Raw genomic sequence first — 72,089 nt, 5'->3', positions numbered from 1 at the left:
TGCAGGTTCGATTCCTGGGTCAGGAAGATCCCCTGGAGAAGGGAATGGCAACCCACTCCAGTATTCTTGCCTGGAGAATCCCACGGACAGAGGAGCCTGGTGGGCTGCAGTCTGTGGGGTCGCAAAAGAGTTGGCTATGACTGAGGGGCTGAGAATTCCGGCATACTGTTGTTACAAGAATTCAAAGAGTTAATGGAGACAAAAGTGTTTAGGACAGTGCCTGGCATACAATGCATGCTCTCTGAGAAGAGTCTTAGGAGAATTCTGTAGTGATATAGAGGGGAAATTAGGAGTATCTGGGCTAAGACAGTGTAGCAAGGATAGAGAGAAGGATGTGGTTTTGAGAAATATTTAAGAAGTAGGATGTGTGAGGCTTGGTAACTGATTAGATATAACGGATCAGAAAGAAGAAGGAGGCTGGGATGAAATCCAGGTTTCCAGTGTGTGTGTGATGGATGAGGTGTCTCCATTCATTGCAAAAAGGAAAACAGGGGGAGAGGCCATTGTGGAGAGAGATGAGGATCCAGTTCTGGACACTGACTTGGAGCTGTCTTTGGGCTTCTGATTGGTGGGGTCCAGTAGGCGATGGAAGATCATGCTCAGAGTCACCTGCGTCCTTAGCATACTCATAACTGGAGCTGCAGAAGAGATGAAGTCATCCCAGAGAACGGATCAAATGAGAAGGCCAAAGATAACACATGGAGAACATTCAAGAAGAGGGTGGAAGGATCAAGCTGACAACAGAAACTGGGAATGAAAAAATAAAGGAAAGATTCCAACTTCTGGCCATGAGGGAGTGAGTGCCGTGCGTTAATCCTCCCACTAGACACAACCAGAAAACCTGGCAAAACACGCGACATGGCCGTTTCTAGAGGCTGCAGCAGGCAGTGCCGCTCTGGGATGCCTGAGACGAGGAAGCAGATGAGGGGAGAGCCTTGGTTGCTCCAGCTTTCCGTCTAGAGCCATTCGTCCACACCCCAGCGTGGGGGGAGATGCCCCATCAGAGAATGGGGGTCTGACCAAGCAGAGCGCAGGGCCACTGATGCACAGCTGGAATTTGAGGGGCAGAACAGCAGTGGGAAAGAACTGTGTCAGGAAGGAGCTCCTTAAATCTGCCCAGGGGTCCTGAGCATTTGGTGGATGCTAAGTGGTACACATGTGAGCTGGTATTCTAGGAACCTGGGCAAAGAACAACCAACGGACAGAGAAAAGTTTCCACGGAGCCACGAGCTAAGTGATGGTCAGAGCTTGAGCAGGGCTGTGAAACCTTTAATTTCCTCCCAACTAGAGGAAGAGTGGACTGCAAGGAGCTCAAACCAGTCCATCCTAAAAGGAATCAATCCTGAATATTCATCAGAAGGACTGTTGCTGAAGCTGAAGAAGCAATCCTTTGGCCACCTGATGTGAAGAGCTGACTCATTGAAAAAGACCCTGATGCTTGGAAAGATTGAGGGTGGAAGGAGAAGCGGGTAACAGAGAATGAGATGGTTGGATGGCATCACTGACTCACTGACTCAATGGACATGAATTTGAGCAGACTCTGGGAGAACGTGGAGGGCAGAGGAGCCTGGAGGGCTGCAGTCCCTGCGGTTGCAAAGAATGGGACCCAACTTAGCAACTGAACAACAAATGAGTGAAGAGATCCAGTTGAACATAATGGACATTGAGTTGATTTGAGTCCACATGTTAGGAGCAGGGCATAGCCAGACACATCCGCCACAAAGCCCAAAGACCCACCTTAAAACTAAGGTCGCCGTTCAGTCACTAATGGAAACTCAGATATAGAGAATGGGCTTGTGGGCACAGTGGGGGAAGCAGAGAGCCGGACAGACGGAGAAAGTAGCATCGACATGTGTATCTCACCGTGTGTAAAACAGAGAGCTGGAGAGAAGTTGCTCTGTAACTCAGGGAGCCCAGGCTGGAGCTCTGTGATGACCTAGATGGTGGGATTGGGGGAGGCGGGGGAGGCTCAGGAGGGAGGGGATAGACGTTTGATTTTGGTTGATCTGCATTGTTTTATGGCAGAAATCAACACAGCACGGGAAAGCAAATTTCCCCCAATTAAAAGTAAGTTTTAAAAATTATCAAAGCACTATGAAAGTTAATTAACTCCTTCTAGGACAAAACTCAAGAATGAGGAAATGGAAGACTTTGGCACCCATACGTCTGTATACATTCATGGTAAACTTTTTCCCAACTCGCTGAAAAATATAAACACATCAAAAAATCTCAATAAACATCAGGCAGAATAAACAGTAAGAAATCCACAGCAAGAGAGACATCATCATAAAAATAAAGAGACCGTCAAAGAAGCAGGTAAATGCGACCCTGACCAAGAGAAAAATCAATAAATATAAGCATACTCAGAAACTAGACAACGGAATTAGAAAACAAAGGCTTTAGATGAACAATTATGAATATGCTAAATGAATTGAAAGTAAATGTGAAAACAATAAGGGAAAAAATAGAGTTTCAGCAGCAAAATGGAAGTTATGTAAAGAAACTTAGGGAAATTTTACAAGTGCAAAGTGCATTGGCAGTAAAACCACTGGGTATACTGCAGAGCTGGTTAGACACCAAAGAATAAAATCAGGGCAGAGTGGTCATTCACTGAGGGAGGAAGGATTTCGGGTAGAAGGGCAGAAGGTCAACACAAGGAACTTCCCTAGCGGTCCAGTGGTTTGGACTCCGCCTTCCAATTCAGGGGGTGTGGGTTCAATCTCTGGTCAGGGAGCTAACATCCCATATGCTGCAGGGTGCAGTCAAAAGTTTTGTTTTTAAAACTTCAACCCTGGACTTTCTTAGTTTGAGATTCTCCTCTCTGTGCCACACTATAGCCCTTTATTGCTATTATTTTGCTATTATCCCTGTAAGTCTTCATCTCAGACCACTATTTTGATCCATGTGAAAACCATTTACTTTAGTGGGCTTTGTACATTCATGGCCATGTACAAAATATATAGTTTATAAGATTTTGTATTACATGATTTTCTCACCTATAGTTTGTTATTCACCCACCCTAGAAGTGAAGCAGCTTCGTTGTCTTCCTAAAGTGCTGAACTTTGAAGCTTGAGAGTATTTTGAATAGAGATTGGTTGTGGGATTTTGCAGGATTTTTAGACACCCAGGTTGGGCTGAAAGGGAAGGCAGTGTCCATGTGAAGAATGCATTTCACATTCGGTAATATTTGACCCCAGATGAAGTAAAATGTGGCTTCACCTCCAATGTAAACATTGGTCAGTTCCTACCCCATTAAGTGTTCCTGAAGACAAAGATTCTGGGCTATCAATCATAATAATACTCCCATTAGCTCTTAAGCAACATGTTTGAATAGGAAACTGCCTCTCCCTGTCTCTCTCTCTCTCTCTCTTTTTGTCCATTGCTGATTTAGAGACAGATCTCCAGGCTTATCTTGAAAATATTTACTCAGCTTCTTTCAGCGATCATTTTAGAGCTTGGTCATGAAAGCATATGTTTCTCCAAAGCAAAAGATGACAGAAGAAGATGAGGAACACAGAGCCCCTGTCTGCCCTAATATTTTGGTGGAAGGTGACAGGGGAGATCAGAAAGCTAACACTGAGGAAATGTTTTTGATTTTCTGTCTGCTCCATTCAGCGAAACAAAAATAAAGGTATAAAGCTCCATCTGGTTTCTTTTTATCTTTTTCCACTAGGTGCAGGCCTCCCCTGGTGGCTCAGATGGTAAAGAATTCACCTGAAATGCGGGAGACCTGGGTTTGATCCCTGGGTTGGGAAGGTCCCTTGGAGGAGGGCATGGCAACCCACTCTAATATTCTTGCCTGGAGAATCCCAAGGACAGAGGAGCCTGATGGGCTACAGTCCATGGGGTCACAAAGAGTCAGACACAACTGAGCGACTAGGCGCATACCTACACTTCAGACTTTTTTGTCTTCATCCTCCTTGCGTCTTGTCTACTTATTCTCTCTGTGTGTTTCTGACTTGTGTTTATCCTTGGAGAAGGTAAGCTGAATATGCGAGTTTTAAAATATAGAAAGAATACAAAGTATTAAAGGTGTGTTCCTTCTCTGTGGTCAGATAGACTAAAGAAGTAAATAAGTATGGTTGACACAAGTGATTTTAGCTTATCTGACAGTAATTCTTACAGAATTACTTAAAACTCAACATTCAGAAAACTAAGATCATGGCATCTGGTCCCATCACTTCATGGCAAATAGATGGGGAGACAGTGGAAATAGTGAGAGACTTTATTTTTTTGGACTCCAAAATCACTGCAGATGGTGATTGCAGCCATGAAATTAAAAGACACTTGCTCCTTGGAAGAAAAGCTATGGCCAACCTAGACAGCATATTAAAAAGCAGAGACATTACTTTGCCAACAAAGTTTTATCTAGTCAAGGCTATGGTTTTTCCAGTGGTCATGTATGGATGTGAGAGTTGGACACAAAGAAAGCTGAGCACCGAAGAGTTGATGCTTTTGAACTGTGGTGTTGGAGAAGACTCTTGAGAGTCCCTTGGACTGCAAGGAGATCCAACCAGTCCATCCTGAAGGAGATCATTCCTGGGAGTTCATTGGAAGGACTGATGCTGAAGCTGACACTCAAATACTTTGGCCACCTGATGCAAAGAACTGACTCATTGGAAAAGACCCTGATTCTGGGAAAGATTGAGGGCAGGAGGAGAAGGGGATGACAGAGGATGAGATGGTTGGAAGGCATCACCGAAGGACATGAGTTTGAGTAAGCTCTGGGAGTTGGTGATTGCCAGGGAAGCCTGGCGTGCTGCAGTCCACGGGACCACAAAGAGTTGGACACGACTGAGTGACTGAATTGAACTGAATTCTTTGAGAAAGGAAGAGAGAATGATATTCCCATTTTGGTTACTAATACATTAAAAGACAGTGAAGATAGATGATATCCCCCAGGAAGGGAGTTCATTGGTAAGAACAACAACATTAAATCTCAAGGACTGGAAATTATAGATCATTTGGCCATGTAGCCATGATGTCGCAAACCACCAGGGAAGTTCCCGTGTTTTATTTTATTTTTTATAGAACCACCAAAAGAATGAAAGAATCAAGATATAAAGTGCCTACATTACTATTTTCTTAGCCAGTTCGTTGTCAGAACACTGGAATACAGCACTGGTAGAATAGTCTCTTCGGGAGCGTCTTCGTTATCAGAGCCGGACACCTTTGCAAGTGCCCCCAGGTGACATACCTGGACTTGGGGTTACTCATCTGAAATTACATTTGCTCATCACTTTGGTTATGAATCTTTCTCCAGGAGAGGGAAAAAAAAATCATCAGTCTCCATGGCATCACATCTTATTTTTTTAAGCTTTTTATAGCTTCAAACCCCATTTCCATCCTCATGATGATTCAGGCTGTGTCTATACTACGCCAACACAAATGGTTAAAACGGGAAAAATTCAGAGTAATAATTGGAGTTTAGTTGACAAAATTCTAAATAAAGTAAAATTCCTTCTAATTGGAAGTCTTTTAAAACTGAGGCCTTCCAGATTCTTAGGCTTTAAACTGTTAATATTAGCCATAAAAATTTAGCTCTAACCATCCTGTTTAGGAATCTTTCTACATGTTTAACAGATTTACACCCCAATAACACTATATAATAGATAACTTGAAATATACTCCTATATGAAACAGCTAGAAATACTAGATAAAATGTAAGAAACACGCCAAGAGGTCCAAAAATGAAGAGAAGGCTGGAACCATAGAGGAAGCTGCCACTCCCTGTTTGGCTGTCCCCAGGACCTGGGTTTAATGAATAAACTAGAAGAGAAGACAGTCTTTGATTCATACAAGGTGGACGTTTGACCTGATGCCCTCACACAGAATCAGGACTTTTGAAGGATTACACATTTAATGAGGGAGTACAGTAGAAAAGATCATTTCTGGAAGGTGCCAGAAAGGTAGCATCATGGGTCGCCATTAGAACTTCTCAAGCTTCAACGTGCCTATACATCACCTAGGGATCTTGTTAATGTAGAGATTCCGATACAGTACAGCTAGGTCTTGAGGTTCTACATTTCTATGAAACTCCCAAGTGACACCTATGCTGTTGATCCAATTACATCTTGAGTATCAAGTCTACTCAGGAAGAACACTTGCTGCACCCATGTGGAAAGAATTAATTGTCAAGAAGGCATGGTGAGAAAAGAAGTTTATAAAACATGTGGCTAAATCTATACAAGTGTTCACATAAAACAACTCTGACAGTTAATTTAATAAGTGAAAATTAAAAAAAAAGCTGTGGGGGAACAAAATACTGGAAAAAATTGCTACGTTCAGGTCAAGTCCAGGACCAGGAATATTCACTTTTAAAAAAGCGCTCCCACTGGGTAATTCAGATGCAGCTAAATTCATACATTAAAAAAAAATAAATTTAGACTTTTTGTTTTATATTGGGATGTTGCTGACTGACAATGGTGTGATAGTTTCAGATGGACAGCAAAGGAACTCAGCCATGCATATACATGTTTCCATTCTCCCCCAAACCCTGCTATCCTAGCTGCCATTCAACATGGAGCAGGGTTTCCTGAGCTATGCAGTAAGTCTCTGTCGGTTGTCCATTTTAAAAGTAGCAGTGTGTACATGTCCATCCCAAGCTCCCTAACGACCTCTTCTCCCCTCCCCACACCCTTCCCCCTTGGTACCCGCAAGTTTCTTCTCTAAGTCTGTGAATCTATTTCTGCTTTGTAAATAAGTTCATTTCTATCATTGGTTTTTAGATTCCACATGTAAGCTCATGCATTTCTATTTGGGAACAAAGGCAGTTGCTTGGTTATGTAGATCTTCAGTCTTACTATTTTATTAGTCATCATAAGCTAGGTAGAAATAAACCCTGAATATCATTGGCTTAAAGCAGTACAAGCCGCTTGCTTTTACCAACAGTCCAGTCCTGAAGGTGTCTCTGCCTTTGAATGTGATTCAAGGATGTTGTTGTTGTTTAGTCACTAAGCCGTTTCGGACTCTTTTGCAACTCCATGGACTGTGGCCCACCAGGGGCCACAAAGGCTACAGTGCATGGGATTTCCCAGCAAGAACACTGCAGTAGGTAGCCATTCCCTTCTCCAGGGTATCTTCCCCACCCAGGGATCAAACCCGCATCTCCTACATTGGCAGGCAAACTTTTTTTTTTAACCACTGAGTCACTATGACCCTCTTTTCTGGGTCAGCTGTACCATGCCAATATTGGGTTGACCAAAAGGTTTGGTTAGGTTTTTATAAGATCTTATGGAAAGGACTTCCCTGGTGGAACAGTGGCTAAGACTCCAAGCTCCCAATGCCTGGGTTCAATCCCTGGTCCAGAAGCTAGACCCCACACACCAAAACTAACGATGCTATACACCACAACTGAGACCCAACACAGTAAAATAAAAAATAAATATTTAAAAAAATCTTATGGAAAAACTCAAATGTTTTGGCCAACCCAATACTTCACTTTGAGTCATACAAGCAGAAGGAAAGGATACATACGTTTTGAGGATGGTCTGGGGAGCATTGGACCTCCCTTCTGCTCCTGTTTCATGTACGGTGTATGGAGGGCTGGCAAATGCCATCTCCCTGGGTAGACGGGAGAAAGGAATGGGACTGGGAACGTTCAGCCAGTCTCTGCCACAACCCTTTACATTCAAGGACATCTTCCCTTGAATGCTTGACTAGCGTTACCAATTCACTCTGTGGTAAACAGAAACAACCCCTGAATCTCAGCCCCCTTTCCAAGGCTGAGCTTCCTCTTCAATTTCTTACTTTTGTCAATGGTGGTGGTGGTTTAGTCGCTGAGTTGCGTGTGAGTCTTTGTGACCCCATGGACTGTAGCCCATCTGGCTCGTCTGTCTGTGGGATTTCCCAGGCACAAATACTGGAGTGGGTTGCCATTTCCTTCTCCAGGGGATCTTCCTGACCTAGGGATGGAACTTGACTCTCCTGCGTTGGAAGGCAGGTTCTTTACCACTGGGCCACCTGGGAAGCCCCTTTTTCAATGGCATCACCATTCTAACCACAGAGGCTCATAACCTGGACACCTTCCTTCATCCTTTCTTTCTCACATAACCACCTGCAACTGTTTACCAGGCCCTATTGCTTCTGCCTCCAAAACACCTCATCCAGCCTCCCATGCTGTCAACCCTCAGGGGCAGAGCTCAAGGCTGGCCCACAATACCTGTACCTTAAAGTCTTCCTATGCCCCACAATGTAGACAAATTTAGCCATCAATTCCCTTTTATTTTCTTTTCCCAAGTTGTCTCTATGTTTCTCACTGGTGAGTTGACCCCCTAATAATTTCCTCTGCACAGTATCAATACTACCTAACAATTACAATGCACTAATTATACATCAAGCACTGGCTAAGTATTTAATATGCAGTGAATGTTATTAGCATTCCTTTTTTTCTTAAATAGATAAACAAGGCTCAGGGATAAAATAATTTTCACTGGCTGGCAAATGAAGAGAAAGGATCTCAGTCATATAATTCTTAGGACTTCTATACTCTAAAGCCCTTGTTTCATTTTAAATAAACCACTTCATAATACCTTCTTCTTTACAAACTTCTCTATCCTCTTTCTGAACCTAATGAAGTCCTAGGTGTCTCCTGTGAACCCCATTTTTTATTGGGTCCTGTCCAGTGCTTGGTTTTTAAATGTTCATGCAATGTTTGACAGTCATGGTCCAACGTCAGGGTAATTTTTCTCTTAACTTGCAACTCTCAATCTATTCTTATGTTTTTGGAAACGAACAAACAAACAAACAAAAACCCCTCTTTTCCTTTATAGGTCAAATTATTCATTTATCCTTCTCTCCACCCTTCTTTATGAACATCGATTTCTTTGTAATAAAGTCATTCCCTTTAACATTAGAGTGAATTGTAGTCACCACCTAACTTAGCAAGTGATGCCCATGCTGATGTCATAGCCAACATGCCAGTGTTGTATTTCCTTATATTTGTAACTTAGACTTTTAACTTTACTCTTTCAACAATTTCCTCACTTCCTTGCATGCCCTCTAGATTTGCCTTCTTAAGATATTAAACTCTAATATTTCAATTCTCAACTCTTCAACTTTGCATTCTCTCATTCTTAGTGCATCTGATCTTTAAATTCAGTGTGACCTCTGGACCCATGAGCTCCTATAAAAATGTCCAGCTTATCAATGCAAAGAAACAATGTTTCATTTTATTGCTTTTCAGTTTGAGCGGTATTTGGGCTACAGGAGAAACTCTACCATCAAACTGATTTCATTTTATACTACCCTTCATGATTGCTTTTGCTTGTATATCAGTTTTCCTGTTCACTTTTTCCATGCAATTTTGTCTCTCATTTAAAGCTTATCCCAAATCTTTTTACCCTATCCCGTCTCTATATGTTTGGACATTTTCCTTCTCTCACACTTGTCTTCAAATTTCACTAGCTCTTTCTAACTAGTCAACCAACATGACAATGAACATATTCACTCTTTCTCTTAAAAAAAAATTTAATCTGCATTGAGTTCTAATTAGTGCCTTGAGCTAGTTCTTCCCTCACTCAACTGCTTCTTAGGACTGTAATCTACACTATCTTTACCCTCTGGTTTTTTTTTTTTTTTTTGGCCCCATCACGAGGTAGGTGGGATCTCAGCTCCCCCACCAGGGATTGAATCCATACCCCTTGTGTTGGGAGTGCAGAGTCTCAACCTCTGGACCATCAGGAAAATCCCAAGCTTTCATTCTACAGACAATGAAAAGGCAAGCTCATACAATAAAAAGTAAGCTATTTAAAAAAAAAAGTAAGCTATTTCTAGAAACACACAAGTATTCTTCATTCACCACGCAAGGGCCAGATATAAACACATATCAAAGATTTTACTTAACTCACTATTAATTAATTAATCTGCACCTTACAAAGCTGTAAGATAGATGGTAGAAATTTAAACCCAGAACCTTGCTCAAAGAACTCCTAGTAATCTCTTTTTCCTATTTTGAAGTTTTATATTATCTTGGATTATTTGAATCATTTGTCTAGCATCTCCTCTTGCCCTCTTAGCTCCTTTGATCATAAACAATTTTCAAAGCTTGTTCTTCTTACCAATAAAGATTGGTCTGGTTATATTTGATCTGTGGCAAGAGTGTAAAATAATCATACAACTCTCGTTGAATGTTCTCTGAAAAACTGGAACCATATAGCATTGAGTAAAAAATATTGCAAAAGAATAGATTTCTGTTTTAAAAATGTCATAAGGAATCCTGACTGGACTTTTAAAAAAAGCCTCTCTCACTTACTTTTCTATCCTGAAGCTAGAAAGCTAAGTCTAAGGCATAAAATGCTCCACTGGATTTCATTCTCAGTTTTTATGAATTTGGCTGTATTTCTCTCCTCTTGAAGTTTGCAAATGCTTCTAAAGTCCCTGATCTTCCAGGAAGTGGCTCCATCGCTACCTATGAGCCAAGCCCAGGTTCATGTTTTTGGAGGAATTTTATAGGCATTGGCTCCACAAGTAAATTCAATCCTTGTTCCTTACTACTGGTTTTGTCACACCTGATTAAATGAGAGTCTTTCTCAAACACGACACTCCCCTGAGATCTTGGTTGCAGAATTCACTTGTCCAATTGCATCCTGGTTCAAAGGGGGACAGAGTCTTATCCAGATCAATCTGGATGTTTCTGCATTTTCAGAGACAGGGAGCTATAGCAACATTTGACAATGTTTCATTTCGGTTCTCAAGTGCCTAGCCTACCAAGTTGATTTTTAGAAGAAGGAGGAGAAAGGACTTCATGTATCCCTGGACATTAAAAAATAGTGCCAACTTCATTCTTTCTAAACAAGGAATCACAAGACAATTCTTCTTAGTTCATTATGTTCCATGCAATATATTCACGTTCTGCTGGATGCTCAGGGTGAGTGGATTGCTTTCATGAAGTACATCTGCTTCTGGACTCCAAAGAGTCCTGGGACCCTGACTTAGCCCCTCCTAGCAGTCTGAAATTGTCTAAGCAACGTTAGCTCAGAATCCTGTCTCCACAGCCTATTTGTGGATGGATCAGAAGTTCAGATCATCTTTTCACAGCATCGGAGACTCTTCAGCATCAAAGACACAAATTCCAGAATGTCATTTGTAGTAGAAACCAGTCAGCTTGCTATCACTTGCCCTGTAGGCAAGTGTCATAGGATAACAGACTCGTTTGATATGAAGAATGAGAGTCTGTGGTTAATTTATCACAGTAACCAAAATTACAAGATGGGAGTAAAATGCTACTGGACTTTGGTACATACCATTTCATAGGAAGAAATCACTTTTTCCTTTGAGGATAGGAATGTATTATAAACAGAGAAAGCACTGAACCATCTCTAGCACTTGCCCATAAAGTGTACAATATCTGGAAAAAAAAAGCCTTCGTGACCTGCTTTTATCTATGTTGACTTAATTTAGAAGAGGCTGATCTGACAGTTCTTCTCATGCAGAGTTCATAATAAAGCTGAGCTAATTAAGAGGCATGGCACATATGAAACCATCAAAAGTGTTTCTAGTTATCTTTCTTTTTATAAGATGAAAGAATAAATCACTGTGAGTTGCCAGGGGCCCTCTAAGAAATCATAAAGGGAGTTTTAGGTGGAAAATGTATCCTGGTTTTATCCCTTAATTTTAAGGCCTGAACAACAGCAATAGGAAAGACAAAAATTAAATGTGTTGACACAGTTGATTTTGCCACTTGATTGCAATAGGCTCAATGATACCTGAGAAATAAACATTGATTACCTATTTAACCCGTAAACTATTTTAATATAACATAACATAGTTTATTTAATAAACTAGCATAGTAAGGAAACATGATTGCAAGGAAATTTAACTTTATAGGAAAGGCTTTCTTTTTTTAAATAGTCAAAGAAGTGACAAAGTGAACACAAAAAATCACAGATAATTATATGATAAGACATGACACTTTTACTATCCGGGCAAATTACACGGACAATTAAAAAACAAACAAAGAAACAAAAAACTTATCACAACTCCTCATAAGAGCTTTAAGAATAACTTAGCTTTTTAACTGAGTCAGTTCAAAATTTGCTTTAATATAGTATTTGGCAGTAAATGATTCACCAGTTTGTTTTTTTTTTTTTTTTCCTTTTAAGTAAACCCATTGAACTGATGCAGTTTTGAAAAAGTTTTAACATATTTTATTAGTCTTTTTAGGTTCATGTATTTGCAGATATTATAAACCAAAGCAAAGAAATTCCTGTATCCATCCATGCCTCATCTCTCACTGTTATCTTTCACGTTCTGGAACAACAAGGCACTTAAAGAGAAACTACTCCCCCTCTCCCCCGCCTTTTTTAATCTTGATAAACTGAAACCCATTTAATTATTTTGCTTATTGTATGCACACTTATCTGATACCATTGGCCCCATGTCATTTTATGTTTTGAAACTCATGTTAATTTTAACTTTAAACTGAAGTAACTTAATTTCCACTTCACAGAGAAGACTAAGAGGCAGATAATTACTAGTCTCAGGGTGATGGATGCTTTGTGATGATGAGATATTTCCAGCAATAGAAACATTACAAATAATGTGCCCAAGGTCAGGACATGTTTGGTGTCTTCAGGGAATGGCAAAATCATGTTCTTCGTAAAGCATAGGGGAGGTATGTGGGAGATTTGAGAGAAGGCATAAAATTCAAGGAGGAAGGGTCGCTGACCCCAGGAACCTCATTCACAAACCTGCTGGGGACCTGCGAACACCAGGGAAGAATGCGGGGTCCGTTCCACTCGAAGCCCGGATCTACACCTAAGAGTCTGCAGCCGTCAACGCCAGCCTCCCTCTCTCTCCCTCCACCACCCTTTCCCCTTTGAAGACCTTGAGTCTGCTTTCTGTGTCTGGGAAGCTGTTCCTATTTCATGATAGGTTCATTTGTGCCATATTTTAGATTCCACGGGCTTCCTGGTGGCTCAGATGACAAGGAATCCGCCTCCAAAGCAGGAGACCTGGGTTTGATCCCCGAGTCGGGAAGATTCCCTTGAGAAGGGAATGGCAACCCTGGAGAATTCCATAGCCAGAGGAGCCTGGTGGGATACGGTCTCTGGGACTGCAGAGTCAGACATGACTGAGCAGCTACCACTTTCACTTTCGATTCCATGTGTAAGTGATATCATGTATTCGTCTTTCTCTTACCTGACTTCACTTAGTATGGTCACCTCTAGGTTCATCCATGTTTCTGCAAATGGCATTACTTCATTCTTTCTTATGGCTGAGTATTATTCCAGTGTGCATATATTTGTACCTCATCTTCTTTATCCATTAATCAGTCTCTGATCCCATTTTTATGGATTTTCACACTGCCCACTGTGACCAGTCAGACATGTCTGCTCCCTTCCTGGGCCAGTGGACTACCTGCGCTCTCCTTGTGGGTTGCTGGTGACTCCTACAACTGTATTCATTCTTATTTTCTGTGCTTGCACCTAGACAATTTAGCAAATGTGGTCATAAGTGAAACAGTTTTACTTGACTATTCACTCAGCAAAAAAAAATTAGATATCTGTGGAAATATTCTCTTGTCTGTGCCTGAGTCACTTATACACTAACCATGTGTTACAGGATCTTTCTGCAAACTCATCATAAATATCCAAAGGAAATGTTCTGGAGGAGATATTTTACAACCATCCCCTGATTTTGTCCTCTTTGCATCCCACTTGGCTTGTTCTTATTCCCATAATCTTATTCCTTAAATGCAGTTTCATCAATAATATTCTGCCCTAATGCTTGTTTTTGGATGACTTTGTGAAACAATCTATTGCTCATCTTAGATTAACTCACAGAGCAATGGATGTAAAGGTGCTGAGTCATTTCCGTGGTTATCAACCGCCGGGAGTCACAGACACATACCCAGGAATATCAGCAGCTCTCTAGTAGAGAAGGAGTGAAAGTGTTAGTTGGTCAGTTGTGGTCCACTCTTTGGGACCCCACGGACTATAGCCCACCAGGCTCCTCTGTCCATGGAATTTCCCAGGCAAGAACACTGGAGTGGGTAGCCATTCCCTTCTCCAGGGGATCTTCCCAACCCAGGGATCCAGCCTGCGTCTCCCACAAGTCAGGCAGATTCTTTACCATCTCTCTAACAGAAATCCACACGTAAATCCTCTAGAAATCCATTAGTCAAACACTAGGGAATTCTGTGTGAATCCAACACCCTGGATTTTCAAATGAGTAAGATAAGTCCCAGAGAAAAACAAGACCAAGGACAAACGATGAAACAGTCCTCAGACTCTGCACCAAGCAGCGCTGCATTGTAACCAGGTTGTTGTGGACTGAGAATGAAATCTTGGATTCTCTTAAGCAAAATTAAAATTTTGCTTCTAATGCACCTATGCTAAATTTTTTTTTCTTATCAACACATTATTTGAAGGTTTAATAGCTAAAAATTTCTGAATTTGGCAAAAGAATAAACCCATGGTCCCAAGAAACTGAGTGACCCTCCAAAAGAATAAACTCAAAGAAAATCATAACCAGAGCCACCATAATCCAGCTGCTGAAAACTAAAGGCAAGAACAAAATCTTGACAGAATTCAGAGCAAAAAGAAATTCACTTTTATAGGGAATAATGATTTCTCCTTAGACACTGTAAAGATCAGAAAGAAATAACATCACTTTTCTAAATGATGAAGGAAAATTATCACCAACCCAGAATCTATAGTCAGTAAAAGTATTATTCAACAAAGAAATTGAAATACAGATATTCTCAGATAAAGGATAACTAAAAGATTTTTTCTTTTGCCAGTAGATTTGCAGTAAAATAATTGCTAAATTACATCTTTTAGATAGAAAAGAAATGATACCAACAGAAATTTGAAACACAGAGAACCAAGGAAGAGCAACAGAAATAGAAAATATTTAGGTAAAAATAATGAACTATTTTTACCTTGAATTCTTTAAAATAGGCTTAATAGTTGAAAGCAAATTATAACTTTATTTGATGAGGATTTTCAAATATGCAGGGCCAACATCTGATAACATAGCACAACGAGTAGAGAATAAAAAGAACTTTATATTAGTAAAGTTTCTATTTTCAATGTGAAGTAGTAAAATGTTGATTATAAGTAGACTGACAAAGATTAAATATATATTTTAATTTATAGAATCACCACTAAAATAACTACAAAAAGGCATAATCAAAATCTCAATAGATACATTAAAAAGGAATACAAAAAAAGAAGATGGTTCAAATAACCAAATAAAAAATAAGAAATGGAAAAATAATAGCATGTAAGGAAATAGAGGGAAAAAACAAACAAAAAATTTAAATGGTAGACCTAATTCTAGGGATATGAGCAGTTGCATTACACATAAAGGTCTAAATATGCCAACTGAAAGACAGAAATTGTCAGAGTGAGTTTTAAAATATGACCAAACTCTTTGCTGTCTATAAAAATTACTTCATTCAATAAATTGCTATTATGATCATATTAAAATCAAACTTGAACAACACAAGGCCTTGTAATGAATTCTCCTTATCTCTTCCTCCCATACATACTTCTCACTGCTCCACATTCTACTTTCTCAAATGTTATTTTTGTTATACAGTTTCTGTTGCCTGACATAGGGTTCTCAATAAAAAAAATAAGTTCTCTATAAAGAGAGCTGAGCACTGAAGAAATGATGCTTTTGACCTGTGGTGTTGGAGGAGACTCTCGAGAGTCCCTTGGACTGCAAGGAGATCCAACCTGTCCATCCTAAAGGAAATCAGTCCTGAATATTCATTGGAAGGACTGATGCTGAAGCTGAAACTCCAATACTTTGGCCACCTGATGAGAAGAACTGACTCATTTGAAAAGACCCTGATGCTGGGAAAGATTGAAGGCAGGAGGAGAAGGGGACGACAGAGGATGAGATGGTTGGATGGCATCACCGACTCGATGAACATGAGACTAAGCAAGCTCTAGGACTTGGTGGACAGGGAAGCCTGGTGTGCCACAGTCCATGGGGTTGCAAAGAGTCAGACACAACTGAGCGACTGAACTGAACTGATGCGCCCATGTCCATCCCAAACTCCCTATCCCTTCCTCCCATCCTTCCCTCTGGCCACCATGCGTTCATTTTCGAAGTCTGTGAGTCCGTTTCCACCACCGGCCCTCTTGCTCAGAGACTTGCAAAGTGTCGAATGCTACTGAACAACTGTGATTCTCAGTACATCCTATTAAACAAGAATTTTAATCTTCCTAGATTTCATTGACTACAAAGTGCTTGCAGAGTATTTGCTGATTCTCTTAAATCAAGTGGCTAATTCCAGTTAGAAGTCTAGGTCAGAATAGCGTCAAACCATCTCATATTTTCCGTAATGGCCTATCCTACTCTGAAAATTTTAAAATGAAACTATATTATAACTGATAAAGAAAATATTGTGTTGGCCAAAAGTTCATTCATTTTTTTCCACAAAGTTGCATGGAAAAACCCAAACAAACTTTTAGGCCAACCTAATACAAATTACTTCCACTGTATAATCATAAAGGATTTGATTTAGGTCACACCTGAATGGTCTAGTAGTTTTCCCTGCTTTCTTTAAGTCTGAATTTGGCAATGATGGAAAGACTGATGCTGAGGTTGAAGCTCCTATAATTTGGCCACCTGATGCGAAGAACTGACTCACTGGAAAAGACCCTGATGCTGGGAAAGATTGAAGGTGGGAGGAGAAGGGGATGACAGAGGATGACGTGGTTGGATGGCATCACTGACTCGATGGACATGAGTTTGAGTAAGCTCCAGGAGTTGGTGATGGACAGGGAAACCTGGTGTGCTGCAGTCCAAGGGGTCGCAAAGAGTCAGACATGACTGAGAGGTTCAACTGAATACAAATTACACACATCATGTTGTACATTTTAATAAAATAGAATAATTTTTGATGATTTTTAACAATAACATCCAAGAAGATACATATTTGAGTTAAGATCCCTCATAAAGTGATAAAAGAACTAAAATTGAAAATCCTTCACATATACCTTGCTTTTTATTCTTGAGGTTTTTCCTACAATAACAATATCAGTTTCATCTAACATTGCTGACCATTTTCAGTGTAAAAGACATAGGCTACATGCCTTTTTAAAAATTTCCTCATTGAGCATAGAAATCTACAGGGTCAGTGGGAGGGACAGAAAGTTGAGAGACTTTCAAATCTGAAGATCTGAGTTTGAGGTTCAAAAACTTGGCTTACACATCTCTTAAATTCTTTCAGCCTTTGTCTCTTTAGCTGAAAAAATGGCAAGATGCTACAGTTCCACTTACATTCCAAGGTTATCCTGAAGATCAGACTGTGTTTGTCTAGCACTTCAAAATCTTTATGGAATGTCACTGTCCACTTTCTAAACTGGAATGCATTTTCTACTGTATCACGTTGACATATTTAAAGGACTCTTAGGTCGTGTGATTAGCTCCATCCATGCAGGGACCAAAACAATGGTTCTTTTATGTGTGTGTGTATGTGTGTGTGTTCAGTCATGTCAGACTCTTTTTACCCTATGGACTGTAGAGCACAAGGCTACTCTGCCCTTGGGATTCTCCAGGAAAGAATGCTGGAGTGGGTTGCTATTTCCCCCTTGAAGGGATCTTCCTGGAACGGGGATTGAACCTGAGTCTCCTGAGTCTCCTGCATTGGCAGGTGGGTTTTTTACCACTGAGCCCCTTGGGAAGACCAATGGTTCTTTTACACCCTAATTATTCTTGTTATCATCAACATAATCTCTTCAAAGAAAATTATCTTCTAGATCTTCTCTGAATGCCTTCTTCCACTCATAGAAGAGTAGTATACAGCCCTGATGCCTAGACAAACAACAGGAAGTCAGTGGAGAGTGTATGGGTTAACACAAGTCCCTTGTACAAATAAACCACAAAAAGGAAGCATGAAGCCACATGCACATGGGGTCTAACTTGAGTTCCAGAAAGAGTCATTTTGCCTAAAGAGGGTGGTGTCACTAGAAGGGTGACTTCATGTATGAGATTGTCAGTGATGTTATAACACATTACTATGAATTGGGTGGTTTAAGGGATAGAAATTCGCTGTCACACAATTCTGGAGGCCAGAGGTCTGAGATCAAGGTGTCAGCAGGGCTGGTTTCTTCTGAGGTTTCTCTCCTTGGCTTGCAGATCACTTGGTTTGTGGTTTCTGTGCTCTAGTCCCTTCTTCTTATAATGACACCAGTCATATTGGAGCAGGGTCCGCCCTAGTGATCTTATTGAACCTCAATTACTTCCTTGTTGTTGTTACTGAGTCACTAAGTCATGTCTGACTCCGCCATATCATGGACTGCAGAACGCCAAGGTCCCCCATCCTCCACTCTCTCCCAGAGTTTGCTGAATTGAATCTGTGATCCTATCCAACCATCTCATCCCCTGCCACCCCCATTCTCCTTTTGACTTCAGTCTTTCCCAGCGTCAGGGTCTTTTCCAAAGTGTCGGATGGCCAAAGTACTGGAGTTCAGCTTCAAAATCAGTCCTTCCAATGAATATTTAGAGTTGATTTCCTTTAGGATTGACTGGTTTGATCTCCTTGCAATCCAAGGAACTCTCAAGAATCTTCTCCAGCACCACAGTTCAAAAGCATCAATTCTTTGGCACTCAGTGTTCTTTATGGTCCAACTCCCACACCCATTCATGGCTGCTGAGAAAACCACAACTCTGACTATACAGATCTTTGTTGGCAAAGATTACTTCTTTAAAGATCCTATATTCAAGGACAGTCACATTCAGAGGTACTGAGGGTTAGGACTTCAGTATATAGGTTTGGGGAGTCAGGGGGGCAGATTTCAGCCCTCAACAGTCATCCATAATGCAACCCTACCTAATTCTCATGGGTTAGTAACTTTAAACTCCTCTTCCATCAACATTAGGAGGTTCCTGAGTCACTCACTCAACATGTGCTATTGAACATGAGCTAATATGCAGGGTGATAAATACAGTTCAAGCTGTTCTGATGCAAAGCAAAGACATGTGCAGCTGAAGAGTCATCTCAGGAAAGCAGAGTGAACGGGAGATGCCCCTTTCAAAATGTATCAGCTTACAAACAAGTGGGAATTGTGTTTGATGAGAACTTGGAGCTCACTCACTGTGTGCTGAGCTGGATTCCATTCTTGGCAACGCCCAGAGAGAAGGAGATACTGGAGAAGTGACTGGGACGTTGACCCAGCGAGCCTTCATGTCAATTACACGCAGTGAGATCGAAACCACAGCTGGAGTCTGTCCGAGGGTGAACCGCAGTGCGGAGGCCAGGCCCAGCGACCCTGGTCACAGCGCCTTCCACGTAAAACCAACAGGGCTCTCCATCACCTTGCCCTGCTCTTTACAGTTACCCAAGAGGAGCACATTTACTTTCACAGATCATCCTCTTGGGTTCCCTTTTCTGCCTAGTTACTGACATTTTATTGGGGGACAAAAGTCAAGCTTCCAGCCCTCCCTCTCTCAGGCCATTCCAAAAGGAACAATTTCTATCATTTTTCAATTTCCAGACAGAAGCAGATCAGAGAGACTGAAGGACAAGTTGCACTGTGTCTCATTGATATCTTCCTTTTCTTCTAATTTCAAAGAAGAAATGGATGAAGAGAAGGACTGGGCTTTAGGCGATGCAAAAACCATTCTCCACAGCAAATAAATCAGTCTGAACACTAATAAACCTCTTTTTGACTGCAACTAAACGAATTTACAAATGGATGGTCATGTCTCTGAATTTGGTGAGGGATTGCATAACACAACAGATAGGCCAAAAAAGCACCAATAAATCAATCTTTACTAAACATACAGTGAGACTTGGCAAAGCCGAAGAAGAAAAAGGAAGAAGCCGAAATGTGCACATGAAATTTCCACATTAAAAACTCATCGTTCTTGCCGGGGTTCTGATGCAATTTGAAAGGAAACAGACAATTCTATAATTTTAGCAAAAATATTTATGGTACGGTATACAAGTTCATCAAAACATTCTCTCCCAACTTCTTTCAAAAAATCAGCATTCCCAGCAGAGGGGCTGCTAAAATAAATCTATTTTTAGTACATTTCAGAACATTCTGGATTATACTCATAAGAAAACACAAGTGTGCCCATCTTCCCTCCTCCCACCTGCATCAAAGAACTCTTTGGCTGGATGCCCTAAGCTCCTCACTTCTTGATACCACATTTTAGAGGGGAACATGTGGCTTAGAATCAGGGTCCTTGGAATCAAGATCAGTCAGTCAACATTTCAAAGACAAGGTCAGACATCGGGTTGAAACTCTAGGAGCAAAAAAAGAAGGAATTTAAATTAAAAACACTGGCTTGAAATTCTGACCCTGAGCAACCTCTGTAAGCTCTAGGATTTAAAGATGCAATTGCATGAAGAATACATAAAATAAATATATAAATAAATTATCTTTACATCCTATTAGGCAATTATTAGGGTGGATCAAAGGGGGAAATTATTTATTTTTTCAATCGTTTACACACATAGCAGGTATTTAGTGAATGTCTGTTTTGTGTCAGGCAGGTTTGCAATAATTGAAGTGAAGTCTCTGATCTTGAGGAGCTGAGACTCTGGCGAGGGAACCAGGGATGCCAGCAGGAGTTGGCCGATGAGTCTAAAAGCCAGGAGAGAAGGATGCATGATGGTGTAATGAGAGAACCATGGAAGGGAAGCTATCTTTCCAAATGACTCAGCAGGTAAAGAATCCACCTGCAATGCAGGAGACACCAGAAACGTGGGTTTGATCCCTGGGTCAGGAGGATCCCCCGGAGAAGGAAGTGGCAGCCCACTCCAGCATTCTTGCCTGGAGAATCCCATGGGCAGAGGGGCTACAGTCCAAAGGGTTGCAAAGAGTTGGACAAGACTGAGGGATGGAGCACATATTAAAATTTTTAAAAGTATTTTAATTGATCAAAGAATAAATAAACATGAATAGTTCTCTTCATAACTTTTCTTACAAATCACACATTTGCATAGCTCTTATCAAGGATATCCCTAGTTAATTCACAAAAACAGAAAAAAAAAAGATAATTTTATGCTGTGTATAGTTTTTAAGATCACTACCTCCAGTTCTCCTCTTTCTTTGAACTTGCACCCTCAGGCTCTCCTCTCTCCTTGAATGTGAATGGAAACTGTTATGGCTGCTTTATTATTATTATTTAATTAATTTTGTTTTTTAAATTACATTAATTTTAAAATTAATTTTGTTTTGGTTTTCTGGCCTCACCATGTGGCATGAGGGATCTTAGTTCCTTGACCAGGGATCAAACTCAGGACTCCTGTATTGGAAGCATGGAATCTTAGCCACTGAACTGCCAGGAAAGTCTCTAAGTTATGACTTTAAATTCCATGAATCCTACCAGTTTTCAACTCCATTTTTTACGTCTAAACTGGTGGTTGGCAAACTTGCTCTCTTGCAGCCCTGTAGACTGTAACCCAACAGGCTCCTCTGTCCATGGGATTCTCCAGGCTAGAGTACTGGAGTGGGCTGCCATTTCCTTCTCCGGGGGATCTTCCCGACCCAGGGATCGAACCTGTGTCTCCAGCATTGCAGGCGGATTCTTTAGCGACTGAGCTAGGAGGGAAGCCCCCATAAACGTCAAGGCAGTAAGTGTTTTAGGCTGTGTAGGCCCCCGGGGGTCTCCATCCCAGCTTCTCACCTCTGTCCTTGCAGAAAAGAAGTCCTAGGTGATCTGTCAACAAAAAAACAGGACTGCGTTCCAATCAATTTTACATTTGATATTCGAATTTTATGTGATTTGCGCATATGAGGAAACATTGGTCTTTTGATCTTAAAAAATCATTTAAACGGTGTTGAACCTCTTTGCAAGGAAGGAACGGAGATGCAGGTGTTGAGAACGGACTTGTGGACGCAGCGGGGGAGGGAGAGCGTGCGAGATGGAGGGCTGGTGAGAAGCTACTGGACACAGTGGGAGCCCAGTCTGGTGCCTGTGACGACCTACAGCGGGTGGGGAGAGGAAGGGGGCTCAAGGCGGAAACACATTCCTTGCTTATGAAGCACAGAAAAACAAGAGGTGGAGTGGACTGGAACTGACCCCTGCTCAAGACCATTCATTTCCAGGTTGGCTGTGTAGAAATCTCACAGGCACTTCCAGAGACCCTCGTATCTTCCAAGTTCAGTTTATTTAATTCACATGTATTAAAAAAAAATTGACATGGAAGGAATCAGAGGTGCTGAGAGTCTCAAGCAGAAGTGCGGGATCTGAGCAGTAGCTGAGGTCCTGGAATCCAGCAGGTACTCACGGGCCAGTGCCCCCCAAAAAGCGATGGGCTTAGTACTTCACATCGTGCTTCTTGAAATCGAAGGGGATCATTAGATTCTATGGGTTCGATCCCTGGGTCGGGAAGATCCCCTGGAGGCGGGCGTGGCAACCCACTCCAGTGTTCTTGCCTGGGGAATCCCGGGGACAGAGGGGCCTGGCGGGCTACAGTCCAAGGGGTTGCAAAGAGGCGGACGCGACTGAGCAACTAAGCCCAGCACAGCATTAGATTCTGTGCAGAATACAGGGGCTGGTTTGCCAGGGGACGGACTGATGGGTTTCCATTTCATGATGTTTGTTCTCAGAGGTACAGAGAGTTTCCCTAAGGATTAAGCTGGGCTTTGATGCACACGTACAAGCCGGTCACCCAGGAGGAGCTGTGCTTCTCTTGCTCAGGAATCTGGGTTCCCAGCCCCGCTCTGCCCCCAGCGTGTCCCATCCTGGGGGCCAGTCAGTCAGACCCAGACAAGCGTGGGCACAGCCCTGAACGGGCGCTGTCGGGCTCAGGCTCCAAGGTCGCGGCTGCCTCTTAGAAGTGGGAAACTCGCTCTGAAATGCATGAAAAGACCTGTTCCACTCGGAAAAAGATCGCCAGCTCCGGAGAAGGCATCGCCTTTATGACGTGATGCTTTCAAGTCTCTTTCTGAGTCTCGGGTCCCTCCTTTAGCTCTCGGCTTTGTCTCACAGAAGAAAAGGGAAACCGGGAGGGTGCGGGGAGGAAGGAGAACGCGCACTTGGAACGAAGCACCGGTGCTGAGCTCCCTGCGGCTGGAGAACCCAGCTTCCCCCCTTCCGCTACTGGGACAGCTCAGCCTCGGGGCTCTCTTCCCCTTTTTCACAGGCCCCGGGATCCTTGAGAGCTTTCTGAGAGTTCATGAATAGGGCGGGTCCTCGTCTTTTTCTGAAGAATCATCTTTTATTAGCTACCGTTGCCACCCACCCAATAGAAGCTCAGTTTGTTAATTCCTCTTCCAAAGAGTGAATGATTTAAAACAGCTGTCAAATATATACATTACCTAGTGTAAAATAGACAGCTAATGGAAAGCTACTGTATAGCACGGGGAACTCCGCTTGGTGCTCTGTGATGGCCTAGGGGGTGGGATGGGGGGTGGGATGGGGGGTGGGGGGAGGGAGGCGTAGGAGGGAGGGGAGATACCTGTATATATAGAGATATGTATCGGTATATAGTGGCTTCCGAATGGGGACTTCCCAGGTGGCACAGTGATAAAGAATCTGTCTGCCAATGTGGGAGACACAGGAGACCTGGGTTCGATCCCTGGGTGGGGAAGATGCCCCGAGAAGGAAACCCACTCTAGTATCCTTGCCTGGGAAATCCCATGGACAGAGGAGCCTGGTGGGCTGCAGTCCACGGGGTCGCAAAGAGTCAGACACCATCGAGCGACTGGGCACAGCAAATTCAAGTTTTTGTACAGCACAGACTAACACAAAATTGTAAAGCAATGATATTTCAGTTAAAAAAAAAGTTAATGATGAATTAAAAAAAAAAATAGCTGTCAGACTCCAATGACAGTGTCTGAGAGCCTGTTTGTCTTGTAGCAATTACAATGAAGTGAATTGGTAGCAATATTTTATTTTATTAACGATAAAGGGAAAAATAGAAAAAGCAATGTTGGAGAAAATAAGCCTCAAAGATGGAAGAAATTTTGAGACCATTATTTCATATTTCCAATTCTGTGCTCAGAAAAAAGAAATAAACAATATCTGGACTATAGTGAATGAATTTCAAAAAGCCCAGACTGTCACTGGGAAACAAATAGAACCAGGAAGCCATTCCTAAGGTTTATTTTAAACTCCTCCCACTGTCATTTTTATCAGGGAATGTACATGGAGACCTTATCAATGCCGCTTCACTTCCAAGGGGAAGAACCTTTGTGCTTCCTGAGCTGAATGTTGCCGATGGCATACCCTTTGCAGAAATTATTTTTGTCCTTCATCTACGAGTTCAAAGTCCTGGCTTACAAGCAGGATAGCAGGATAGAGTTACAGACTCTTAAATAGACCTGGAAGGAACTTGAGAGAATTTAACCGGGGATCACTCATCTTGGAAACAACAATTTCCAATGTCCTGGTGACTTGAAGCAGTTTGCTCAGCTACTTAGCGGACGTGCTAATTGGATCAAACACGACTGGTATAGGGATTTTTTTATTTTATTTTTTCAGATGTCGAAAGTATTGCAACATTGTAAAGTAATTATCCGCCAAATAAAATTCAATAATTGGGAAAAAAAAAGGTTTCAAACATAGACCAATAGTTTTCTTCTATTCAACATTTGTAATTGCCACATTTTGAAGAACATTTAACCAGCAAATGTGGTGTGGTGGTGGGTTAGTCATGTCCGACTCTTTGTGACCCCGTGGGCTGTAGCCCACCAGGCTCCTCTGTCCATAGCATTCTCCAGACAAGAATATTGGAGTGTGCGGTCATTCTCTTCTCCAGGGGATCTTTCTGACCCAGGGATTGAACCCAGGTCTCCTGTATCACAGGCAGGTTTTTTACCAAACATGAGTGGGCCTCGATACATTCATGAAAGACTCCTGTTGTAGGAATGAAACAAAAGGAAGGATTCATGCTGTTTCCCTTTTTTTCATTGACCCAGGAAAGAGATATATTCTTAGTTTAGGGGTTATGAAATTTCGTTTTCTTGCCTCCTTAAGCAGACAGCATAGGTGGGTGGAAGTGGGGAAGGAGGGTAGACATCTTTCTCTAGGCCCACGGGTCCCCAGAAAGCGGGATTTTGATTTGTCTGGTTAACATATCACTGACCACAGACTTATTAATATGTCTTTTGTTACTTGCACATTATTGACCCCAGAGAGAGTGATACAGTTAACACTGGGCTTCCCTTGTGACTCGGTGGTAAAGAATCTGCCTGCAATGCAGGAGAGCCGAGTTTAATCCCTGGGTTGGGAAGATCTCCTGGAGGACAGATTGGCTACCCACTTCAGTATTCTTGGGGCTTCCTTGGTGGCTTAGACTATAAAAAATCTGCGTGCATCCGCATGTTCTATCTGTGGGCTTCCCAGGCAACTCAGTGGTAAAGAACCCACCTGCCAATGCAGGAGACTTAAGAGACATGGTTTCAGTCCCTGAGTCGGGAAGATCCCCTGGAGGAGAGCATGACAACCCACCCCAGTATTCTTGCCTGGAGAATCCCATGGACAGAGGAGCCTGGTGGGTTACAGTCCATGGGGTCACAAAGAGACAGACATGACTGAAGCGATTTAGCACGCATGAATTAATTGTGCGTGCATCCTCTGAGCTGCCTCGACTCCCAATCAAAAATAGTTCTATCATACTGCTCCAGAGGAAGAAATAGGTCCTATAATTTGGGACGGTCTCCCGAGTAACAGTATATAATTTGAAGTCAAGGTTAAATTCAAGAACTATAACATAGTCTATTGAAGCAATTCTTGACCATGTGCTGTCTGCAGAAGGTTGGAGGGTGACAGAATTAAAGAGCTCTGTGTGAACGTGGCTGAGGGTTCTGGGAGATTATGGGTTAGCTCTGATGTCATAGAAAGGACCCACCAGCTTCAGAAAGCAGAAGACATGAATTGCTTCAAAAAAGGATAGTTTCTACCAGGCCCAGCAGAGACACAGAGAACCCAAACCTGGAAGTACCAAGTTCCCTGCTGTGTAAAAGGAGAGAAAGCAAGCCATGTCCTGGTGGGAGCTGAGCAGGCATTCAAATCTCCGTTTTATGTACTTCTGCCTTCGCTTTGATAAAGTCCTTTAGTTCCTCATTTTCGCTCTTCTTGTGAAAGAGGGTGGGGTCGAGACGGAGACTGATGAATGAGGGGCAATACACACAACCCACATGGGCTTCCCAGGTGGCGCTAGTGGTAGGGAGTCCATCTGCCAATGCAGGAGACATAAGAGACACGGGTTCAATCCCTGGGTTGGGAAAATCCCCTGGAGGAGGGCATGACAACCCGCTCCAGTATACTGGCCTGGAAAATCCCATGGACAGAGGAGCCTGGGGTGGGCTATAGTTCATAGGGTCACACAGAGTTGGACATGACTGAAGTGTCTCAGCACGCATGCATTATAAATTATATTTAGAGCTGAAATTTATAGCTGAAAATTGTTGTAAATAAACAGGGATGTGGGCATAGGAATGCACTTAAAATTCAGAACTGTTGTTTTTCCCTGTGTGAGAAATAGCAAGCTTGCCAGAAATCTCAGTTTATAGGCATTTGTTTCCACTGCTTGTTCCTAACCTCAACAAACATACGTGGACCCTGTTCCTAGGCTGTGAGTTTGCAGGAATGCACAAACACACAGCAATGGATGTTCTGGAAGTCTCTAGAAGTCCTAGCTGCAAGATGGTTAAAAAATATTTGCTCCATTGAGCCAACGTGCCTTTCCCCTCCACAATCTCTTTGGGAATATTTATCTTTTATGAGTTACAGAAAAGATTCCCTGCCTTAGAGGAAAGACAGATGAACAAATTAACCCTGATGGGATCACACTGGCTGCTTCTGGTCAGGCTGCCTACTTAGACTAATCTGTTCTTTTCTTCCTCATCTCCCTATATAAGGGATGTGATTTAATGAGGAAAACCATCATTAGCTGAATATTTATTGAGAAATCCAGACATCATTGCTACTCTTTCCTTTTCACTTAATTCTAGATGATAAGAAATAAAGATTGAGAAGTCTGATTATGTGGTATTTGGTACCTATGGTAGGTGCTAAGATGCTCATCCATGTTTGCTAGGCCAGCTACTGTTGCCTTTATCCATCAGCTTGAGCATTTATCATATACTTCAAAGGACAATTGTTATAGTTCAAGACTTAAGTGACTGCTTTTTCTGGGCTTCATCAGTCTCTTGGGTGCGTCCAACTCTTCGAGACCCCATGGACTATACAGTCAATGGAATTCTCTAGGGCAGAATACTGGAGAGGGTAGCCTTTCCCTTCTCCAAGGGATGTTCCTGATCCAGGGATCGAACCCAGGTCTCCCACACTGCAGGTGGATTCTTTACCAGCTGAGCCACAAGGGAAGCCCAATCACTCTGACATATGACTCTATCAACCTAAGTTTAAGACTCCTAAGATTAGGAGCCAAATGTGGACTATCATTAGGCATGCTGATAGAAACAGAAAGAAGCTCAAAATGATCATGCAAAACCCTGTTTGTAGAGAACAAACTATGGACACCAAGGGGAGAAGGGAAGGGTGGGGTGGAATAATTGGGAGATTGGGAGATATATATATATACACTATTGATATCCAACCAGTCCATCCTAAAGGAGATGTCCTGAGTATTCATTGGAAGGACTGATGTTGAAGCTGAAACTCCAATACTTTGGTCACCTGATGCGAAGGTCTGACTCATTTGAAAAGACCCTGATGCTGGGAAAGATTGAAGGTGGGAGGAGAAGGGGACGACAGAGGATGAGATGGTTCGATGGCATCACCGACTCAATGGACATGGGTTTGGGTGGACTCTGGGAGTTGGTGATGGGCAGGGAGACCTGGCGTGTTGCAGTGCATGGGGTCGCAAAGAGTCAGACATGACTGAGCGACTGAACTGAACTGAACTGATAATGTGGATAACTAAAGAGAACCTACAGTATAGCACAGTGGACTCTACTTAGGGCCTGTGGTGATCTAAAAGGGAAGGAAATCCTAAAAAGAGGGAATATACATATATGTGTAGCTGATTCGCTTTGCTGTGAAGCAGAACCTAACACAATATTGCAAAGCAGTTATACTTTAATAAAAAAAAATTTTTTTAAGGCTTTTAAAAGAGCAACTTCTCTGGCTGAAATTCATCACCTGATAGAAATTCAGACACAAATCCCTGCTAGGTAGAAGATAATGTTTATGAAGGTGAAGGAAATGAAGGAGTCCTCAAGAGAGAATGCGATACAGCCCTTGGCCTGAATATCTAAGGTCAGATGGTTACGAACAGGAATTGTATCCAAAACGATAACAATTGGTTGATAATTAGACATCAACCAATCAGAATGGACCGTGGTCATCTCGCTGAAGAAGGATTCCAGAACAGTCAAGTGCTATAACCATTTGTTGCTGAATAATGGGGGTTAGCCAGGGGTACCGCCAGGGTAGCTGGGGTATGTCAAGGAAGTTGGGGGACCCAGGACAACAGCTACATATAAAGCAATCTGGATGTATTTCAGTATTTCTACAAGGAACACAAGTTTTCTTGAGAAAGCCATTTAAACATTAGCCTTAACGGTGCACACTCTCTGAGAATAATTCTCTCCCTAAAGTGCTTTTCATCTAACACCAATTTCCTCAGTATGTTCATCTGAAATTTCTCTAGATTAATTAACACCCCCCCGTCGTATGGACCCCATCTAAAAAACTCTTTGTTATTGTTGTTTAGTTGCTAAGTTGCGTCTGACTCTTTGTGACCCCACGGACTGGAGCCTGCCAGACTCCTCTGTCCATGGGATTTCCCAGGTAAGAAACCAACAGTGGGTTGCCATTTCCTCCTCCAGGTGATCTTCCTAACCCAGGGATTGAACCCATGTGTCCTACATTGGCAGGCGGATTCTTACTGCTGAGCCACCAGGGAAGGCCCCCCAAACTCTTCACTTACATGAAAACAGCCATTGCTTTTCATTTTTCTTCTCTTTTCCAAACACGGTGCTGGAGCTAAGAAATCTTTGAGATTTGGAGTGTGAGGCGTATGTGTTTGGATCAAGGTTACTAGCCATGCATCTGAGCACATGATTTCATAGCTCAGAGCAGGAAGTCTGAGTCCCTGGACAGTGTCTGCACACAGTGGGTATCCCATAAATGTATCGTATCTCTCATTTGTTTTGTCTGTATGACCCCTGTGTCACACACAACGATTGGTTCCCAGGTCTGATCTCCATCATAAGTCAACAAGCAAATTCTTAGAGGAACTGTGTTTAGAGAATTTCATCTTCATTTTCGCCATAGTACGAGAACAGGATCACACACCCAGTTATAACAAGCAGCCACTGAACGACCCTCTTTGGCTTTTCTTCTTAGGATTGACCTTCCATCCTCTTGATTAGTTTTTTCCTTTTTCCTGGACGCAGTCCAGATTCTCATCCTTAAAATGTAACATTGTTAAAGTACCTTCCAGGGACACATGTGCAAAGAATGAAACTGTGTTACTGGAATCCATTTGGATATCTTGAAGAGTCTAGTTTCCTTAGCGATTCTCTGTAAATCTTACTCATCTAGGCTGACCAAGCCTTCCTGTTCCTTTCTGATTTGTGCTTCTCAGACACTTGGGACGCCCCCAGGGAACCCCACACCGCCCCACCCGCTCCATCTGAAAACAGTTGTTGACACTGAAGTTACACAAGACCTTTCTCTAAGTATTGATTCCTTATAGAGCTGTGCTGAGAGGCAGTGCAGGGTAATGGTTAGAGATATACATGTCAGGTCTCTGCATGGGTTCCATTCTGTTCTTCAACTTGCCAGTTTCATGACTTTTAGTGATGTAGTTAATTCCCCTATGCCCTAGTTTTCCCATATATAAAATAAGGCTAGTAATAGTAGCTACCTTATAGGGTCATTTGAAAGGTCATTTAGTTAATGCGTGTAAGGAACTTAAGTAGTATCTGGTCAACAATTAGTACTCAGCAAGAGTTAGCAGTAGGTTTTGCCTGTTACCACTCTGCCCTGCCCTTCAGTCTAAGTGTTGTGCACACATTCTACAGGTGAAGTTTCATAGATTATCTTGGCATTTCTGACACACGAAAAAGTACCCACAAGAATATTTCCTGTGGCATTGTCAGTATGGTAGCAAATATTAGCCACCATTTAAATGTTTATTAATTACTGGGGGGGATCAAAAAATGAACTAGACTCTACCTATACTGGAGATGATCACACAACCATTTAAAATAATTCAGTTTTTCTAAGGTACATTGTTGAGAATGTGAAAGCAAATTATAGAATAATATGTCCCATAGGTAAAGATATTCAGAATACAAGCCAAGTACAATACTTCTAGATAAATATATAGAAATCAGTTTGGAATGACCACACTAAAATGAAGATAGTGATAACCTCTGTGGAAGGCAGTGGAATAGGATAGAGTCAAATAATTTTGTGCGTTTATTTCTATATTTTAAAAATGCTAGGTAAATATATTTCTTGAAAAATGAAACATCAAGATAAGAATAAGAGAAGTTAAACACAGAAAGCTAATTGGAGCATTTTAGTTCAGTGGCATTAGCAGTTATCGACTCCTTTTTTTTTAAAAGGCTGAACTATTTCTTTCCGGGATTGGGAGAAACATCGTCAGAGTGAGTTCGTTGAGTAATGAGTCGACAGTGCTAATGAGCTCAAGCCTTTTGAATCAACGGCGTCTTCCTTTCAGCATGGGCATGTACACATGTCGATAACCTGTTTTCAGATCAGCATTAGGAGGATTAGGTTTAATACTGAGCTTCCTCATGAGCTTTTACAATCAAGTCCCTGTACTTTAAGGAATAAAAAAAAAATCCAGAGTTAAACTAAGGAATTCATCTCAGTCACTTCTCTTTGTCCGCAGAAGAGACCTTACTCCTCTATGTGGTTCTGGGGTTTTATTCTATTAGAATTCATTTCTCTCTTTAGAACCTGGGACCTTATTTCTCAGTGGGGAACACTTCCAAATCGAAAACAAAAATATCATTCAGTTTTTGAATTTGGGTAATGGTGAATTTCTGATTTTACTGATTTTTTTTTCCAGCAATTTCATTTCTGGAAGGAGCTGTGAAAACGTGCCCTGCGGTCTGTCCCCAGCGTTCTGAGGCCAGCACCGTGTTCACGAGCGAGGCCTGGGTCTGGACGGCACCAGAGGCATCGGCCCGCTCGCACTGATAGACTGTCACCTGTTTTGTGGACAGGAACTCTGACCTTTGTGGTCCTGAAAACTCTCATAAACTCAGACCAGGAAATGTGAGTTAATAGCAATATGCAAGCATCTTCTAGCAGATTTCCTGGGATCCCGTTGGGGTCTGAGTGAAGCACTGACCCACAGAAAGGGAGTAAGCATAGTACTCACCCCCACCGTGTTCTCTGTCCAAAGTCTGTTATGGCCTGTGGTGCCCGTACTGTTCCCGAACTGGGAGGCCCAAGTTCGGCTGGTGTTAGCTGCAGGACGGTGCGTTCTGGTGCTTGGTGTTGGGATGAGGGCTTGGCCACTGGGTGGGGCTTCACCAGTGGCTCAGAGGTAAAAAAAAAAACCCACCTGTCAATGGAGAGAGGCATGAGTTTGATCCCAGGGTTGGGAAGATTCCCTGGAGAAGGAAAAGGCAATCCACTCCAGTATTCTTGCCTGGAGAATCCCATGGACAAGAGGAGCCTGGAGGACTACGGTCCATGAGATCACAAAGAGTCAGTGTCCCATTTCTTCTTTGGGAGGTGGCATAGAAGAGTATAAATGTAATTTAGAAGCACAGAGGGATTCTCAAATTCAAAAAGCCAGCTGCCAGATTGGGAAAAAAGCAAAGACTACCAATGCCAAATACTGGGGGGAAATATAGAACAAGAGAAACTCTTATTACAGAGCTGAAAAGAGGGTGCAAGATTGTAGAAACTGATTTCATTAGAAAGTTGAAAGCGTGCACATCCTTTCTAGGTATACACTGAGAGTATTAAACACATATACAAGGGAATACGTAGTTGTCTGTTTCTACAATGTAATCCCATCAGTTGTTAAAAAGGTATAAGTGATAACATGGAAAATAAACACAATGCTAAACTGATAAAGAAAACACACACACACAGATTCAAACCCCAGCTTTATCATTTACCATGTGTATAATTCGGGGGTGGTTTTCAATCTCTCTGAGTTTTAGTTGTCTTATCTGTAAAATAGAAGTAAGAGTAACTTCCTCGAAGTTACTGTAAGACTTCCAAATAGCATTTCTAAGGAAATATTATATGATACCTCTTATATGTGGAATCTAAAAAATAGTACAAATTGAACTTATTTACAAAACAGAAACAGACTTGAAATCACAGAAAATTAACTTATACTTATCAGAAGGGAAGGGGTGGGGAAGGAATAAGTTGGGAGTATGGTGTTAACGGACACACACTACTACTACACAAAATAGATAAACAGCAAGGTCCGACCGTACAATACAGGGAACTGTATTCAATATCTTGCAATAAACTAATGGAAGAGAAATGGAAAAAGAATATAGATATATAGGTATATATTTATATATCTGTATTCTTATATATATGTGTGACTAAGTCAGTTTGTTGCACACCTGAATTAACACAGTATTGTAAATCGACTATACGTCAATAAGAAAGAAATAACGCATCTAAGAAATACCTGGACTATGTGAAGATGCAGAGTGCTTATTTTTTCATTTGTGAACTGTGACAATGGACTGTGGCTCAGTTTAGGATGAGTGGTTTATGTGATAACCTTGTGATAAGGGAAGGGTCCTCCTGGCAGGGAAAAAAGCATGAGGGCCTTTAACACAGGCAGCTGTGCCGTTCCGTGTCAGCACCCCACAGACCTCCTGACCCCGTGTCTGAGAGCCGCTAAAACCAAAACAAACTGCGCTCACTGGAATACTGCTTCTGACTCCCACTTATCGTGTGATCACTGCATTTTTGCAAATGCCACCACCAACAGATATTTCTAAGCTTGTCTCCGAAGCAGATGGCCCTCGCTATCCAGCCTATATTTGACTGATCCCTGAAACCGAGTAGCTCAGTCAGTAAAGAGTCCACCTGCGAGGCAGGAGACCTGGGTTCAATCCCTGGGTCAGGAAGATCCCCTGGAAAGGGAAATGGCAACCCACTCCAGTATTCTTGCCTGGAAAATCTAATGGACAGAGGAGCCTGGCAAGCTGCAGTCTATGGGGTCGCAAAGAGTTGGGCACGACTGAGTGGCTAGGCTTACTTACTTTGAAACTGAGTCTGGAGTGGCCATTGCAAACCAGGCAAGTTGTGAGGTCCCGGGGAGCCAAGGAGGTAGAGGATCTGTTATCTGGCATCTAGTAGCTCACACTCCAGTGTAGAAGGTGGTAAGTGGAGGAACAGCCTGGGGTGAGGGCAGTAATAGGGTCAGGTGCCCTGGAGGCAAAGAGCTTTGGGAAGAAAGAGTTAAAAGCAGTTGATTTATCATCTAATTCTCCGACCTAACCTGACTGAAATCTATCATCAGAATCTTCAGCTTGGGACGCAAGAACCCTGAATCCTCGTCTCGCTCTACGGATCCTATTCCCCACCTTCTGTCAACGCATCCCTGTCTTTCAGTCTTTGCAAAAGATGTCAAAGACACCTGCCTTCGTAACAATAACAACGGCAGAAATCTTAGTAAATGTTTAATGAAATGGACTTGATTCTTGTATCCATTCAAAACGTATTCACCTTTCTAGAGCAAGATCATATCTCCAGTCTCCAGCCACCTCAATTTTCTATGATTTTCTAAGTATCTAGGAAAAAGAAGCAAGCAAAAAACCCAAAGATCTTTATTTTTTTATTTTATTATTCCCCAAATGTTTTCTATCCTTTCTTCATTTAATATTTTAAAAAATCTAGTGTTATATTGGAGTATAGCCAACTGACAATGCTGTGATAGTTCCAGGTGGGCTGCAGAGGGACTCAGCCGTGCAAACGCATGTATCCATCCTGCCCTGAGCAGGTTCCCGGCGCCCTACAGGAAGACCCTATTGGTCATCCATTTAAAATAGAGCAGTGTGTCTGAGGAAACCAGATCTGGAAGACACACGTGCACCCCAATGTTCATCGCAGCACTGTTTATAATAGCCAGGACATGGAAGCAACCTAGATGCCCATCAGCAGACAAATGGCTAAGGAAGCTGTGGTACATATACACCATGGAATATTACTCAGCCGTTAAAAAGAATTCATTTGAACCAGTCCTAATGAGATGGATGAAACTGGAGCCCCTTATACAGAGTGAAGTAAGCCAGAAAGATAAACACCAATACAGTATACTAACACATATATATGGAATTTAGAAAGATGGTAATGATAACCCTATATGTAACACAGAAAAAGAGACACAGAAGTACAGAACAGACTTTTGAACTCTGTGGGAGAAGGCAAGGGTGGGATGTTTCGAAAGAACAGCATGTATATTATCTATGGTGAAACAGATCACCAGCCCAGGTGGGATGCAGGAGACAAGTGCTCGGGCCTGGTGCACTGGGAAGACCCAGAGGAGTCGGGTGGAGAGGGAGGTGGGAGGGGGGATTGGGATGGGGAATACGTGTAACTCTATGGCTGATTCATGTCAATGTATGACAAAACCCACTACAATATTGTAAAGTAATTAGCCTCCAACTAATAAAAATAAATGAAAAAAATTTAAAAAATAAATAAAATAGATCAGTGTGTACATCTCCATCCCAGACTTCCCAAATATCTCTTCCTCCCATCCTTCCAATGTTAATATTTTTTTTTATTTTAAAATATTTGGAACTTTTACGATAAGTTGCCTCCAGTTCCCGTTTGAAAAAGGCTAGTTTCTCAGACTTCCAAGAGCAGAGAGCAACCCTTTCCCCTCCACGAACCCTGTTCCCACCTTGATCCCCACAGTGCTCTGCCCAAGGTAGAGGTCATGCTGGAAAATGCACGATTGAATTGGCTTATCTTGCTGTCCGAGCTTGCAGGGGTATGGAAATAGACAGAATGAAGTATCTTCCCTATTTGTTCCATTGAACACAATATAATATCAGGGACCGCTTCTGCTAATATTCATGTTTAAAAAATGAGCATGGATAAAATGAGTAAGTTTCTTATTTCCTGAGTCTTTTCATATATCTCAGCTAGTGATACTTTGAACTACAAAAGAAAAAAGAAAGGAAAAAAAAAAAAAAAAAAAGACTAAAGGAATCGTTCCAGGAGAAACATCTCCAGCGCACAGTGACAGGTCTATGCCGGTTTCCTGAAGTTTTCTGTTTATTAACCCACCTCATCTGTGTCCGGCAGCTCGTGGAGTTATTCTAGCCTCATTCCTCACTGCCATGTGGGAGACCAGCCGACTGGATTGAGCATGAATCAGCTACTAAAATAAGTGGCAGGGTAACTGGGATATGTCACTTGACCTTCAAATTCATTTTCTCTTGTCCTCACGCCATCCTGTCTCTCTGCCTGTCTCTTTTCGGTGTACTTTTGCTAAACTAATAAGAAACAGATGTGAGACCAGAATGCCCTTAAACCTGTCCCTCTGAGATTTCTAGAAGCACTCCTCTCTGAACAGCCTGGTCGTTCATTCATTTCTGTTGTAGCATAAACACGAGTTGCGGCATAAACACACTTTGTGTTTTTTTCCCTCTATTTTCAGCAGAAGCTCTGCCTGTCACTGTCCTTGTCAGAATGTTGGTTCAATTTTAATGCAGGTGGAGACTGGGGAACGATACATAAGTTTTATTTAGTCTCTTTGGCATAAGTTAAAAAAAAACAACAACACGGATTGTTTAAATTGACCAAAGCAGGCAGCACACACGTTGAGGAATGACTGCATCCGGTCATGTGAGCCTTTGAAATCCTTCAGGTGAAGAGGGAGCATGAGACGCTCAGAACCCTCCTGTGAGGTCTTCTAAGGACAGAGATGCTACCTACGTTCAGGGTCCACTCACCCCTGGTGGAAAGACGTTTGGAGTGAGCAGCTTTGGGGAGAGGGGACCAGTCTGAGGGAGGGCTTTGCCTCCATTCTGTCATTTAGTGGGGAGACCAGCAGACGGAGCTGAGACTGACGGATATTACAGGAGGTGAGGGGGGTGGGCCGTCACCCAAAGCAGACACAGAGAAGCCCCTGTGAGGCTAATGCACCTGGGTTTGCAGATTCAGCCTCGGTGGCGGCAACCCTGCGGGAATAGCTGGAGAGAGTAAGAAAGGATAAAGTGAAAGGAGGGAGGTAGGGAGGGATGGAGGAGGTAGGAAGGAAGGAAGGACGAAAGGAAGGAAGGAGGCGGAAGCGGGGGAGGAAGGGGATGACTCTCAGCTGATGGAGGAACACTCAACACCTAGGGAAGAATTCCAATTTTTGTCCTTTCATCCATAAATTATGGGTCCCCTTGGAGACACCATTCCTAATACTTGGTGGGGGTGAATTTGACCACCAGGACACTTGGATATTTATAATTCAGTGTCTCCCTATCTGTTGAATTAAAAAGCAAAGGCTAGCATTTATTAAACATAGGTAAGGAAAGGAAGTGTTCTTTATAGTTGACCTTTTATTTGCTTATATAAAAAACGAATCGGTGAAAGCCTCTCACACAGATGCAGAGAAAATGAATGTTTCCGAGAAAAAGCAGAATCCAGAAGATTATGAGCTTAAAGAAAGTCTGGGAATCTATTTAAAACGTATCACAGCAAAATGCCCACATTGAGATAATGCTCTGGAAGTTAGGATCAGTGTCCTAATTACTGTATGACTCCCATATTTTTGGCCAGGGCCGGTCAGTTTGCCAAAGCGTTGGTTGGAGGCTGGACTCCAGAAAGTGTTTTATTTTCAGTTGTACATTCGCCAGTGAAAATGCAGCTGCAACCTAGTTCAACCTGATCTGGTCAGAGACGCGAAGGAAAAGTCAATTCATTTTTCCACTCCCTGGGGCCAAGGGGAAGATTAGAGTAGAGAACAAGTTTGCGTTGGTGGGGGGTGGGGGGAGGGTGTTGGTGACTCTTTTGTGGACAAAGTAAGGCTTTGAAGATCGAAACACCAAGTTAACAGGAATCAATCCAACTGAAGTGTGTTACTTTCTGAAAAAAATAAAAAAGAGAGAGAGACATTTTTCTTCGATGAGGCTCTCAATAGCAGGGGGTAAGGTTCCCATCGTGATTGCCACAGTACCTCACGACATGTGTCTGGTACAGCAAATACCAAATGTTTGTTGAAAGGATGTCTGAATGGTTGAAACGCAATCCTCGGGGAAAACATGCGTCTAGGTGATCACACTCATTCTACCGCTCGTTCCTGAAACATTACTCTTTGCCCAGTTCCCCCCTGTTTCGAGTTGTCAGATCACACTGTCCTATATTTGGAATAATAGAGGGCTGTCAATGCTGCAGATGTCTGGGTTAGCAATTCCAATCGCCTCACTCTTTTGCAAACGCTGCCATCAAACAGCGGCTGAGTTCAAAATTAGATGAATCATCACCTTTTCTGTCACTTGCTTTGCCCACCTGCTGACAGGGAGAGATTTTCTCTTAATAAAAATCATCTTTAGTGAAGATAACACACTTCTATCTTTATTAGGAGCAGCTTAAGCCTGACCCTGGGGCAAGTTGTAGGGGAGCTGAGTGTTTTTATATTCTGATCTGTCACAAACAAAGATAACCTGTGTTTGGAAATGATGGATGGGAATGGAAATTTAGCTGTGCCCTTTAAAATACTTTTTTTTTTAACCAATGAATATCATAAGAACCACAAAATTCCCTGAGCTTTTGTTCATGAGAAATTATCTCCCTACCGTTTCCTAAAACTTTTAGGGAGTGATCATTAATCATAGAATAAAGTCCTAAGTCAGCGAGCCCTTCAGGATTGGATGTGATTCCTTGGCCTGCAATCTCAATAAACTTTATATAATTCAGTCACGATGGGCAGACACTTTTTCCTGTACATAACCCCCATTTCCCACTATTAATAGAGAATAGTATGGAGGTTCCTTAAAAAACTAAAAATAGAACCACCACAGGCCCCAGCAATCCTACTCCTGGGCATATATCCAGAGAAAACTATAATTCAAAAAGATACATATACCCCAATGTTCATTGCAGCACTATTTACAACAGCCAGGACATGGAAGCAGCCTAAATGTTCACCAACAGAGGAATGGATAGAGACGATGTGGGACATACACAGTGGAATATCACTCAGCTGTTAAAAGGGATGGAATAAAGCCATTTGCAGCAACTTCGATGGACCTAGAGATGATCGTACTAAGTAAGTCAGAAAGAGAAAGACACATACATGTCACTCATATGTGGAATCTAATGTTTTAGAAATGATGTAAATGAGCTTATTTGCAAAACAGAAACAGACTTATGGATGTCAGAAACAAGGTCATGGTAACCAAAGGGGAAGTGTGGGGGGAGGGGTAAACCAGGAGTTTGGGGCTAACATATCTGCACCGCTAAATTTAAAATAGATAATCCTCAAGGACCTACTGTATAGGAAACTCTGCTCACTATTCTGTAATAACCTAAAAGGGAAAAAGAATTTGAAAAAGAAAAGATGCACACGTATGAATAACCGAATCACTATCACAATTACACCTGAAACGAACACAACATTGTAAATCCACTCTACTCCAATGAAATAAAATAAAATAAATAGCATGGTCACCACTGTTGTCATTGTCTCCACGTTGTGTCCACTTTTCCTACCAATTCCTCAAGATTCTGTTCCAATCATCTGATGCACAAGTGTTTCCTACGTCCCTTTGGTCTCCTTCTCTTGAGCCCATCACAGTAGTTTTCAACTTCATTTTATCATTTATTGCTTAGCAGGGTTATTTATTACTTATTGTGAGATGGAAGACGTGCAAGGCTTGCCTACGGTCATTGCTAATTGTGCCAGTTTTTCTCTGAGAGCAAAGATCATACATTTTGGTTTTTCTCAAGCTCAGCACTTTGCATGACTCCTTGTACAAAGCAGAGATTCAATAACTATTAGTTGAATTGAATTGTACTGAACTGCCCTTATGCAGCTTTTAATCTAATTGGGAAAAAGCCTAAGCGCATCAAATGATGTTAGGAGAACCGCAAAGCATCAGAATTAAAACCGCAAAATAATGTGGTAGAAAATGAGCATCTCAATGGAGGAAAAATAGAATGTATAGCAATTGTTGCAGCTGAGCAGAGGTAACCAGGAAAGATTCTGAATGTACCTTTTCTGATAGATCATAAAAGATACTGTGTCACCCAGTGACTGACACATTAAACAAATATATTTACCATCTTATTTAGAGGCTGTGTAACATTTTCATCATCAGTATTGTGCAGTGGAGCTGCTTTCATTTCTTATCAAAAGAAACATCTTGCACATAAAGTATTTGTATTTCAATCATCATCTTAAGGCATATTTACAGAAGTGCAATTATCTTGTCAAAAGATGTGATGGTGCTAATGTCTGATGTATTTTGCTACTCACTCTAAAATGGCTCTTAGCAATTTCAAGCACCAATAGTGGGTTATGACATCTAAAAGACTAAAAAAGTTGCCTTTCTTATGTTTTATTTTGCTTGTTTTTACTGAATCTTTCTATCATGTTGGTTTACTATTTGTATATCTTCTCTCATAAATGCCTTTTCATGTTTTTCCCAGTGAGTTGTATTCCTTGTCAGATATTCTTATATTTTTAAATAAGGTTTTATAGCTCCTTTTATCCTACTTTGTAAGAACAGTTTCCCATCCTGCTTTTTGAATTCTGGGTTTTGTTACACCTTTAACACCTGTACACTTAAGATCTTCATATAGCAAACACTGATTTCTTTTTTCTGTGACTTGATCATTTACTTGTCCATTTAGAAACTTATTAATATTTTTCTTCTAGGTCTTTAACAAATATTCATTTCTATTTTCCTCTAGTTTTTCTTGTAAAATATTTAGCTTTACATGTATAGCCAGACTTGATTTACTACAGGGAGAGATTTGAAAGACAAATTTCTGATTTTTTAATTTATTAAACATTGATTCAAATATGTATTTCATTGTGAACTCATTGGTATTTTAAAACAACATAATTGCAATTCATAGGTATGCCTTATTTATTACTGTTGAACTATACTTTAAGCTAAATTAATAAAGCAATAGTACTCTAAGAAAAAAGCAATTATATAAATATTATTTGAATAAATTTTGTATGTATTTGGTTATACATATAACAAAGGTTTGAAAAGGAATAGTGTTTGTTCTCAAACTGAAGATTTACAAATGGTTGTTCAAGAACTTGATATTGTTCTATTTCATTTTCATCAGTCTCTACTGTTCTTTCATTTTTCATTAGTCTCTACTGTTTTTTCTGATTCACTGATTAAAAGATGTCAATTTTAATTTATTTTTTAAACTTCTTGTTAAACAAATGAACAAAAAAGCATATATTGTTCCTTCCATGGGTGGAGTGGACAAGACAAAACATGAGTGGACATGACAAGAAGGCTGAGTGCCAAAGAACTGATGCTTTTGAACTGTGGTGTTGGAGAAGACTCTAGAGTCCCTTGGACTGCAAGGAGATCCAACCAGTCCATCCTTAAAGAGATCAGTCCTGGGCGTTCATTGGAAGGACTGATGCTGAAGCTGAAACTCCAGTACTTTGGCCACCTGATGCAAAGAGCTGACTCATTAGAAAAGACCCTGATGCTGGGAGGGGTTGGGTTCAGGAGGAGAAGGGGACGACAGAGGATGAGATGGCTGGATGGCATCACTGACTCGATGGGCATGAGTTTGAGGAAACTCCGGGAGTTGGTGATGGACAGGGAGGCCTGGCGTGCTGCAGTCCATGGGGTCGCAGAGTCAGACACGACTGAGTGACTGAACTGAACTGAGGATATATGGCTCTCCTAGGAATGAGATAGGAGAAATATAGAGATTTTTTTTTTTTTTTTAATGGACCAAGGGACCATGCTATGGAAATTGAAGATTTTGGGGGTTGAATGGATCTTGGTGCACTGGTTCAACCAGCTCATCAGACTGATAATGAAAACACAGCAACGAGCGTCAATCTGACATTATGACACAGAGATGGTGCCATATTATTTCTTGTTTATTTCTCAAAATCTTCTCCTGTGTACTCCCAATTTACAAATGAGGAAATTCAGCTGAGATGCCATTGTTTCAGTATGCCTATGAGGAAACTGACCACCGGTGGTGAAAAGTGACTGATAAAAAATTACAGAGTTGTGTCAAGACTCTCAAAAATTGTGATAGGGTGATCTCCAGTGCAATTTTTATTTTGTGTGGCTGGTGCAAGACAATACACACACAGACACACAGACCCACACACGCGCACACTTCCCTATCTACTGGTAAAGTCATTTATTTATTTTGTATAGAGTCTTGACTGAATCTAATTTTAGGTACTCAAAATATATGATGCACCAACACAGAAAAGTAGGAATACATTCACACTCCTTTAAAGACCCCGTGTTGCGTATTGGTCACTCACACAGTTGTGACGGATAGGACAGTAACTAATCCTAATTTCCGCCATGCCCACTCTTGTCCACTCTTGCCAGATCTGGTCAATGTAATTAGATGATACCCCGTGCCTCGTTTTGCTTTGATGGGCTCCGATTCTGGCTGAGTTTCGTGTGAGGTCGTCACATGCCGCGGTCAACACTGTCATTTTCTCCACTAGCGAGTGTAGCTCTCTGTGGACTGACTTATGCCAGGTGTATCATTCCATCTCTTCTACCCTGTTAATGATCTCAAGGAATACATCAGTGTTATACTTACTTTTTGTTATGTTATACATACTTTCCTGTCCACCAGAATACCATTAATCACCATATTCCACACATGATTTACATGCAAGGAGTATGTTGTCCTAGAGGGCAGAGCTCTGGGGTCATCAAACTAATGGTTAACCTTCTGTCTCTCCTACAACTTTCTAATTCTCAGTGTACCTCTCTGTAAAATGGGGCTAAGGATCCACAGAGTCTTCAGTGCTTTATAGATTTACATTTGGGGGCATACAATTGTTTCTCAACATAGGTCGTTTCTTTTCCGAAGGCAGCTTTCTTTCCACGGAAACTCTGAGCTCTTGTCTGCATTGTCTTCACGGCTGACTTCGGACAGTATCGCTTCTCTCCACGTCATTCCTCCTTCTGTATTAATACGGTGCTCCTAATTAGGTCTTAATCTGTCTGGAAACATTCACAATACATAGGAAGCATTTATATGCATTTACATTCATATAGCCCAATCTAAGCCTGATTGTTAATTCAAGGAAAGAGAGCTATAATTTTCCATTCTTTTCTGGTTGTTTTTTCCCCCCATTAGCATTATTTGTTAAAGACAGAACTTCATACAAGGAACAGGATTGAAAAATAAAGAAGCATTTGGCTTATCACTGTCACAGAGCCATCTCTGAAGGTCTGGAACTGCACACGTTTGGGGCCAGAATCTGGTCTTCATCCTAAACTTTCTTACACATGTTTGGGGCCAGAATTTGATCTTCATTCTAAATTTTCTTGCGTCACTTCTTGGATACACAGAGCAGGAAAAAAAAAAGTCAGAGAGACGAGAGCAGATAGATTTTTCACAATGGCAAAAATCTGATGGAAAAGACTCCAGGCTCATCACTGAGGGAAGCCATCTGCGCCAGAGTAACTGTCTGTGACAGAGGGGAAAAAATAAATCATTTTCAAAAACCCCATTGCTTCAAAATCTGGTCCAATGCCACCGTGCTGAGCGCCAAATATTCTATCTGGCAGAGGCAAGTCGTGGAAAAGCACAAAAGCAATTTACCCGATTGGCCTGGGCAGAGAGTTTATTCTTCAATTATTTTTTGTGAGTCTTCTTTCCTCTGAGTGTGGCTCAGACAGCTGTGCGCAAGGATCAGTGGCCGGGCAGGGCTCAAGTAGGCGAAAACCCAGCTCGGGATGGGTAGCCGTGTAATTCATCGCAGCTTAGTCTCCCTCCAGTTAAGAATTCCCCCTCCCTGACAGGTTAACCCTATCTTAAAAGTGTGGTTTTCCAACAAGGACCTCCTGTAGTGCACAGAGAACCCTGCTCAGCGTTCTGTAGCAGCCCGGATGGGAGGGGAGTTGGGGAAGATGATGTGTGTGAGTGGGTCATTTCACTGCCCACCTGAAACCATCACACACACTGTTAACTGGCTATATCCCAACACGAAATACAAAGTTTAAAAAACAAAATCGTGGCTTTCAAAGAGGAAATTCCTGACACAATCGTCAAAAAGGGCACACAGTAAATTGAGGCTCAAGCTCAAATGGCAGGGACCTTTGGAAATTTATCATTTCACAGCCTCAGTTTCTATGTGGGCTGCCGGGAAGAATCCAATTCATCGATGACTTCCTCATCTCTATTACATTCTCTCCTTTTTAAGCAAAACCTCCATTTTAAAAATGTGTCTACTTTCCCTATCCTTGGAAACCAACCAATCCAATGATGTGGTTGTGTTGGTGAAGGGACCTATTTCTTAGGAGACTGCAATTTAGAGGATTAAAATGATAAGACCCCAAAGAAGGCATTTTATTCCCAACAGTATATCCATGTATGTACCTTTCAGAGAATCTTCTAGAAACTTTCTTAAAACCAGCTCAGTACATGTCACGTCATCCCAGGACAGGGACACCCAGCCCTGATCGAGATTCTGACTGGCACATTTTCTGAGCTATCACCCTGGTGATTTGCACTGTGTGGAATGCATGTTCTCCACTCTAGAGACATGAATCACTTGTTCAATTAAAAATAGTATTTCCCCAGCAGTTATTTGGGCTTCCCTCGTGGCTGAATGGTGAAGAATCCACCTGCCAATGTAGGAGATGCGGGTTCAGAGGTTGCATCCCTGAATGGGGAACAGCCCCTGGAGAAGGAAATGGCAACTCACTCCAGTATTCTAGCCTGAGAAATCCCATGGGCAGAGGAGCCTGGCAGGCTACAGCCCAGACGGTCACAAAGAGTTGGCCAGGACTTAGTGACTAAACAGCAACAAGCAAAGCAATTATTCGCTCTAGAATGGGAATAAGTTGTGGATTAAATGGTAGCCATTTGCATTCTTATCTTGGACATGTGTCTGTAGTTTTGTGACAGTTTATACACTTAAGGATCGATTTCTTTCTAGAAACATCAGCCCCAAAGTTAATGACTGCTGATTCTCCCAGGATTTTCTGAAAATTAGGTCAGGACCTACCAGTGTGGGAGATAAAGGCATTCTTTTTATTGTAGAATTTAGGGGGAAAATCAGATGCCAAGAAAAAGCATACTAAGGATCTAGTCCTATACTTTCTTTACCAAATTATGTGAGTCTCCTTTTATTTACTCAAAACAAAGGAATGTGACTCTATAGGATTATAGCGTGGACATTAGCTGATCAATAACAACCTTCAAATTTCATAATTCAGCTTGAAGAATCACTTTATCCTAATTATCTGACATGCCTATGCCTTCAGTTCATGCATTCATTTTTCAGAACTTATATCTTCAATGTGTCAGTTACTCTACAGAAGTTTGTGTGAACCCTTGTGATATAGTCTTAAGACGTTCACTATTGTTTGAGGAGGCATATATATTAACACTTGAACATTAACTCATACAATGCAAGGGGAACAGAGAATAAATCAATTTTCCTGTACACACTTTGTTTCTGCCTTTAGGTTTAAAGCCTGAAAAAAAAAATAAGAAGTAGGAAATTGAGGGTAATTTTGATAAAGATAGAATTAGGCAAAAGGCAGTGACTTGTGAAAGCTTGGAGTATTGAGGGAAGTACCTTGACTGTTCAACATGACATGACTGAACACAAGGATACTGGCTGCTAAGGTGGCTGAATGGAGAAGGCAACGGCACCCCACTCCAGTACTCTTGCCTGGAAAATCCCATGGACGGAGGAGCCTGGTGGGCTGCAGTCCATGGGGTCCCTAAGAGTTGGACACGACTGAGCGACTTCACTTTCACTTTCATGCACTGGAGAAGGAAATGGCAACCCACTCCAGCGATCTTGCCTGGAGAATCCCAGGGACGGGGGAGCCTGGTGGGCTGCCGTCTATGGGGTCACACAGAGTCGGACACGGCGGAACTGACTTAGCAGCAGCAGCAGCAAGGTGTCTGAAAGGAGCCTTCGATGCTCAGTAAACACATTTTGCCTTAATTCTCTAGGTTATAGGTATCATGGAAGAATTTTAACTGGAGAAATGCTAGGATCTTGTGTACATTTTAGAAGGATGAGGCTAAATTTTTAAATTGAGGTATCAATTTAAAAAATGAATAACAGGTAGTTAAAAAAAGAGAGAGAGAGAAAGAGAGAAAGGGTCAAAAGGTTTCTAAGTCTGGTGATGATGGAGGTGTGCAAAAATGTTGACGTCATTAACTAAAGAAACAGAATGCGGAAGTCAGAACGGATGTCTGCTTTTGGCCCACTCTGTGTTTGGGGTTACTTCAACTGCTTAGTGATTTATGCGTTAACATGCATCTACTTAGTTTTTAAATTTGTCATTGGAAGATAATCTGCTACGCAGTGTTCTGTTGGTTTCTGCTGTACTGTGTGAATCCGCTGCGGATACACATGTACCCATCCCGCCTTGAGCCGCCCTCACACCCCGATCCCGCCGCGCTAGGTCACCACGGAGCACTGGCCTGAGTGCCCTGCGCTACGCACAGCTTCCCGCGAGCGCTCTGTCTGATGCGCGGCGATGTGTATGTCTCAGTGCTTCTCTCTGTTGTCCCACCCTCTCCTTCCCTCGCGGTATCCACAAGACCTTTCTCGATGTCTGTGTCTCTATTCCTGCTCCACAAGCAGGCTCATCAGTACCATTTTTCTAGATTCCACATAGATGCATTAATATATGATACTTGATTTTTCTCTTTCTGACCTACTTCACTCTGTAGGACAGAGTGACGGTTTGGACCCAGCAATCCCACTGCTGGATCTAATTCCAAGAAGTTTATTCAATTCCTGAGAAAATCACAATTCCAAAAGATACATGCCCCCCAGTGTTCATTGCATCACTATTTACAATAGCCAAGACACAGCAACAACCTAGATGCCCATTGACAGATGAATGGATAAAGAAATTGTGGTATGTATACACAATGGAATATTACTCAGCCATGAATAAGAATGAATTTGAGTCAGTTGAACAGAGATGGACGAACCTAGAGCACTGATTTATTTAGACAGAGGTCTTCCCGAATGCAACTAGCAGTGATGAAGGAGCATGAGGATGTACTATTTGGGTGGGGGAAGGGATGGATCATCCTCTTGGATAATGTAGTCTTTCCTGGGTTTTTCTTTGCAGAATTTGACTTCAATCAGATTCTTTCCATCTTGTGTCTTTTCAGGGACTACTTTTGACTTGGAATGTTAGACTTTATATCTGTTCTCTTCAATATCACTGCTCCCGTCTGGTGAGATTTGGAATTTTGATTCTGTCAAGCCTTATGGAGGCTTTATCTTCTCACTCTGTGTGATGTGATGCTGTGGGGCAATGTTTGTGTAAGATTCTATCCAAGTGACAGATATGATTTTTACTGAAGGACACCAGGAACCTGGTGCCATTTGTACAAAACGAATCCCTCCACTTCAGTGAGACGTCAAGTAGCAATAGCTGCTTCCAGCGAAGTTTTTCTTCCTGAGTCGTAAATCCACCACAAAGTACTGTCATTTAGACCACAGCTGTAAAGAGAGGCTGTATTGAGTGTGTTTTGCTTAAATCAATACTTTGTAATTTCACATGCCTGATCTATCAAAATCCAGGGTGGGTGGCTGTTAATGTACCTCCCATTCTTGTTGATTCCTGATAGCTCGATGTCCTTGCATAAAGTTCAAAATGGTATTTTTGCTCTCAATAATTATCTGGGTACTGTAGACTAATGCAAAGGGAAATTAAGTTTATTTTTTTCCAAAAATGATCAGGAATTAAGAGATACTTGTAATTTTTTTTTATTAGAGTGTAATTGATTTAAAATGCTGCGTTCACGTGTGCCGTATAATGAAGTGAATCAACCCTACATAAACATATGTGCCTTCCCTCTTGAGCCTCTCTCCTCCCCCTCCCAACCCTAGGTCATCACAGGGCACAGAGCAGAGCTCCCTGTGCCGTACAACAGCTTCCCACCGGCTATCTGTCTAACATGTGAGCGTATACACACGTCAGTGCTGCCCCCTCAGCTCACCCCCCTCCCCTTCCCCCACTGTGTCAGCCACAGTCCATCCTCTACGTCTGCATCTCTATTCCAGCCCTGCAAATAAGTCCACCGGTGCCATTTTTGTAGATTCCATATATATGCATTAATATACGATCTTTGGTTTTCTCTTTCTGACTTACTCAGTAGGACAAACTCTAGGTTTGACCACATCACTACAGATGGCCCAATTTCGTTCTTTTTATGGTGCAGTAATATTCCATTGCATATATGGGCCACATCTTTATCCATCCATCTGTTGATGGACATCTAGGTTGCTTCCATGTCCTGCTGTAATTAGCGCTGCAGTGAACATTGGGGCACATGTTGTATTGCAATCTTGATTCAACTATAATCTAGCAAGGTTCTATTTTATTAATCAATCAAAATTAGTGGCAATTATCATCCATTGAGTGCTGACTATATCACTTATTAATCGCTAAAACTTGTCATTTCATCTTATTCTCACAACAATCCTATGATTTTAGTACCATAAGGAAGCCTAGCCCCTGGATGAGAAAAGAGTCACAAGAAGTCGGACACAACTCAGTGAATGAACAATAGCAAAGACCTCGGGGACGATTGTCTCAAGTTATAAGCTTTACCTCTTGTTGAAGAGGGGTGGGGGTAGGTGATTAGTCAGCTTTGTGGCTACTCACGGGTCAAGTGATCAGAAATTATCTTCAGTATCTTATTTGAAGCTATATCCCATAGCACAAGGGCCACAAATAAAACCCCACTGAAGTGCAAAAACAATTTTCAAACCCCATGTGATAAAAACTTAGGCATGCACATCTTCAATTACTCCCTCCTTTTCATCTCTCCATTAGGGCAAAACAAGATCATATTCGTGTTTCTGACCTTCGATTAGTGTCTGTGAAATTCTAGCACGTATAAAGAAGACAACAGATCAACACATCTCCCTGGGAACATACTTACTTCAGCTAAATAAAAAACAAAATAAAAACAAAAACACAAGAGATTTTACTATTTCCATTTTTTTCTTGTAACTGGAGAATTTAAAAGAAACATCTTTAATCCCGATAACCAAAGAGGAAATGATGATGACAAGTCACAGACTTTTGCGGCATTGAGAAATGACCTCTCAGGAAAAGACAGAATCTCACAAGGAGGGGAGAACTCGGAAATATATTAGATAAGGGAACATTCTAGGGGGTCAAAGAACAAAGAAAGGCAGGTAGTTTGCCATGAGATTTGGGAGAAAGTCCTGAATTGCTCACTTCTCATGATGAGAAAGGAGCAACCCAGAACCTCATGTTCAGAGGACCCAGAACCAAAAGGGGAGTTTAAAAACAAGAGAGAACAAGAGGCCACGGTCCCGTGGCCCCGGGCCTGCTCTCGTTGCTCCCACCTGCTCGGGTTTATCGGCCACCGGTGTCATGTGAGGGCCAGTCTCCCCGCCTTGGCTTGGCCTGGGCAGGGCCATGTGACACATTGGAGACACTTCAGCCTGTTCTCAGCTTCTCTGTGCAACTTCGCAGCCACGTTTCTATCAACTAAGAGAGCCGTTCGTCCACACAATTCTCCCCATGGTTTTATACCTTGGTTGTTTGCTTTTTAAAAGAGAATTGACAGGTCACCAGGCCAGGTTGGATGCATGAGACAAGTGCTTGGGGCTGGTGCACTGGGGTGACCCAGAGGGATGGGATGGGAGGGAGGTAGGAGGGGGGTTCAGGATGGAGAACACATGTAAATCCATGTTGATTCATGTCAATGTATGGCAAAAGCCACTGCAATATTGTAATTAGCCTCCAACTAATAAAAATAAATGGAAAAAAATAGTAAAAAAAAAAAAAAGAAATGAATATCAAAAAATAAAAAAAAAAAAAGAAAATTGACATATTTCTTCCTATCTGGGCCTTTCATGCACCCAGAATTTGCTTTGGCAAAGACAGTCTGGTGAGTCAGGGGGCGGAATCCATCAATACCTATGGAATGTCATGCACAGCCATCTTCCTCCGTTAGGTATCATGTCTCTAAGCATCTCAGAAATGAGGACAATTCCATCCCCTCATTCCAGCAGAGGACACAGTTCATTCTTCAGAGGCAGCTGGGAATGAATGAACCTTTGTCACAGGAGGCAGGGTCAGGCTTCCTCAAACTGGGTGAGCGGCATCAGGCTCCATCACCCCGCAGGGCTTTAAGGCTCTACATCCAAACATGAGTCTAGGAATGCTTTTTAACCTTAGCTGCCCATCAGACACATACACACCTGCGCTAAGTCGCTTCAGTCGTGTCCGACTCTTTGCAACTATATGGATCATAGCCCATCAGGGACTCTCCAGGCAAGAACACTGGAGTGGGTTGCCATGCCCGCCTCCAGGGGATCCTTCTGAGCCAGGGATCAAACCTGTGTCTCTTGTGTATGTGTCTTGCAGTGGCAGACAGATTCTTTACCTCTAGTGCTCCGTGGGAAGCCCCACCCGTACTTGTAGATATAGCTATACGTACATTAAGACCCTTTGGTATGAACAATGCAATGAATATAAAGATGAGTACCACACAACCTCTATTTTGTTAGCTATTTTTAAAGTTCATTGCCATTTCACTAGTGATTGGGCCGTTCACCTCAGCGCCCCGCTATATGCCGTGACTCAGCAGATTTCCACACTTGCCTTCCTCCTGTGAATTAACTCTCTCTAAAAACTGTGGCTCTTCCTGGGGCTTTTGGAAGCTTTTCTTGCGCTGAACCCCGATGACTGCAGTTTTCTCTAAACGTATTTCCCCTGACTCTCCGAAAAGGAAACAGAATCTACACAGTCTTCCTGTTGAAACTTTTCCCTTCCGCCTCTAATACCACGGTTTGCAGCAGCTTTTCTTGTTGACGTTTATGTTCTGATCCGAGTCTAACTGCCTCGCGAAGTTGCGTTAGTTTCTGCCGTAGGGCGAGAATCAGCGGTACGCACACACACAGCCCCGCTCTCTGGGGGCTCCCTCCCGCCCCTCGAGGTCCTCGCCGAGTGTCCCACGAGCTGCTCGGTTCACACCGGGCAGTGTGTACGTCACGCTGGGTGGTGTGTACGTCACAGCGGGCAGTGTGTACGTCACAGCGGGCAGTGTGTACGTCACAGCGGACAGTTATACGTCACGCCGGGCGGTGTATACAGCACACCGGGCAGTGTATACGCGTCAGGCCTCAACTCCCAGTTTGCCCTGCCCTTCCCCAACCAGGTCCACAAGCCCCTTCTCAAGGTCTGCCTCTCTGTTCCTGCCCCTGCAAACAGGTTCATCTGTACCATATTTCTGGATTCCACACATATGCGTTACTATATGATGTTTCTTTTCTTCATTATTGACTTATCATTTCCTATCTCATTTGGTGAATCATCTTTCTTTTCGCAGCCCTAGTTTTGGGGTGCTTCACCTTTCTTCATCTCTTTCTCTAAGTTCTTCCTTTCAACTAGGTTTCGGTATCTTTAGCCATCACCCCTGAGTTCATAGTTCTCAAATCCCCAAGTTCAGCCTTAACCTCTGTTACAAAATTCAGTGTGTGCTTTCACCCCTCAGGTGTCTAGAAATCGTTTGTCTTCATATGGATATACTGTCCTCTCTTTATATGCTTCAAACAAACATATCCTTTATATCTTACAAACAATCATACAATCTTTAGTCTTCAAAATTGGCTTGATAACTCAAGTCTTTTGCTTTTCATATAAAGTTTTGAGACAGTTTGTGAAATTTTACACACACAAAAAAAATCCTAGAAGGATTTTGACTGGGGTTGTGTTCAATGTATAGATTGATTTCGGCAGAAGGTGACTTAGGGGCAAAGAATCTGCCTGCCAATACACAAGATGCAGAGACTTGGGTTTGATCCCTGGGTCAGGAAGATCCCCTGGAGGAGGAAATGGCAACCCACTCCAGTATTCCTGCCTGGAGAATCCCATGGATGGCAGAGCCTATGGAATGCAGTCCATTAGGTAGCAGAGAGTCAGTTACAACTGAGCACACACTCTACCTCTATTTATTTTCCTTATTTTATTAAAGTGGCAGAACCACCAGTATAATGTTATATAAAATCTATAAGCATAGACATGATTTTTTATTCATCTTAGGATGTTACAATATGTAGCATTACATAGAATGCTTCCTATAGGTTCTTCATGGATATTTATCAAGTTGAGGGGTTTGTTTATTCTTAGTTTGCTGAGAATTTTTTATATTAAAACATACACTCTTTATATTTTCAATATAAATAGAATTTTCATATTTATTTAATTTTCATTAAATTTTATAATGAGTAGGCATTGAACTTTGCTGGCCACTTCTTCTGCATCATCTTTTTCACTTGGCTTAAGCAGTCTTCTTTCTTCTCCCCCTTCCTCTTTTTATCATTCTTATTTGAGGACTGGGCGTTGATTACACATGCCAATAGAGACCGAGGTGAGTGGGCAGGCCCTTAGTCACTCAGCTGTGTCCAACTCTATGCGACCCCATGGGCTGTCGCCCTCCAGGCTCCTCCGTCATGGGATTTCCCAGGCAAGAAGACTGGAGTGGGTTGCCACGCCCTCCTCCAGGGGATCTTCCCGACCCAGAGACGGAACCCGCGTCTCCTGTGTCCCCTCCATGCGCAGTGGGTTCTTTAGCACCACCTGGGAAGCCCGAACGACTAGCATGTATGCCCTTAAATGAGCACACCTGTCTTTTTTCCGGAGGGCGCCAGTGGGTGGTGGAGCCTCTCTAGTCGCTAATCAGTCAGACTGGACTTGGCTGTTGCTAACTGCCTTCAGTGGACAGAGCCTCTAGACTCATCTGGAGCTGGGCCGCCGTAACCCGGGGCGTGCGCAGCCTCTGCGGGGCTCAGGCTTTTCCTCAGCGTGCCGGCCCGGCCTCAGCCCCCTGCAGGCCCTGTCTGTCGTCCACAGGTCAGAGTCCTCTTCAGTTCTCACTCGTCTCTCTGAGACGTTGCTGTTGCTGGTTATCCGGTGCAGGACTTGCGGTGGGCCGGGAGTCAGCGCCCCGGCCCTCGGTTCTAGCCTCGGTCTTAGGCAGGCGTGGAAGGCCTGCAAGTTTGGGCATCGCTAGCATTCTTGCTCCTCTGCTGGGCCAAGCAAAGTCTGCCTGGTCCCTGAGGCAGGGGAGGGCGTTTCTCTCCGGCAGGAGGAATTTTCCTGTCTCAGAAGGGTTTTGCTTTCTCCTTCTCCAGCAGCTGGGTACCAATGCTCCCAGCTGGGGGTGGTGAGGCCTCGACCCTGGGCTGGGCCTCCCTGCATCCAGGCTGAGGTCCCCTTTGCAGGAGGGCTTTCTGTCCGTCCTGTAGCCTTCAGAAGAGGACGCCTTTTGTTGTCTTTCTCTCTGAGGCAATGAATCTTTGACCCTTTGGGATTAAAAAGGTTGTCGGCCCTTCCCTAGCGACTTAGGATGGTTATTTCACAGGAAAGAAAGTTCCAAGAAAGGTGGTAGTGGTCTCATGCCGAGGGCCTCTGAAGGCAGGCGGGGTCCTCTCGGGTCTCTAGCCCTGTCTCCATGTCTGACGAGCACCACGGGCCCCATGAGAAGGCGGCTGCAGGTGCTCCTGTGGGCTCCCTTCCGGGCCGCAGCTCCTGGGTATTCTCAGCTGGCCGATAAATGGCTTTTAGAAACTTGCTAAAATTTTGGCTGCTTTCTTACCAGCTCTCATGGCCGCTGGTGTGTTGCCTTTACTCTGCCCCAGGGGGAAATGTTTTGTTTGATCTCTGCTTCCTCCAGTTGCTGTTAATTCTGCTCATTCAGTTGCCACATAAACCTTTACTCTCTGATAACCTCAGAAAAGGTTATGATGTTATCAATTATCTGGCTTCCTCACCCCCGCCCCCCATTCTTAGGGTGGGAGCCACATTCACTCCCATCTTCATTTTAAGTGCAGGAAGAACCTGAGAGGTTTGGCTGCTATGTTTAAAGTTTGTACATGGTAATGTTTGTCAGACCAGTCGGAATTTACTTTTATGGTTTCTTTTTTTTTTTGGTTCATCTCTCTTCTACATTCTGGTAAAAAGTATTTCTTATGGCTTTGTATGTTTTTGTTTACCCCATTGCCTTCTATAATCCAGCTGAATTTCTTTTTCTTAATGGTTAACTAATGGCTTCAACACCATTTACTAACTAGTTTCCCCAATGACTTGGATCACACAATTAAACATGTACTGAATTCCTACATGTATTCCTCACCCCCCCCAACCCTGGACCCTGTGTTTGTACTTCCAGGACTCTTGCTATGATATATGTGGTCAGTTGTCTGCAAAGATAAATGCCAGTCATTCCTCTCATTCTTGTATGTGGATGTTGCTCTCTCTCCAAGAGATGAAGACTTTGGCCTCTTCCCTCGAGTGTTCTCTGGCCTGAGAATTGCTTTGGTTGGGATTAATAGAAGGTTGTAGAGGTTATAGACGCCTTTTCTGGGCCTAGGGCTTAAGAGGATTGGCAGGTTCTGCGTTTTGTGGCTTCGAGTCTTGATTTACTGTGGAGGTAAGTTGGGCCACCGTGCTAGAGGGACCAGGTGGAGCAAATGATGTCCTGAAGCGAGAGAGCCCGCAGGAGGAGGAAGGATCTAGAAAATAAAAGGGGTGGCGTGGCCTGAGCATCTCAGCAGGCTCAACTGAGGGACCAGGTCTGTGCAGGATGCTGTCTTGGCTCGTCCAGACCAAACTGCATCTGCCTGACCAGGCCCACTTGCCAACCTGGAAGGAGAGGCTTTCCCAGCTGAGCCTGGCAAACCAACCCACTGGGTCATGAGCAGCTTAAGTGATGGTTTTGTCTTGGTTTTAGTGCCACTAAGTTTTGAGAGTGGGTGTGAGGGCTTCCCCAGTGACTCAGTGGTAAAGAATCCGCCTGCCAATGTAGGAGACGTGGGTTCAATCCCTGGTTCGGGAAGATCCCCTGGAGAAGGAAATGACAACCCACTCCAATACTCTTGCCTGGAGAATCCCATGGACAGAGGAGCCTGGCGGGTTGCAGTCCATGGGGTCACAAGCGTCAAGACACGAGTGAGAGATTAAACAAACAGCTGCCAACTCTTGGGAGTGTGGTTATGCAGTGATAAGTGACTAATGTGACCTGGATTTTTTTCAGTAAGGAACCAGAAATTGAAAGTGAGAGATGATGAATCAATGGTAGGAAGTAGAAGAGCACTGGGAATATTTGTTTAGTAATTTGGGGGAAATTGCTAGAGGAATTCAAAGGAAGTCCTTGCGAAAGCCCTCAGGACTAGTCAAAACGCAGAAAAGGTGGAAAAAAGTCATTTGTAAAAGACAGGTCCATGCAAAGTTGGGGATGTAGTTATACCCAAATAATCACAAGACAGATCTGAACATCTTGAAACCAGATACACCAGCCCTTGTTTCCAGTGAGCAGAAAACGGTGTCGATGTCTTTCTGCTGCATTGTGAGAGAGGTCCCTTCACCGTTGGAGATCTTGACTCCGCTTGTACTGTAGCTAGCTGACTGCAGGTGTGGGGGTTTTCTTCAGATAAGGCTAACCCCTGGCCAAGCCAGGCCTTGTGCTCACAGTCCGCTTTTAAACAATTTTCATTGGAGTATAATTGCTTTGCGACGCTGTTAGTTTCTGCTGCATAGCCATGTGGATCAGCTGTGCGTACACATATGTTCCCTTTCCTTAGCCCCCATCCCAGCCTCTAGGTCATCACAGGGCAGCGGGCTGAGCTCTCTGCCCGTCATAGGAGGCTCTCATTCCTTCGCTGTTTCACACGTGGTGGTGTGTATATACCAGCACCACTGTCTCAGTTCCCCCCACCATCTCCTTCCCCACTGTGTCCACAAGTCCGTTCTCTAGGCCTTTGTCTCTATTCCCGCCCTGCAAATTGGTTCCTCAGGACCATTTTTCTAGTATGTTGTGTATACTTCACCGTGTATAAGCGTTAATGTATGATATCTGTTGTTTTCTTCTGACTTACTTCACTCTATATGACAGACTCTAGGCTCATCCACGTCACTGACTCAGTGGCTTTCCTTTTTATGAGCGGGTAGTATTCCACTGTGTGTTTCCCACGGCTTCCTCATCCCTTTGTCTGCCGATGGGCATCTGGGTTGCTTCCGTGAGGTCCCCATTTTTTGAAGGACTCTTTGTGTATGCAGAGCATCAGGCACAATGAGAGGGGAGAGAGTTAAAACCGCCTGCGTCCCCAGCTACAAAACCCAACAGCCTGCCGGGTGGCGAGGCGCAGACGGGGTTCGTGAAGGCAGGTTTAGGCGTGCCCTCTGCTCCTGTCCCCCGAGGTGCTGAAACAAGACAGCAGCCCTTACGAGGCAAAGCCGGGCGGCCGGCAGCTGCGGGGCCTGCCCCTCTGACAGCTGAGCCGTGCGGTGGCTGAGTCACCTCCTCCACCCACAGCGCAGCCCAGGGCCCGGCGGAGGGTCCGGATGCCTGGGTTCCACGCAGCTGCCTCCCGGCACAGCAGCCCTGGGGTCATGAAGGGAAACCGATGGTCTCCGGGAAGAGTTCCAGGGGCCTCGTGAGACGTGCTGTGGATAAAGAGGGCGGGGGTGGGGGGTGGTGGACCGTGTTTGCCGTCACTCAGGAGTTATTTCCCATTTACAAGCCTGTGATCAGATCCTGGCCATTTGTTCTACCCACAATGACACGCCAGGAAAGGAGACTTGTAATGGAAAATTCTTTTCGACCTGTTTTTTTTTTTTTACGATTTCAGCAAAGATATAAACATCCTCATTTTTCACAGGAGAATAAAACTTGTGAAACATACATCCAGTGAGGCTTTGCAGCCTTTCAAGCAGAGAAAGATTACAAAAGTTGCTGCTTCAGAGTCTGAGCCTTTTCAACCTGAAAGCTGCTACTCTGAGGTCATCTACTTTTCATGTTACCGAAGGCATGGGTGAATCTTTAAAAAGCAATAAAATTCAAATAGCACCCACTGGGGACTAGGAAATAGGCTTTCAGAACAGGTGGATTCATTTAATTTCAGTCATGTTCAGTTTGAAAAGAAAGCAGGAGAGGGAAGTCCAGACAGAAGCTGAGAGGAGAAAAAGCAGGCTGGTTTGAGCGAGATGACCTTCAAGGGTCCTCGCCTGAGATCCAGCTTCTCAGAAACCCACAAAGGTAGACAGAGAACCAGAGCCACTGGGGAAGAAAAAATTCTGATAAGGTACACCCATAACAAACATCACAATTTTTGCATTTTTTTCGTCCTAACTTTTTGTTTCTTATTGGCATATAGGCTCAGTGGTGTCAACCAAAAATATATAGTTAGAGAGTTGCTTTGTTTGGTGGGAATGTTTAGGATTCAGAGCCCAGGAGACAATATCTCAGTAGCTCTGAGAAAACTGCTCCAAGGAGGCAGGAGAGGGGAGTCAGGCTATATACAAGTTTGCAACAAAGGGAGCAGGCAGTCTGAACATCAGGTGTCAAGTTAAGGAATTTAATGCAAGCCTCTGGGCTCACTAAATTCATTCTTTTCAGATGCACCTCAGCTATCTGGGGCCAGTTCTGTTTGCTTGTTCACCTCGCTTCTTGCGTTCCCCCAGTTCCTCAGGAATCACCGTTGGGAGGTGGCAGCAACGGCTAGATCAGTTTTGGGAGCCCTCATTCCCATTTGGAGGCCAGAACCACTGATGGCTGTGACATTTCTTGTTTATTAATAATGGTAGGAGATATTTTCATTCCACACATTGTGTTAATATGCAATATTTGCTTTTCTGATGTCACTCTGTATGATGGTCTCTGGGTCCATCCACATCTCCACAAATGACCCAATTTTGTTCCCTTTTGTGGCTGAGTAATAGAAGGAATTCATTGTTGAACTTGTGTTTTACAGGGCCTGGGAATTTAGACTCTGAGATTGGCTGGGGCAAGCTCTGCTTTTTCCAGCCATGACATAGTGGCTCAGAGTCACTACATGCTTGTCTAATTTTCTCATCTAAGAAAGGCCTTGATTCCCTTGCTACAGGTTCAACCAAATTTTAAACATGGAGACCATAGTTCTGTCATCAGAAGTCTTTTCATTACCATGCATCCACCAAAGATCCTGAAATAATGGCGCTGTATTTGCTTATAAACAGAACATGTGTTTCATGGGTTGTGAAAATGCCCACAGAAACAGCTTTTCTTCATATGGTCAGCCTGCAGTTTTGGAGGACGCCGAAAACCCTGCAGAGACGAGACTAACTGCCTGGGCTGGCAAGCCTGTATGCTGTGGCTTTTGCATGAAGTAGTTGAGCAGGATCTTAACCTGAGTTTTGCATCTGACTTCCCTACCAATGCCAAGAGGTCTCTAGGAGCAAATGTGTATCTGACATCTATTTAGCCCTGTCAGGGGTTGTCATGGAAGCCAAGGTGATATTGACTTGAGCAAGGTCCTTTGAGGAGAGGTGGCGGGGGGAGGACTGGATGTAGCCGCTGATTCTATTTTCATGTCTGCCTGCTGTTTGCCAACAGGTTAAGTTTCTCCCATCTCCTTGTCAGCACTTCCCAAGGTCTCCCCTCCTGCAGGGCATCTGCTGATACCAGAGGAGTTCAGGCTTAACTGGTGGTAGTGATGACAACAGATACGCCAGAGATGCACACTTCCGTCTCCACTTGCTGTAGTTGCAAGTTTTTTCCCGCCCACTCTTGGCCTTTTAAGTTTTATGTTGGTGCATGGTGGTTTAGAAGGAGAAGACTCAGTCTTTTAAAAGGATATCCTGAATCGTATTTCTCAAGTGTGAAAGAGCAGAAAAAGATAGATAACAGATGCCAAAGAAGTTTGAAAGCTGAAGATGTCCATTGGAACTGTAATGGATAAAGACTCACAATAGCCGGCATATAATAGCCTGAGCAATCTCTGAGGGCAAACACTGGAATTATAAGAGCAGCAATTTACTGACCTATCCATTAGATTCTAAGTCTTTAGAGTAGGATTGAGATTTGAAAACTCTGACACGGCTTTATCCATTACTGTAATTCATTGCTGGGAAATATATTTAAATCAAGTTTCAGTCTCAAGTTCCAAATTTGTAGATGAACTCTACAGAACTGTTTCCTGAGCTTAAAAAAATGACTAAATACTCTGGTTTTCTGAAAGCAAACACCTGAGACACTTCCAACGACGAAGGCCATTTTGCAGCCCTCTGGGCTTGAGTCCCGCAGATGCACACTCAGGCCCGTAGCCGCTGCCTTTCCTCCTCCCCCCAGCAGGCTTCTGTTCCTGCTTCTAAGCTCAAATTCTTAATATGTGCTAAGTCCTGTGCAAAACGGGTTACCCGGCTTGTCCCAGAAATCCTGCAAGGTAGCCACTGGCTGTATCTCCATTTTACAGACAAGACACCCAAGGGATAGAGTGGTGACCCAGCTAATGGTTGAAAGCGATTTCCTGAAACTGTGCTTTTACTACCATCCAGCTGGCCTTCCCAACCAACAAGACTAGCAACCCATACTCTGCCAGTTGCCTTTATTTTCATTATAAACTGCATTTAAAAAATCTAATATTTTAGGAAATTGTTTTAAAATGTTTTCCATCTATTTACCTATGGAAAAGTGTATTTTTATCCATCATCTCCCAGTGATTGGTTAGGTATACAGGTATGTAGATTTATAGATCTACAGCTCTATATAGCCATCTGAAAGTAACTGATTGCCTCCAAAGGAATAAAAATTAAGTAACATGGATGAGGGTGAGAGGGTTAATATATTGAAATTTTTTATATATATATTTATATTACCTCAGTTCAGATGCTCAGTTGTGTTCAACTCTTTGTGACCCCATGGACTGCAGCATTTCAGGCTTCCCTGTCCATCACCAACTCCTGGAGCTTGCTTAGACTCATGTCCATCAAGTCAGTGATGCCATCCAACCATCTCAACCTCTTGTCCCCTTCTCCTCCTGCCTTCAATCTTTCCCAGCATCAGGGTCTTTTCCAGGGAGTAAGTTCTTTGCGTCAGGTGGCCAAAGTACTAGAGTTCAGCTTCAGCATCAGTTCTTCCAATGAATATTCAGGACTGATTCCCTTTAGGATGGACTGGTTGGATCTCCTTGCAGTCCAAGATACTCTTTCTTTTAAAAATTGTTATTTATTTATTTTCATTTATTTTTATTAGTTGGAGGCTAATTACTTTACAATATTGTAGTGGTTTTTGCCATACATTGACATGAATGAGCCATGGATTTACATGTGTAAATCCAAGATACTCTTAAGAATCTTCTCCAATATCACAATTCTCAAAAGCAATTTAAAATCTAATCAAAGAATAACAACAACATAGAAATGTATTCCCCTAGAAGAATGTTGGCTTTCCAGCAGATAAGAAATTACAACTGGGATACTTTTTATGTACCATCAATAACACATTATTAGCCACATTTCTTCACAACTTAATTGACACTAACAATTCAATTCCAGGGATCAATTCATTACGTTTTAATTCTTCTAGCATGTGTCATACCTTCTTACCCTTAAAAAGAGATGAGTTTTTTTAAGTGCCTTGTCATTCACCATTCTACAAGCTAATGCTGCTTTATTAAACCTCACTCAAAGAATGCAAGCTTCTAACTTACAGAGTTCAGCTTGATAAGCTGGATTTCAGCAAAGCACTACCCCGTAGGCTGCCTGGCACAGGGCAGAAATGCACGGCTGGGTTTCCTGGAGGGCTTTAGCTAAAGTCACCATGCTGCTCCTCGATTCTCTGAATGTTTGTTCACTCACTTCTTCATTCATTTTTTCAGCTTTGCTCGGGGTTAATTAGGTTCTTTTCAGGTGTCCAGTCACCCTCAAGTCATGACAATATATGGAGAGTTGTGGGAGCGAAGGAAGGCATTTCAGCAGACACAAAAGCAGTTCTACTAACCTATTAAATTCCAGGAGCCTCAGCCTCTCCTCACTCTGGGTCAAATGGTGGGCATGGCAGGCTCCATCTTAGCATAAAATGCCAGGCATTCTTTTAGACTCAGATGCAACTCCGTTTAGGCTTCTATTTGATCACTGCATCATGCTTTCTGTAACCAGCTGGAGTTTTGGGCTTTAATACAGAACAATTTTTGGATGAATCATGCTGGGGCCACTATAGGCATCTCATCTGAGTAACTCAATCTGTTTACCAGTTTGATCTTTAGAATAGTTGAGCATGCATAACCTCTGTTGTGCCTAATACAATACACATTTTCACAATATTCTCCAGGCAGGAAAAACAAATTGCATATCTGTTCGTCATGAGCAACACTATACAAAATGGCTCATGCCCTCTGGGTTCTAGGATTTCAGGGGCTGGATTTGAATGCTGGATTTGCCTCTAGTTTGTCCTGGTACGAGATCATTCAAGCTAAGTCACACCTGACTCATTTCTAAAGAGGGTTTCTTGTAAGGATTAAAGCATATAAAGTAAATACAGAGAAGGGCATCTAATAATCACTGAATATGCGTTAGCTCTTATTTTTGTGGTTGATGCTCTTTTTTTTTTTTTAAACCCCCTCCAGTTTTAATGAGAAAAAATTGACCAAACACTGTATAAGTTTAAGATGTATAGTATGATGGTTTGATTTGTATATATTGTGAAATGATGACCCTTAATTCCCAGAGAATACTCTCAGATCCCATGTTCTTTTCCACTATGGTTTGTTACACGATATTGAGTATAGATCTCTGTGCCATCCAGGCGGGCCTTGTGTATCCATGCTATATATCATGGTTTGCCTCTGGCAATCCCAAACTTTCAGCCTTTCCCGCCCCTACCTCACCTCCCACCCCCGGCAACCACACGTCTGCTCTCTCTGTGAGTCTGTTTCCGTTTCATGAATATGTTCACTTGTGGAGTATTTTAGCCTCCACATATAAGTAATATCATGTGGTATTACTCTTTTAGCTTTCTTAATTCACTCAGTATGATCATCACTAGATCCATCGATGTTGCTGCAAATGGCATTATTTCACTCTTTTGTGGCTGGGTAATATTCCACCGTATACGTCTCTGCTGTGCTTCGTCGCTTAGCCATATACACGCACACTACATTTTATCCATTCATCTTTCAGTGAACGTGTGGGATGTTTCCACGTCTGGGCTGTTGCAATTAGTGCTTTTGTGAGCACAGGTAAATCTTCAGACTTTTAATTTGAGTTTGTAAATAGTCAAGCTTTTAGAGGATTATTTTATAATTGGGAGAATAATCTGAAGTGCCTTCTGCTGCAGAGCTTTTTTTTTTTTTTTTTTCTTTTTTTAAGGCAAGTGCCATGAACTTGACTGTGCTTGCACTGACTTAAGTGACAGGTGTCATGATCTTGAAACGGAACATCAAGGTTGAGTGTACTGGCTGAGAAATGCTTGCTGAGGCAGATATATTAAACCCATGCATTGCAGCTATCACAAAGGAGAGTTCTCATTGCGTGACAGACATTTCTTGACCAGGAAATTGTATTTAAATGTCTTTCATGTTTACACAATTTACAAGTGGGGCAATTACTGTATCTCACCCTGAGTAATCTATTAAAATACTAGAACCTCCCTTCTTGGCCTTTCCTGCTGCTGCTCCCTCCTAATTCTTCCTACTCTCCTGGACCCTAAATGTGTAAAGCAATTAAGAATGATTTTTCAAGGTTTTACACAAGTTTCCACCTCCCCGCCCCCCTAGAATTTTATTTCTTCTCATTTCTCACCAGGAAAGCTACTGTCTGTTGAAACCCCACTAAAATTTTTCTAGAGGGAAGCCTTCCTTTATCCCTTCTTACCTACATAAAAATAGAAAGCACATCAGAGTTATTTTGAATTCCTAGAAATGAGTGCCATATTTGACACCATAAATACAAAATGTGTGTGTATCAGTTGACTAACAGCTATCGTTGAAACCTGAACAAATATAGGGTCAAGGTTACATCTTTGGACTTTTGCTTTAGAATGTTATCCTAACCTGGGTTCCTTGATACAGACTCCATCTGCAATGTAGAAAACCTGGGTTTGATCCCTGGGTCGGGAAGATTCCCTGGAGAAGAAAATGGCAACCCACTCCAGTATACTTGTTTGGAGAATTCCATGGACAGAGGAGCCTGGCAGGCTATGGTTCATGGGGTCACAAAGAATCGGACACAACTGAGCTAATTAATTGTTGGCTTTTCCTCAGTATGATTAATATTAATTTGCTTTTGCTTTTTTACTCAATATTTATAAGAATTCTTGTAATTATGGGATCTAACTGACAACTTTAGAGAAATTTTTCTTCTATTGAAGACCAATTAATATCATTATTCTGAAATATTCTCTTGTGGCACAAATAAATATTAGATCTAGTCAAAGAAACAGAGTGAAACTATTTATCGCAAAACTAATGAAGAGCTCTAATGTTCAGCTCACCTGATCTTGTGACTCTGAGTGTCTATAACGGAATCCCACCTTCTATGTAAAATGGAAATGGCCTGAGTCATTACAAACTAGTATTTATCGCTCTGTGGCCAGTGGTTGCCCATGTTTAACCATGGTGACCTTTCATCCTAGTTTAAATTTTTTTGAAAGTAGCTTGGATATCATTTTGCATCTTTCCAATGCAAAACAGATCTATGGTTTGACTTTCTAATGACCTTTTGTTTTTAAAGTTTTGTTTAGTTTTGTCTGTGCTGGGTCTGCGATGCTGCGAGGGCTTCTCTCTACTCGATGGGAGTGGGGCTATGCTCCGGTTTCATGCTTGGACGTCTCACCGCAGGGACTTCTCTTGGGTGTGCGGGTTTCAGCAGTTGCAGTTGTGGGCTCACTCCTCGCGGCTCCCAGGCTCTAGAGCGCAGGCCTACCGGTTGCGGTTGCAGGGGCTTAGTTGCTCTGTGGTATGTGGGATCTTCAGATCAGGGATCTAGCCTGTGTTGGCAAGCCGATTCTTTACCACTGAGCCACCAGGGAAGCCCTTGAATGACATGTTAAGTTCCCTCATTAGGAGTTAGTCAACTTTACCTAAACATAGGCAGGTGGAATGAGGTGAAAGGTCTCCATATAAAAATATGTATTTATTTACTAATTAATTTCTGTAGAACATTCTGTTCCAAGGCAAACCTTCCCTATAATAAAATCATTTGGGAAAAAACACCTACTGCTAGCTTGCACTTGGCAAGTGACCATGGATCTTAATATTGTATTCTCCCAGAAACCAAAAAAAGAACAATGATCTCAGAAAGGCCTGTTGTTTTGGCAAGCAGTGAAATGCAATTGCATTTCTACATGTGGAGTAGCAGTTGGTACTTTATAAATGGTTAATGCTGGTATGATTCCAGGAGGCATTAGAAATATTAGTCGGTAGCACATTACAACTCAGCAGTTCTGCACATAACCAAGAGTTGGGTGGCATCCATAGAGAATATTTATTACGTAGCCAGGAACTTGAGCAGAGAAGGCAATGGCTCCCCACTCCAGTCCTCTTGCCTGGAAAGTCCCATGGACGGAGGAGCCTGGTGGGCTGCAGTCCATGGGGTCACGAAGAGTCGGACACGACTGAGCGACTTCACTTTCACTTTTCGCTTTCATGCATTGGAGAAGGAAATGGCAACCCACTCCAGTGTTCTTGCCTGGAGAATCCCAGGGATGGGGGAGCCCGGTGGGCTGCCGTCTATGGGGTCGCACAGAGTCAGACTCAACTGAAGTGACTTAGCAGTAGCAGCAGGAACTTGAGAATATGTTTCTGGAAGCAAAATTAGATGGTAATGAACAGTGTGCCAAAATAGCTATAAAGGAAAATTATTTATTGGAAAAATAAATGCATGTGGACATGGACGATAGTTCTAACAATCGTTAAACCTGTTCAGATTTTAAAAGAAACAAAATGGTTTTAACAATGGCTGTCAAAGTACTAAAGTCTAGTTGACATTTGATGTTTTTCCTCAAATTTCTCACTTTGGAATTTGACTGTATATACACACACGCATATAGGTGTCTGCATACATAGGCGCATGCATGTATCCTTCTAAACTTTTATATTTTAATTTTTAAAAAATATTTTAATATTGTGTGGTAATAATTAATGAAGGAGAGTAGAGAATCTAGAAACACACCAACAGATAGTCTTTCATTTTTACTAGTGTGGTCAATTTAATGCCACATGTTTTAAGCATGTGCTACTTTCAATAAACGTTTAGGATTTTATCATAAATATTAATAGGTGCGTATTCTTTTTTCATTTATTTTTATTGGAGTACAATCACTTTATAGCGTTGTAGTGGTTTCTGCTGTGCCTCCGAGTGAATCAACCGTATGTACACGCATCTCCCCTCTTGCGGATTCCCTGTCCTTTAGGTCACCACAGAGCCCTGAGTTAGACAGTTCCCTGTGCTATTCAGCACGTTCTCACTAGTGACCCCTTTTAAACATAGAATCAGGAGTGTATTTGTGTCAGTTCTAAGCTCCCGGTTTATCCTACCCTCCTTTCCCCTAGACATCTTTATCTATCAAAGCTATACGATGTTCCATAAACTGCAGTTCAAGGCTGATCATGTTGGAAGACTGAAAAGTTCATCCAGTTTGGTTTAAGTTGAAAATATTTTTGAGGATCTGCCATTACTCATCGGACATTTCACGTAGGCAACTTTTTCATTCAAGGAAAGCCAACTGTGACAGAAGCAGAGTTGTGGTTGTCTGCAGCTTGACGTGGAAGACGGGTAGTGTGCGCGCGTTCCCGGGGCGGCCGGCGGAAGGCGGCCGGCAGCGAGTGGCCTGGAGAGCCAAGCCTTCATCCTCCGACTCCCAGGGGCCGGCTGTGCCTGCGGGGCCCGAGGCGGCATCGCCGCGTTCCCGGTGAGTGTGCGCACATCAGGGGGCCCCAAGTTCAGACCCGGCCCCGCCGCTTACCCAAAATGTAAAGCTGGGCATGTGGTTTCACGTCTCTTCCACTTCCCAGCCAGTGACGGGAGCCCCGGCAAGGCCGTCCCGGGGCTGGAGCGGGTGATGCAGGTGAGCGCTGAGCCGCCGCCGGCGGTGGAGGAAGCCCTCGGCAACCGGGCAGCCGTCGTCACTGCGCTCTGCCCGGGTAACGGCCTCCTCCCCGAAGGTTAGAGAAGCGACATTCCCAACCGCAGAGGCTGGCAAGCCGCGTTCTTGTCAACTGCACGCTGGAGAGGGTGGCTTTCCTCTTTACACTTGGCATGGTGACCTCTAGTCATGTCCACGTTCCTACAGAGAGTGTCATTGTTGTTTAGTTCTTTTTTATGGCTGCGTAGTAGAAAGGAAAAGACAAATACCGTAGGATATCACTTAGATGTGAGGTTTCAGATACAACGCAAGTGAACCTCTCTGCGGAACAGAAACAAAAGCATGGACCCAGAAAATAGATTAATGTGCCCAGGGAGGTGGAGTTTGGCGGAGGGGTAGAGGGGAGGCTGGGGTAGGAGATGAACCTTTTTACATATATGGATAAATGGATAAACAAGGCCCTACTGTATAGGATAGAGAACTGTACTCAATATCCTCTATAAACTATAATGGGAAAAAAAAAATATATATATATATATATAACTGGATCACTTTGGTGTACAGCAAAATGAACGCAACAATATAAATCAATTATACTTCAATACAGATTGATCAGAAAAAAGTTCTTAAAAGAGTACCTCCGTGTCTTGACTAAGTGCTTCCTCCTCCCACTGTGAATGAAATCGGTTAATTACACCTCCGGCAATCAAATTAGATTATATCAGTCTATCAGTTCCTTTTATATTTGGCATGTATTCCTTGGGCAAACATAATTTCAACAGTATTTTCCTTGTAAATAGCGGTTTGCTCCTAGAACTAACATTCTTTCTTTGCTCTGGCTCTCATGAGTCCAGGCCAGGCAAACTAAGGCTTCACACACACACTTGCAAAAAAAAAAAAAAAAAAAACACAAAACCGTGTTTCATACCACTGATTACTGCTTAGGCTGGGAAGCCCACAATTTAATTATTGGATTAACCACACTAATCATCTCCTTGAACCAGCTGTCCAATTGCCAAATTGTACCAACACAGAGGAGTAGCAGTCAGCTTGTGGAGAAATTCTAAGTCATTACAAGCAATTAGCAGGAAGCAGTATAGCTATGACTAAAGATTTATTTTGGACTCAGACTCTCTGAGCTGAAATTCTGGCTGTCTGCTGCTGTGGGATTTTCAGCATTTACTGTACCTTTCTATTTCTTTTTTTTTTAATCTTGGACAATCGCTGAAGTGTATGAAGTGTTAATTGCTCATCAAGTCTGACTCTTGAGACCCCATGGACTGGAGCCTACCAGGCTCTTCTGTCCATGGAATTCTCCAGGCAAGAATACTGGAGTGGGTAGCCATTCCCTTCTCCAGGGCTTCAAACCCGAGGGATTGAACTTAGGTCTCCCCCATTGCAGGCAGATTCTTTACCATCTGAACCACCAGGGAAGCCTGAAGTATATAAGTGAAGTGTCCACAAATCACTCAGCACAGATTCTGTCATTTAAGCATGTAAAACTGAAATGATGTTATTATTATTATGATTTATCCAAAGACATGTTATCTCTGGTGACAGTTACTAAATTCTGTTTTCTTTCCTATAGTCGCAAGTTTCTCCCTTTTCCTTATATTTTTTTAATGTCAGAAAAAAAAAACACCCCAACAAATTGGCACAGTTCCAAGTGAGTCAACCCCAATCTATTGGAAGGCAGTGAGCGGCAGGACCTACAGCAGTGGGTGAAAGGTCTTCACGAAAAATGTCTACAATTAGGAATATTACATATGGAGCTAAATGACTTAAAAAAATCCATTAGTGCATAAATACCAAATTAGGACACCTGTTACCGATGGTATTTGAATACGTATGTACTAACATTGACTAGAATGTCCTTTGCCTTTCCATGAAGGGAATCTTGTTACTCTTGAGGGTGTACTAAGACTTGGCGAATCAGTGCCCTTCTGGAGAATGTAACCATGCTCTCTGGAGCTGGCCCACAGGCACTCAATTATTTAGAGAATCTTGGGCACATGGCCTATCAGCTCTTGGATGGTAACTCAGAAGTCACGGGGGCTGCCTATCTGAGCTGCTAAGAAGAGGAATGTTCTACATCAGACATTGATGTGTAGCACGTGATGCCCTGAAGTCTCCAGTCATCCTCTGGTCTAGCCTTTGCCTCAATTGTGTAGCGATTCATAGAACACACTGTGGATTCTGTAGTTCCCTACAGTGTGAATTTCTACTAAGTCACATGTAGCTCTTTGGTCAGATGCATTTCTTTAGGACTAGACCTGCTGTACTATTAGGTTGACCAAAAAGTTCATTTTAGCTTTTTGGTAAGATGTAATGGCCTTCCCTGGTAGCAAAGTGGTAAAGAATTTGCTTGCTAATGAGGGGAGGATGTGGGTTTGATCCCTGAGTCGGGAAGATCCCCTGGAGCAGGGAATGGCAACCCACTCGTTTTCTTGCCTGAAAAAGCTCTTTAACAGACGAATCTGGTGGGCTACTGTCCATGGGGTCACAAAGAGTCAGACATGACTGAGCGACTGAGCACACGGGCATGCATGGAAAAACCCAAACAAACTTTTTGGCCAACCCCATGTTTTAAAAAAAAAAGTATTTAGAAATATGACATTACATGGGAAATAATCATTATCACTTTACATATTTTTGACCCCCATCTAGTCAAAGCTATGGTTTTTCCAGTAGTCATGTATGGATGTCATGTATGGATAAAGAAAGCTGAGTGCCAAAGAATTGATGCTTTTGAACTGTGGTGTTGGAGAAGACTCTTGAGAGTCCCTTGGACTGCAAGGAGATACAACCAGTCCATCCTAAAGGAGATCAGTCCTGGGTGTTCATTGGAAGGACTGATGCTGAAGCTGAAACTCCAATACTTTGGTCACCTGATGTGAAGAATTGACTCATTTGAAAAGACCCTGATGCTGGGAAAGATTGAAGGCAGGAGGAGAAGGGGACAACAGAGGATGAGATGGTTGGATGGCATCATTGACTCAATGGACTTGAGTTTGAGTAAACTCTGGGAGTTGGTGATGGACAGGGAGGCCAGGTGTGTTGCAGTCTATGGGGTCACAGAGACATGACTGAGCAATTTAACTGTACTGAAACCTTTGTGTAATGAGTTCACTTGATCCTTAAAATCATCTTGGATGCGTGGCAGGTGTCTTGCCGAAACAATGCAGCCAATAAGTGGCAAACGATGCTGTGAATCCAGGACTTTGACTTGAAATTCCCTATGCTTCACTATGGGCTTCCCTGGTGGCTTAGGTGGCAAAGAATCTCCCTGCAATGCAGGAGATCCAGGTTCAATCCCTGGGTGGGGAACATCCCCTGGAGAAAGGAATGGTTACCCACTCCAGTATTCTTGCCTGGAGAATTCCATGGACAGAGGAGTCAGGCGGGCTACAGTCCATGGGGTCGCAAAGACACAACTCAGCAACTACCACACACGAACACATGCTTCACTATACCTCATTCTCCCTAAGCCACGCATTACATCACTCATGGAAGTGTAAGTTTAAAAATGACCCTACCTCACCTCTTGTTTAGTCACTGAGTCTTGTTGGACTCTTTTGACCACACTGACCATAGCCCGTCAGGCTCCTCGGTCCATGGGATTTCCCAGGCAAGAATACAGGAGTGGGTTGCCCTTTCCTTCTCCAGGGCATCGTCCCCACCCAGGGGTTGAACCTGCATCTCTTACATTGACAGATAGATTCTTTACCAACTGAGACACCAGGGAAGCCCCCATCTTACCTCTCCTCCCAAATTTCCATGCTCTCTGCTACCTTCCAAAGTCATGGCCTTCATTCACGTCTCCACCCCCTTTGTAGCAGACCAAGATATCTGAAAACTACTGTACAGGAAGAGCGTTGCAGAGCTGAACAAAATGCAGACGTCCAGGGCTTTGTGATCCAGGCAGTCTGGTATCGCTTCCTAAGAAACCTGGCAGTCGGTGCTGACGCTAATGACTCTGCCTCTTGACCTTTGCTTCCAGGTAGATTCCCGAGCCCTCTGTTTCAATCCTGCCACCTCTCCTGACTCACTGTGCTTCTGGCTTCCACAAACGCCTAAACCTAGATCCTCCTCTTCCTCTTCATTCCACCTCCGCTTTCTTTATTTCCATTCTAATATACAGTGAAACACTTTCCGAGAAAGAAACCCGACCTGTTACAAGCAAGATAATCAGGTTTATGTCTTCTTAATTATAGTTGATTTATTATTGCCTTCCTTTTCAAACCTGTCAATCCTAAAGGAAGTCAAGCCTGGAGATTTACTGGAAGGACTGAAGCTGAAGCTCCAATCCTTTGGCCACCTGATGCAAAGAGCTGACTTACTGGAAAAGACCCTGATGCTGGGAAAGATTGAGGGCAGGAGGACGAGGGTGAGATGGTGGATTTGAGCAAACTCTGGGAGATAGTGAAGGACAGGGAAGCCTGACATACTGCAGTCCATGGGGTCGCAAAGAGTCAGACACGATTTAGTGACTGAACATCAACAAATTATTGCCCTCAGAATCTCATCCCCTAAGAGCTGGTCCCCTCTTTCCCTGGGCCTCCACAGTTCCCTCAAGGGTAATGATATTCTAGCCCAGGGGTCCCCAACCTCCTGGATCTAATGCCTGATGATCTGAGGTGGAGCTGATGTAATAATAAAAGAAATAAAGTGCACAATAAATGTAATGTGCTTGAATCATCCCCAAACCACCCCTCACCCTGGTCCTTGGGAAAAATTGTCTTCCATGAAACTGGGCCCTGGTGCTAAAAATGCTGGGATGGACCTCTAGGGCTTCCTTTTAGCTTCTTTTGGAAGGTCCAAGGAATGTGCAGCCTTTCATGGGCAATTGCGTCCTAGTCAGAGATGCATGAAATTGTCAGCCTTGATTCGTGGACTGCTCTCAATCCTGGTTACAAAATTCCCCAAACCAGAGACCCACCATGCACGAGAAAGTATAAGATGTTAATGTTTTCAAACAGGGCCCGAGTGTCCTTTCAGCACTCCTCCATGATTATTCATTAGTCATTCAGCTTCAGATCATCGTCGCTGTCTGTGTGTTTTCCAGGTCCTAATTAAACATGTTGACTGTGCCTCTGATGAGCCAAAATCACTGATGCCTTATCCACAGGTTATGTCTCCCGTAATTACCAAGCTGTGTCGGTCAGAGGAGGAGCCCAGCAGTGGCTTCATCTTTCCAGCTGGAGAGTTTAGAATCACATGACTGCATCCCTGTTGTTAGCACACCCTGACGTGGGCTGTGGATATCCCCTGCCCACTGAATCACAACCAAGTCCTTTTCTGACATAGTGACTTGGTGGATGGACTAGATTTCTTCCTTAATACCCCACCCAGATATGCACTGGAACGTTTCTGGGCTATGTTTTTTTCTTTTAGCTTTTTATTTTGTATTGGGGTACAGCCAATCAGCAGTGTTGTGATAGTTTCAGGTGAGCAGAAAAGTGACGTACCAATTTGTATACCTGGATCCACTCTCCCCCAAACTCCTCTCGCTTCCGGGCTGCCACATAGTATTGAGCAGAGTTCCCTGTGCTGTGAGTAGGTCCTTGTTGATTATCCATTTTATATAGAGCGGTGGGTACATGTTCTGGACTTTAGCAAGGACATCTGGTGGCTGGGATGTGCGATACTGTAGTTTTGATTTGGTCTACAGACCAGAATTCCACTTTTCATGTCCTGCTAATAAGATGCAGCATCACAGACCAACCCAATATGCGGCCAGAGGCCTCCATGTTTCTCCCTTAGACACTCTACAGCTGAAGAGGGTGTTGCTGTCTTGGCAGAGTCATGTTTTAGACCAAGGTTAGCCTCCTTGAACCTCTATCCCACCCAGTTTTCCCTTTCTGACCAAGAATTGGGTTGGCTAAAAAGTTCATTTGAGGTTTTCAGAAAAACCCAAATGAATTTTTGGCTAACACAATGCCTAAAGTCTTGGAATCACTCTCATCTAGTTATACTGAATTTTGAGATAAATTGCCCATCTTTCACGTGTATCACCAGTGGATACCATCGTTTAGAAAAAAAAGTAAAGGTGGCCGTGTAACTTGGGTCTAATCACTTCCTTAGAGCAGTGGTGGGCTGAGAACGTGGCCCTGTCTCGTGTTGCAAGAGCTGGAGTGGGAATGGAGTACGTTTGATTGGCTGACTATGGCTAAGACGTATGGAGCAACGGGCAAGATAACTCACACCCAGGATCGTGAGTGAACTGAAAGGCAGTTAATTCTAAAATGTCCAGAACGGCAGAGGAGTTGGTGAGATCCCGGAAGGGCACCTAAAATCATATGATTGGCTAAAACAAAAGTTGAACGGCAACATGTGTGTGAATGGGTGGGTTTAAAATAGTGAATTCTGAAGGCCGAGCAGAAATGTTCCAGAAAGCTACAGAGCACGGACAGGGTCAGGTTTTAGGGAAAGCTCATGGTGGATCCCCTGACCTGGGAGGCCGAATCCAAACCCATGGGCCAGCATGAAGAAGGCTGGATTCCTTGACTCTCAGAGAAGCATCTGATCTTTCCAGAGCTTTCTGATTACTTGCCCAAAGCGATTAATTTCAGCTGAGCAAACGACACCACAGGCCAGGGCATTTGGAAAAGATCTCTAAAGTAACATAGTCTCGACTGTTTGCGGCATGAATTTCAATGACTGGCTAAGCTTTGATCCTACAGTCTTCTGGTACAATGGTGATGGTAGACTTAGTCATTTTCAGTGTAATGGTACTATGAGAACTAGATATTTCTACCTGTCTCCTGCATTTAGGTCACTTATATTTCCTGTATTTGTACAAGTTATTGTCTCTAAGAGTATGGACTTCCTGTCATCTTGAAAAATACACCAACAACTAGCAAAGAATTAACACGTAAGGGCCATTAATCTCAAGAGAGACTATGTGTGGGCAATTATTCCCTCTCCTGCTTCACCGGCCCCGAAGGGATTTCTGTATGAGGAATTAGGAAGTAGCTGCTAGTCAGTGTACGGTTCCGTTGGTTTGTTTTGACAGCTTCTACCTACACTGTATTAATTTCTTCACAGTTGGGCTAGCCGTCATAAATTTCCTAGTGAAAACTACTTAGGGCTCTCCAGCCTACGTGGTTCTTTATTCCATTCAAAGATCTGTATTGTTGATCACTACCATTTGGGGGGCTGTTTTTGAATCG

Source organism: Dama dama, chromosome 5 (assembly GCF_033118175.1).
Source record: "Dama dama isolate Ldn47 chromosome 5, ASM3311817v1, whole genome shotgun sequence".
NCBI classification, from domain to species: Eukaryota; Metazoa; Chordata; class Mammalia; order Artiodactyla; family Cervidae; genus Dama; species Dama dama.
The sequence above is the reverse complement of the archived record's forward strand: the minus strand, read 5'-3'. Positions refer to the sequence as shown.